Here is a 72,089-nt window from a genome sequence, read left to right on the forward strand (position 1 = left end):
ATGTATAAATTTGTATATATATTTTTAATAGGAAAAATTATTCATAAATCTCATTTGGAGAAAAGTTATTCCATTTAATCTTAAAAGTTTTCTTTCAAACCAATTAGTTCTTTTTATTTTGGATATATTGTATTTCCTTGATTTGGGATTTGATAGATTACTTGTTTGCCCTTATGTGTGATTTTGTTTGAATTTTTTTCTAATGTTGGGTGTGCGTGGGTAAGATAGGTTTTTACGTTTCTATTTTTTATTTTTATTTTTTTTGTGAGGATTTAGTGGAGTGATTTATAGGTGGATGATCTTACCCCATTTGTGGTGTTATTGGTGTGGTTTTCGTTCCTATTGTAACATTAACATTAATTAACATCTAAACGTAACACTCCAATATAACACTTCAAAAAAACTCCTTAGTATAACACTTCAAAATAACACAAAAAAAAAATTCTTATTGTAACACTCTAATATAACACACAAAAAAACTCATTAGTGTATTTTTTCCAAACGTAACATTCAAATATAACACACAAAAAAACTTATTAATGTAACACTGTAATTTAACACACAAAAATTTTTTAGTGTAACACTCTAATGTAACATACAAAAAAAATATCTTGATGTATTTTTTTCAAATGTAACACTCTAAAAAAATCCTTGGTGTAACATTCTAATATAACACACAAAAACTCCTTAGTGTAGCATTCTAATGTAACACACAAAAAACTTTTTAATGTACTTTTCTAAACATAACACTTCAATATAACACTCCAAAAAAAATTCTTAGTGTAATACTTTAATATAACACACAAAAAAATTCTTTGGTGTACTTTTTTCCAAATGCAACGTTCCAATGTAAAAAACAAAAAAAATTCTTAGTGTAATACTTTAATGTAACACACAAAAAAAATTCTTTGGTGTACTTTTTTCCAAATGCAACGCTCCAATGTAAAAAACAAAAAAGAGTACAAATATTCCTTAGTAAGTTTTAAACAAATGTATAATTTCAAACTGTGAGTGTTACGTTTAAAATGAATTTGTTTAATGTTTTTGTGTGTTACATTGGAGTATTACGTTTGAGATTGAACTGATTAATTGTTACGTTTGGGAAATGTACACTGAGTGTTTTTTTTTTTTTTTTTTTTGAACATTGAAGCGTTACGTTTGGGAAAAATACAGCAAATTTTTTTTTTGAGTGTTACATTGTTACGCTTGAGAAAAGTACACCAATGAGTTTTTTTAGTGTGTTAAATTGCAGTGTTACATTATTGGAGTATTACATTAGAGTGTTAGGTTTTTGTTCGTAATGTGGGATTGTTTTAGAATGAGGAAAAATCCAAAACTTCTATAGTTCAAATTGCCCAATTGTGTAATTTTACATTTTGAGAAAACCACTTTTATTCCTAAAAAATTAAACCCAAACATGTAAGTGACTACCCTTTTATGTAATTTCCACTGTAATGGAAACTTTGGGTTTATAAGAAAAAATAAAGGACTAAATCGTTCACAAAATCATATTTTAGAATTTATTAGTGCTTCACCCTTATTAATATACCAATGAGTTATAAAATACTTATTTTATCCCAACACATTTTAAAGTATTAAGGGTAAATTACACTGACATCCCCTGAAATTTATGTTTATTACAGTTTCCTCTCATCTTTTGGAAATTACATCTCTCTCATTGAGGTTTAAAGTTTTATTATAGATTCTCCCCCTCAGCAATTTAATTTTTTTAAATACCAATTTTTCCCTCATTGAGTAAATTACATTGATATCCCTCACATTTTAGAAATTACAATCCCCTCCCTAAGGTTTAAAGTAGCATTACCAATTGCCCCCTCGGTTAGTATTAGTTGAAAAAAAAAATTCATTGGAAAAAAAATTAATTGAAAACAAAATTAATTGAAAAAAAAAATTATTTGAAAAACAATTGTTAGTAAAACTTTTAAATTTCTATTTAAAAACCAATGTAAACTCATTTTTGAATTTACATTTTTTTCTCAAATTTGCAAACTGAGACAACAATTTATAAATCAAAAAAATTATCAAACAAGTTTTTATGACAGTTTTTTAAAATTTTTGTAAATATAAATTGAAAACTGAAAACGAAATGGTTACCAAACAGGCTTCAGATGGTAAAAATGTCGTAAAATTAACAAATAATTAAATATGTTACTAACGTAAGAAATGACTTATCAAAATATTCTTAAGTTATGTATGGTTTGATTTTTAGAATTTTTTTAAAAAAATTAAAAATTAATTTGGTTAAGAAATAAAAAATAAAAAATAATTATCATTTAAGGGTAAAAAATAATTATCATTTTAACTTTTGGGCAGGTTATATACATGCGTATGGTTTCAATTTAATTTGTAAAAAATTATTTATAACCACTCAAAAGATAAAAATTATATAAAAATGATAATTATTTTTTTTTTATTTCTTAACCAAATTAATTTTTAGTTTTTAAAAAACAATTTCTAAAAATCAAACTATACATAGCCTAAGAATCTTTTGATAAGTCATTTCTTACGTTGGTAACTTATTTAATTATTTGTTAATTTTATGACATTTTTACTATCTGAAGCCTGTTTGATAACTATTTCATTTTCAGTTTTCAATTTATATTTACAAAAATTTTAAAAACTGTTATAAAAACTTGTTTGGTAATTTTTTTTGTTTATAAATGGTTGTCTCAGTTTGTAAATTTGAGGAAAAAACGTAAATTCAAAAAATGAGTTTACGTTGGTTTTAAAATAGAAATTTAAAAATTTTACTAACAAAAATTTTTTTCAATGAATTATTTTTCCAACTAATACTAACTGAGGGGACAATTGGTAATGTTACTTTAAACCTTAGGGAGGGGATTGCAATTTCTAAAATGTGAGGGGTGTCAATGTAATTTACCCAGTGAGGGCAAAATTGGTATTTAAAAAAATTAAATTGCTAAGGGGGAGAATCTGTAATGAAACTTTAAACCTTAGGAAGGAAGATATAATGTTCAAAAGGTGAGGGGAGAAACTGTAATAAATATAAATCTCAGGAGGTGTTAATATAATTTACCCAAATATTAATAAGTCTGCTTCGCGCGTGGGAGTCGTGCTATTGTTGACTAAGAATAAGATACACCACAACATATAGTATTATTAAGGTATTTTTTGATAATTTTAAAATCGTAATATCAATCTACAAATAGATTTGATTAGATACAAAAAATTGAGTTTGGGAGTGTTAAATTTAAATTAAGTATCATCTTTATATAGGAAAAAAAAAAAGGACACTTACCAATCAGACTTATTAACTAAACTTATTTACCCACATGTCTTATTGACAAATTTATCACTGTAAATTTATTCATAAAAATAAAAGAGACTGATAAATTTATCAATATGACTTAATGAATAATAAGTCCCAAAAATAGGACTTATTGGTAATTTATCCTAAAAAAAAAATTGCAAATCAGAAAATCACATATTAGATTGTCTTATTTGACAGATATTTTAACCATAAAAATATGTAACCTTATTTGAGCGTTGTTATTCATTGGTTGCTTGCTTGCATGATTAGGTTGAATAGGTATAACCAAAGTAGTTACTAATTTCTACATTGTGTTAACCACTCAAAAAAATATTAGAACCAAATAAATCCAGCCCATACATATTCACTTTGCCCATGTTTGATCTGATTTTTAAAAGCTTGTTTCAATTTTTTTAAAAATTCATTTTTTTAAAATATTTTTTTTGATATTTATTTTTATCAAATTAATTTCAAAATTTTCAATAATCTTTTTTCCCCTGAAAACAAGCCAAACCACCCCTTGTTTTTTACAAAATATATCAATTAAAAACCAAGCATCTAGACATTTGTGTACTGAACAATGGTAACTTTAGTAGAAAAACATGGTGGCTTTTGGTTGGCTGAGCCAACATATATAGGTGGCTAAGTTTCAAAAAATATATTATTTCAAAAATATTTTTTTTTTTGGAGAGAGTTTAGAAAATTTGAAAATTTGTTTGGTTGCATATTTTGAAAATAGTTTTGGAGTTTTGAAATTTTGGATGATTTGATATTTTTTTTATAATTGAATAGATGGGTATGAGATAATAAGTGATTGAGAATGAGAGATGAGAGAGAAAAAGTGATGATTGATGTATAGTAGAGGGAAAAGTCATTTTGAAATTTTTTTTTCTAAAATTTTCAACTAAACATGTTGAATTTTTTTTTCTTCAAAAACATATTTTGAGAGATAAACCAAACATGCTTATAATTTCTCGCATAAGTATATTTACAAACACATGCATATTCAATTGCTATAAATCTATAACCTGTACCGGAAAGAAATAAACCTTCTCGTATAATCTTGTTGATCAAGATTGCGCTCCTCTGTACGTCGTCGCTTTATTCCTTGAAAACACAAGCGTGAGCTAGCCGGTGGGTGTGTGCCGGATACCTCTCCGATGCGTAAGTCAGCAAAATAGACAAATAGACAAAAAGCTCTGCGTATTCGAAAATCAAAGTTGTGTTACCTCTTCATAGGTGATGTTATGAGCTTTTATAGGTTCTGCGTGGCACAATCCTAATAGGACTCTTACTCCTCCATGTAGAGTCCTCCTAGGAATCTCATTCCTGAAACACCCCCCTCACTGCTTAAACCAAGTGAGATGGTTTTTCCATGGTCGGACTCCAATATGACCAAGGTAAGCATAGCTATGCTAAGCCGTAGATCAGACCGGGATAACTCTACCTCGGTTCCTCCTGTACAAGCCATAGCATGATTGGACCGAGCTAAAAATTAGCATGGTTCCGACCGATCTAATACCACTGCGCCATGACCGGTATAACTTTTAGTATGGTGACCGAGCTAACCGTAGCTCTTTGGGACCGAAATAACTTCAAGCCTCATTTGGACCGAAATAACTTCATGGCCATTTTACTCAGTCCTTCGTACTGTGGCCCATAACGGCCCATTGCCCAGCTCGGCCCAATTTTCTTATAAATTACCCTCTCAATTGCCCCTTAATTCCATCTGCGTAGCATGATTGGGATTATTTGTTTATCGACCGAGCTAACAATTTTAGCCTGACGACCGAGCTAAATCCTTAAGCCTTTCCAGTTGAGCTAAAACTCTTTAGCTTTTCCAACCAAACTAAATCCACACCGGGCTGTACCTGTTCGGTCAAAACGTCTCTTCAATCACAGCAACTGAATCGCTTCTCATTCCAATGGACACGTGGCAGACTCTTATTGGCCCTGCATAGCTGTCACGCCGTTCTTCGTACTTCACAACTTTTGAACAGTCCTGTCAAAAAGCCTTACACAAAGTAGAAACCCTTTTTTTCCCCGAATCGCTTCCTACACTACTCATCTTTTCTTCCTCTTGTTCTCTCTCTTGCCTGCGTCTCCATTGTTTTGCATCTGTGAAGCTTGCGTTTGTAGCTGTTTTCTACTTCCCTTTCCTTCCTCTTACCTTGGTGAGTAACACAAATCTGTTCTATTTTTCTGGTTTTCGCACTTTTTTAGTCCATAACACTTGTTTTATGTGTTTTTGCAAAACATTTTGTACTTCCATTTTCTACCTTGTCTTGCATCTTCTGCAAAAACTTAGTAATAGAACCCCTCTGATTTAAGAAATAACATGAAAAACACTAGTTTTGATCCAAAATCACAATATAACCGAACTAGGAAGTTGTTTGTAGTGGATGTCAGTCTAACCGGACCAACCAACCGAACTAACTCTTTATTGCTATATTTGCAGTTCTAATAAGTCAAACCTTGAAAGCCTTAACTATGACCGAGCTACATCTAGGGGCTAAACCAGCCTTCCAAGTTCAGACCGAACTAAGAAGGCTACCCCTAGAGGCTCAACCGGGCTAACAAATGCCTTGCTGAAACCGAGCTAACAGACCCCTTGCTAAAACCGAGCTAACACCCGTAGTTCCTCACATAACCGAGATAGGATTTCATTTATTTTACCTTGATTTCTTTTTAGCACGGTTCGTCGATTTGTGCATAACCCCTTTCTTTTTTCACTTTGCAGACTTAGGTTGCCAGACACTCCTTCGCACGCTCAACCGAGCTACTCAGCGTCATTTTTTAACCGAGCTAACACAGTTAAATTATACATAAATTAAGAGTAAATGGGTAAATATAGGTTTTTAGTAGAAACACCTGGTGGCTTGGCTGAATTCCGAAGGGAGTATAACATCCCTGATGATGTTCACCTCACGTTAGCCGACCTAGATATCACACCATGGGGAAACCAAGGTTTTGTACCTTTTACCCTCCTGTCCATTATAGAAACCGGACTGAGATTCCCTGTACAACCTTTACTTTGTGAATTCCTGAGGCAAACTAGGATATGCCCCACCCAACTTTCTACAAATTCATACCGCATAATTAATGGTATGGCCGAACTAAACCGCCGAGCTGGCATTAACCTTGGCTTAGCCGAACTCTTCTATCAATATTCCATAGGATCAAAAGAAGATGGCTGGGTTTATTATCTAAGAATACGCCGCCACCGAGAGAAAATAATAAAGGACACACCAGATAAAGACTTGAACGATGATGATTTTTTCTAGGTGTCTGGAAATTTTGAAGACCACCAAGCCCAGATCCCAGGCCACAGTATAAACTGGAAGAAAGGAACCCCCGGTATAATTACCTCGGCTTTTTTGTATGCCTCCCTTTACTTCAGTTTCCTGTTCCTGAACCGAACTGACAGTTGTCTCCTTTATGCAGATTCAGCCCACCTTAAGTCACTGTACAGCTACCCCAATCTAAACATGCTTCGCGCCGCACTACGATATCCTGAAAGAAGTTGGGCCAAGCTACTGAATTTTGAACCGACGTACAGATACAGCAGTCGACGAAAAGCCAGAGTAACAGATTTCTTGCTGGAGGCGTCTCTTGAACCGGATCCAACCTTGCCACAAATTAACCTGGTCCGTACTACTGCTGAACAAGAGATGGCCAAGAGGAATAGAGTAAGGGCCCTGCTAACCGAAACACACCAAGCCGAGGTACCACCACCTAACCAGGCTCAGGAAACCGTGGTGGCCCTTCCATCTCAACAACCCTTCTCATCTCGCCCAAACAAACGTGCCCGGACTACCGTAACCGAGCAACGACTTATTGACGAAGACGAAACCTTGGATCCTCAAACCACTGTCTCAAGCCCTCTACCAAGTCCACAGCCGGAGCGTTCTGACCGGGCTAGTTCTTCCAAATGGGTTCCAAAACTCACTTTCCAGAACCGAGCCATTGAGGACACTGATTCGGTGGTTTCTGTAGAGGACCCCTTAATGGCATTCAACTTGTCCAAAAGTGTCTGCCTTCCAGCCGATATGGCGTATCATGACAACGTTACAGAGTTGCGTGCCATTCGTTCGGCTACAAAATCCATGGTTTTGGTAAGTTCTGTTTCCTACTCCCAAATTGCAACATCTTTCGGTTCGGTTTATCTGAAGACTGTACCACTCCTTTTGCAGGTCCTGCAACAGAATCATGTCGCACACAAGCGTGTGTTGGAACTTCGTAGGACCACTAAGGAGGCCATGGCAGAGGCCAAAGAAAAAACAGCCGAGCTAAAAGAGTCCAAGCGGCAGATGACCGAGCTAGAAGCCAAAGTAACCAGGCTAACCGGCCTAGTCAATTCAGTTAAAGCAGAAAAACAGAAGGCTGCAGCCGAGCTGAAAGACAAGTATCTGCGCCAACTTGCAAAGCTTGAGAAGAAGAAGGATACCGAGATCACCAAGCTAAAGGAGAGTGTGAATGACGCCGAACTCCGGGGCTTCAAGGAGGGAGAGGCAACTTATACTCAACAATGCGAAACTGCCAAAGATCTGTTCTTCAAGTGCGGATGGAGGGCAGCAGTGACACAGCTCGGTCATGGTCCGGAGACTGAGGTCTTCAATCCTCTTGCATATTTTATACCAGGCTCCATGGCGGAGTATGCTGCCGACCTTCAGAAGAAATTTCTTAAGGAAGGTGATGATGAAGACTCTGTTTCTGAGGACAACTCCCAGCTCGGTCGTCGATCTATCTCTCCAATTCCAGTGGTTTCCAACCCCCCAGCACCCGTTTCAACTATTGTGGTGCCTCCAACCGAGCCAAACCAATGGGAGCTTGTTTCAACTGAGCCCATCCCAACCGATCTTCCTGTTGAGACCGGACTCAGAGTTGAGTTGGATGCTGATCTGGATGATCTCTTTGCTTGATTGTGTATTTCTCTTTTTGTTGGACAAAAGTTTGTAACCCGGCTGAGTCCCCAGCTATTGCACCTCTGTTTGTTTTGTTTTTGAATGAATGAGAAACCTTTCATCTTTCTGTTCGGTCTGTGCCATACCTGCATCCATTTTGTATACAGACATGCATTTTCCTGCCGAGATAACTATCTCGGTCCTAAACTTGAAATATTATTATAGCTGCCAACCACTCTTTAGCCGAGATGCCTACCTCGGCCGAAGAGTACTAAGAGTTGGTTTAGTCCAGCCAACTATAATTTAGCCGATATCCTTACTTCGGCTAAAGAGTACTGAGAGTTGGTTTAATCCAGCCAACCACTCTTTAGCCGATATCCTTACTTCGGCTGAAGAGTGCTAAGAGTTTGTAGACACCCCATTTTTGACCGTCCTTAAGACTTGGACGTCACCGTTGGAACACTCGGTGATCTTCCATGTTTGTGTTCGTTTTGAGTTCCCGGAGGTCTCGGCTCCGCGCCCTACCTCAGGATTTCTCAACTCGACCGTGTTGTGTTTGGTTTTGCACCAAACACTTGTGTTTTTGCTTTAGAGGGCAGAGAGTGGCTTGTTAGCTACCCTTGACCCCCACCGGCCTTGGATTGAGGCCACCGGCCGTGCATTATTTCTACCGGCCATTGGTGAAATATACCATTGGCCGGTCGGCACTTTGTGTGGTCGGTCGACCATCTGTTTGGCTGGTGACCTCTTTTGCTGGCCGGTATTACCCTTTTGCACCCTTCATGGTGCATGCCAGCTGTGATAGCTGGAATGCACCAACCCTCTCCCCCGTGCATAAGTGTGGCTGTTTTGCACCTTTGACCCTTTTTTTGCACCCTTTGCTCAAGGCTTCTTGAGGAAGCCTTGACCCCTTGTCTTGGCTTCTTCAAGAAGCTTGCACCTTTGGGGATAGCTTCCTTTGGAAGCTTGGTTCTTTTGACTCTTTTGCAAATGCTTCTCTAAGAAGCTTGGGGCCTTTCCTTTGTCTATATAAGGAGCCTCCCCCTTCATTTGTCTTGGTTCAACAAAAAAACCAGACCTTATATGATATATATCTGACATATATCACTCTCTCTATATATATCTCCATCTCTCTCTCTTCATTTGTGTATGTTTGAGAGCTTAAAAGTGTGATTTGTTCTTACTTTTGCACTAAGGCACACACCATTACACCATACTTCGACTTTGGGAGGTGTTGAGGGTTCATTCTCGAGGTTTTGAGCTGGTTTTGATCAGAAGAAGGTGGCTGGACTTGCTGTTCTTGAGGTGTTCTTTAAGTGTAACATTTTTGCTTTAAATTTCCCAATCTTGTACTAGCTTTTTACCTGCTTTGCATACTGATTTGAGCTTCGTGTATAACTGAAAAAAGTCTTGTATTTTCATGCTTAAGATACTTCATTAAGATCATTTTGTTGTTTGGGGTCGATCTCCCCTTCTTAGGCCTTGTTTGGCCCTTTTTGTGCTCTCTTTGTTAAGCTTTGGAACCTCTTGTGTATTGGCCTTCTCACCACTGAAATCCAATGGATTTTCAGTGGTGAAAAAGGGATTTTGAGGTCTTGCATAGGGGAGGGACACCCCTCTCCCTTGGTCTCTCTTTTGTTTGCATTTTTGACTCATAAGGATAGCATGCATGATTAATTGTTCTTAGCTCCATTTCAGAGGTTTTTCGGTGTTATTTGGGCATATCTTACCTCTGTTTTTGGTCGGATTAAAGGTCCCTTGCATGCATAATATACTTGCTTTGTATTCCCCCATTTTGTCTAGAAGTGCATCATGCATTTAGCCTACCATGCTCTTATGTTTTGGGTTAGCTTTGTGAAGTTCTTAGCCATGTCTTACCATGCTTAAGGTCTATTGGGTGCTGTTTTGATCATATTTTCCATGTTTGGTATAGCCCTTTTGTATTTTGGCTTGTGAGCCTTGAGTGTATGAGTCATTAGCATGCTTTAGTTGGGTTGTTTCAAAGATTTGGAGTCATTTCACATGCCATTTCAGTCCCTAACCCATGCTTGTATGCTTACATTCATCATCACTTTCTTGCCTTGAAAGGTTGTTCTTTTGTGCCTTGGAAAGGGTCATAATGCATGCCTTGTGTTTAAGTCGTTTGGGCTGCCATATCAGTGGGTTTTGGGGCGTATTTTGATGCATGGAAACTCTGTTTTTAGTTGTGTAGCCCATGCCATGAGTGGTTGAGGTGGTGGTGGTACAATGCTCTATTGTTGGTCTTGAATCCACCTTTGTTTTGCATCCATTCCTTAGTATGATTTGGCCATGATCTATGCATACTTTAGTCTTATTTTGGAATGCTAAGGGACTGTTTTAAGCCATTTTGGTCCTTTGGGGTTTGATTGACATAGCCATGGTTTGGACCTTTTTGTTTGACTTCAAGTTTTAGTCATCATGGTGTGTCTTGCTTGCATAACATAGTGGATTTTGGCATTACCTTTTACATATTTTCAGAGCTTGTTATGCTTGTGAGTTGTCCATGCTTGTCTCTCCTTAATGCGCTTGAGAGTTGACTTCTTACATGCTTGAGTGTTGGACTTCCATATGTGTGCATTCGAAGATGTTCAGTCCACCATTTCCATGCACTTTGGCCACTGTTTATGGCAAGGCTGAAGTCTGTCCTTTATGGTTTAAATCCACCATTACATGCTTGTCACATGTCTATTGCATATTTGACTCATTTCATGTTGTCACATGCTAGTCTCATTGCATATTTGTCCATGTTTGCTACATTGCATGTTGCATACTTTAGTATATTGCACATTGGCATGTTTAGTTTGCATTGCATTTGGCATGCCTTGCTTACTTAGTTTCATGTTGCATATTTGACCCATGTTGCATATGTGAGGTACATTGCATACATGCATAGCATTTCGCTTGGTTTGGGGTGTCAAACCAAGCATGAGAGTTGAGGAGTGTTCATACTCAAAGTGATGAAACACGCCTCAACTCTCGGTCGCCAATACCCTTGACCTTAACATGATAGGGCATTGATACTCATTTGTTTTGTTGCATGCATTTACATTGATCGGCAAACTTGGCCTCTTAGGCCATCACGCATCGAAATGCGCAATTGATGGCTCGAGGGTCGAGGGCCATGCTCCCTGGAGTTCATTGCATGATAGGAAGTGTGTCTATGCATACATTTGCTTGAAAATTCCATGCCATACACTGCTTGCCCTCTGCTGCTGTCAACTGTAGGTTTCAGCAGGAAGATTTGGCCGGCCGGCAGTGTTTAGTGCCGACCGGCAAAGAATGTTTGGCCGAGAGCACAATATTTAGCCGATGAGAGTATTACCATGGCCGGTAGCATATTCTTTTGGCCGGTAACATTCCATAACACTCAAGGAGCAGTTCTGGGGACTTTCAGAATTTTCAGAGGCGCAAGGCAGTGTAAACAGAGGCAACAGTGCTATGGCAGCGAGTTTCCGGGCAAGGCGGATCGAGCATACATCATTCACGCATTCCGAGGCAGGGCTGCGGCCACCTTTCTTCTACATTTCATTTGTTAATTAATTAGAAGTTCTGTAATAATTAATTTAGTAGTATTCATTTGATTATGTAATATTTATTCGGACCCTCCGAGCGAGGGCAATTGTGTAATAAGTGTGCGTGAGTGTGCGTATGTCTTCCAACCCCGCATCTTTCTTCCCTTTTATTTACCTGCTTTCAATGGTTTGTATTAGGGCATATTTAAATTAGCATACCTTATGCTATGCATGCGTGCATTCATACATTTGTCTTGCATGCACCGGGCTCGGCTCATCATGCTAACTGCATTGTATTTCAATCCCAAATTGAATACATATTACCTGGTGTATTTCACATGCCATGTTTAGAATAGTCGAGCCTGTCTAGATTGCATCTTTGCATGTGTTACATTAGCCATTTTTAACATGAACTAGGATCATGCATATGATTACTAACTAGTTTCTGTTTTGGCTTGGAGTACTAGGTAAGTTTTTTATGCTTTAGCATGCCACATGTGTGTGAATGTTGCCATGATAGCATAATTACCATGAGGCTAGCTGCTTACGTGATATAACTGCCTGAATGCCTGTGGGTAGAGGTTGGGTTATTTGAATTGGAACAATGCATTAAATGTGAGTTTTAAGCCCACTTGGAAGTGGCAAAACCATATTTTCTAGAGCCCACTTGAGGGTTGCAAAATTCATGTCTTAGCCTACTTGCAGGTAGCACCATCAAACCATTTTCAAACAAACAAACATGAAATGTTTTGTTCCAATTCAAGCGACCCAGTCTATACTTATTTGTTGTGCGCATAACATAGTAAATCTAGGCTAATAATCGGAATAAGAACATGTAATGTTTTCAAAACAAGATATCATGGTTAGTAGAGGCCGATCTTTGATCGGGCGAGCAGGGGTGCTCATAGCTGACCTTTCCCAATCGTACCCAAGTTCCCGAGCCGAGACAACTTTGGTGATGACGGACACGTGGCCTTAGGCAACGAGCCAGGGTTTCCTAAATTTTTTCAAAAAATAAAATATTTAGATGGCGACTCTGTATCTGGCAAAGTAGTCCATGTTTGGCATCTCTTTTCTAAAAAATCTGTTTTTCTCAAAACGATTTGCCGGATTTGGACTCTTTGGTTCAGATTAAGAACTGTGACAATTTGAGTCTGAACTGTGGTAGACCCACAAATAGAACAGAACGGGGACTCATCCTCCCGGGGCGTTCGGGGACGTCTACAGAGTTGGTTTAATCCAGCCAACCACTCTTTAGCCGATATTCTTACTTCGGCTGAAGAGTACTAAGAGTTGGTTTAATCCAGCCAACCACTCTTTAGTCGATATCCTTACTTCGACTGAAGAGTATGGAGAGTTGGTTTAATCTAGCCAACCACTCTTTAGCCGATATCTTTACTTCGGCTGAAGAGTACTAAGAGTTGGTTTAATCCAGCCAACCTCTATATTGGTTATTCCAACCAACTTAGAATAAAGTGTTTGGTTATTCCGACCAAATGTCCTGCAGCCTGGATCCTTATCCTGGGCTTAGGAGGGGTGTTGGTTTTTCTAGCCAACCTTTAGATTGGTTTTTCCAGCCAATCTAAAGTAAAGTGTTTGGTTATTTCGACCAAACGTCCTGCAGCCTGGATCCTTATCCTAGGCTTAAGAAGGGTGTTGGTTTTTCCAGCCAATCTTTAAGTTGGTTTTTTCGGCCAACTACTTTTTCAATGCCCCTAGTCTACTAAAACAACTTTTACAGAATAAAGATACTTATGCTGAAAAGAAAACTACTTGTTTTATTGGGGAAAAGAAAAATTACAGGTATTCTAAAGAAAAGCTAAAAATAAAATAACTTGAGATTGGCAGTATTCCATGGCCTGGGAATTGCCTTGCCGTCCTCATCTTCTAAGTGGTATGCCCCTTTGCTGGCTAACCCAACGACTTTGTAAGGTCCTTCCCAATTGGGCCTTAACTTGCCATCTCCCGAAACCACGGTGTTTCCCATTACTTTGCGCAGTACCCAATCTCCGATCTTGAATTGCCTTGGATGCACTGTTTTGTTGTATTTCCTGGACAACTCTTGTTGGTATGAGGCAATGTGAACCAGTGCTCTTTCTCTTCTTTCTTCGGTGAGGTCGAGTTCCAATGTTATGGCCTCCCCATTCAAGTCTGGATCAAAATTTTCGCTTCTAATTGTGGGGAGGCCAACTTCCAGTGGGATTACCGTTTCCATGCCATATGCTAAAGAGAATGGTGTCTCTCCAGTTGATCGCCGAGGTGTGGTATGGTAAGCCCACAGAACATGAGGCAGTTCCTCAGCCCACTTGCCTTTTGCTCTTTCTAACCTCTTCTTCAATCCATCCAAGACAACCTTGTTTGATGCCTCTGCTTGGCCATTTGCTTGGGGATACGCTGGCGTAGAATTGTAGAACTCTATCTTGTATTCTTCGCAAAAGCCTCTAAAGATTCTGCCATCAAACTGAGTGCCGTTGTCTGATTTAGGGCTTTAGGTATGCCGAACCGAGTGATGATATTCTGCCAGACGAACTTCTTCACATCTTTTTCCTTGATTGATGCCAATGCCTCTACTTCCACCCACTTTGTGAAGTAGTCTATCGTTGCGAGAAAGAACTTCCTGTTTCCGGGTGCTGTTGGAAGTGGTCCTACTATGTCCAAGCCCCACATTGCGAAGGGCCATAGGCTGGTCAATGGTAGGAGCTCTCTAGCTGGCTGATGTATTTGGTGTGCGAACTTTTGACATTTCTCGCACTTCTTCACATACTTCTCCGAGTCTGCCTGCATGTATGGCCACCAGTATCCTTTCGAAATGGCTCTGTAAGCTAAAGATCTTCCTCCTTGGTGGCTTCCGCACACACCTTCGTGTATCTCGAATAAGAATGCTTCCATTTTGCTAGGGTGAACACACTTTAGATAAGGTCCTGAGAATGACTTTTTGTATAATGCCATAGAAGGGGAGAGCCAAAATCGCTGCGACTTTGCTCTAATTTTGTTGGCTTCTTTCTTCTCTTTCGACAGTACGCCGTCTTTTAAGAATGCTATGATGGGATCCATCCAAGAAGGGCCTAGTTCGGCGCAACATACCTCTTCTGCTTCAGGGTCTTCAATGCTTGGTCTTGGTAAGTAGTCAATAAGCAACGGATGAGGGATGGATGTATCTGTCATTGAAGCAAAGCCTGCTAGTTCGTTTGCTCTGCTGTTTTGCTCCCTACCAATCTGTTCTATCCGCACTACTTCAAATTTCTTGATTTCATTGCGGACTAAGTCTTGGTATTTGGCCATCCTGTCATCCTTTGCCTCGTAGTCGCCTAATATTTAGTTTACCACCAGCTGTGAATCGTTGTAGACCATTAGTTCAGTGGCCTTCATGTAGAATGCTGATTTGAGACCTGCAAGAAGCGCTTCATATTCTGCTTCGTTATTTGATGCTGGGAAGCCAAGGTTGACTGCTTGCTCGACAACCAGGCCGTCTGGTGAGATGAGGACTATGCCAAGTCCTGCACCATGCCGGTTGGATGCTCCTTCCACAAAGAGCTTCCACATCTCTCCAACGAACAATTTTCAGCAAGTGGAGGGATCAGATGATGCCGTGGGGTCAAGAATGTTGCTGGTGTTTTCTTCAAGGTTCATGCTTACTGTTTGCCCCTCGCAATCTGATTGAACCAAGTCTTTATTTGGTGGTGAGTCTTGGCTTGGTGTAACATGGTTCGCTTCTTCCTTGCTTGCTTTACTTTGGTCTGCCTTGGGGTCTGACTGAATATCCTGCACCGGGGGTTACGCTATTCCGGCGTCAACTTCTATCCCTAGTTCGGTTGTGTCAGTCAGGTCGACTGGGCAGATATGATGACTTCCTGGGGTAAATTCTACGACAAAGTCTGCTAAAGCTTGGGCCTTTATCGCGGTTCTAGGTTGGAACTTGATGTCGAATTGTCCCAATTCTACTGCCCACTTCAAGATTCGCCCGGAAAAGTTCGCCCTCTCAAACAAAGCTTTTAATGGGAAAGCTATGAGGACAACTATGGTGTGGGCGTGAAAGTAGTGCGACAACTTCCTTGAGGCCATCATCAAGGCCAAGGCCAGTTTTTCCAGTGGCAAGTACCTTGTTTTGGCGCCCAGCAATGTCTTGCTGACATAATAGATGGGTAGATGTTGGATTCCTTCCGCACGGACCAACACTGCGCTAATTGCGTGCTGAGAGACTGCCAGGTACAGGAAGAGTTCTTCTCCAGGTATTGGGGTCACCAGTAGTGGTGGTGAAGACATGTATTCTTTCAAGCTTTCCAGAGCGCGGTCGCATTCTTCGTCCCACTCGAACTTGGCTTTTAATGCTTGAAAAAATGGTCGTAGTCTGTCTGACGACCGGCTAATGAATCGGTTGAGTGCAGCCGCCATGCTGGTGAGATGCTGCACTTCTTTTATTGAGTTAGGCCTTTCCAGATCCTGAATTGCTTTGATCTGGGAGGGGTCTGCCTCAATATCCCGGTTGGTCACTAAGAAGCCTAGGAATTTGCCAGATCCTACACCGAACGCGCACTTGGATGCATTAAGGTGCAGCTTGTGCCTCTTCAGAATCTGGAACATCTCACCTAGGTCCCTTAGATGGTCATTCTCATCCTTGCTCTTGACCACCATGTCATCGATGTAAGCCTCCATTGTTAGGCCTAACAACGGCTCAAACATCTTGGTGACCATTCTCTGGAATGTTGCCCCTGCATTCTTTAGGCCAAAGGGCATGACCTTGTAGCAATACAGTCTTCTTGGAGTTGTAAAGGACGTGACCCCCTGGTCTGGTTCGTACATGGCGATCTGATGGTAGCCTCTGTATGCATCAAGAAAGCTAAGTCGGTTGTGCCCCACCGTTAGGTCTACTAGTTGATCTATCCGTGGTAGGGGAAAGCTGTCCTTTGGGCATGCTTTGTTGATTGTCTTATAGTCGACGCAGACATGCCATTTGCCATTCTTTTTTGGCACCACGACTGTGTTGGAAATCCATCTGGGGTAGTGCACCTCTCTGATAGCTTCTGCCTCTAGTAGATTTCCCACTTCTTCCGCCACTATTTCGGCGTGGTGGAGTGCCGATCCACGAGTGCGCTAAATGATTGGTCTGGCGGATGGGTGGACATTGAGTTGGTGACAGATAAAGTTTGGATCAATGCCTGGCATGTCGTAGGGTGTCCAGGCAAACACTTCGATGTTAGAGGTCAAGAATTCCAAGATCTCTAATCTCTCAGTGCTGGACAACGACGAACTGAGCAAAAAGAACTTGTTAAAACCTATTACCTACTTCACCCACTAAACCTAACCCACTACACCACTACCACCTCACCTACTCCACTAAACCTAACCCACTACACCACTACCACCTCCACTTCACCTACTCCACCTACCACCTCCACTTTACCTACTCCATCTACCACCTACTACCACCTACTCTTCTATATATAGGAATCATTGTAACATTCAATAAATCAATCAATCAATAATACATCAATTTATTTTTTCATGGTATCAGAGCAAGGTTAAAGATCTTGGTGTTCTTCGCCTTCCGGCGGGCGGCAACCTTGCCTTGACCGCCCGCCGGATCTCAACCAATTCAAACCTCCCTCTTGAGTCTTGGCCGAAAGGCGTTTGAGAAACTCGTAGGTAGTGATCATGGTGGTTGCTGACATTGACATGGAAGCCCAGCGAGGTCCAAGTCCTCTGTAACAAGCCATCCATCCACCTTCTCTTACCAAATTCCGACCAGTTTGTCGCATTGTTGGTACCCCTTTACGCCCATTATCATTCTCATCTCCATCCAAAACCTGTAACCTTGTCTTGATTGTATCAAGTGGCATCGTAATCAAAGCCGAAACCCCACCTGCCATGGCTGCACTCACCCCCTGAACTGCCATTACAGTCTTCGAATCTGGTCTAAAACTGTTCCCACCATTCTCATTCCTGCACGAGTCATCGTGTTGCAGTTTTCGCCGTCGTCGACGAGCGTGTCAGCGCAGATCCATCCTCTGGTGGTCTTCAACAGCTGTGACTGCTATGTCCGGCGACCCGACCAGGCCGAGCGAATCATCGGCACTCTTCTCGGCTCCGTCTTGCCTGATGGCACCGTTGATATTCGCAACTCTTACGCCGTTCCTCACAGTCATCAGTCACAAGAAGCAAACCGGACCATGCGACGGCGTCGGAATCCTCGGCATCGCATGGTCCTTCGGCGGCATGATCTTCGTCTCGCGACTCTCATGTCCCTGTTTTGGCACCTCTGCCAATTGGGTTTGCAGTGTTTACGGTTCACTTGGCTACTATTCCTATTACTAGGACTGGGATCAACCCTGCTAGGAGCTTTGGTGCTGCTGTTATCTACAACAATAAAAAAAAAAAAAAGTCTGATCTCTTTATCTGCTGTTATCCGCAGCAACCCCACCAACTAAAAAGAGAATAACCCAAAAGAAAAAGAAAAAAAAAAAAAAGAGTTGCCTGATCTCTTCATCTCTCTCTCTCATCTTTCCACTTTCAAGCCCACGGTTTTGATCCAAACCAGCATATAGTTTCTAAGACACCCATGTGGGCTTGTCCCCTCTCTCCACCGTTTGATTCCCACTTCATTATTTTTATTTATTTTCTCCAAATCATTTTTACTCTCTTTCAAATATCCACTCTACAATAATATCTCTTTCTCAAGAAATCCACCCTTACTCTCTCGTTTTGATTTCACATATATTCTTCTTATTTCTTTCTTTTTATTTTTCTTTCACTTTATTTTTCATTTTTTTTTTCATTATTATTATTTTTTTAAAAAAAAATAAAAATAAAAAAAAGGCAGAAGACGAACTGCAGACCAAACTCATTTTATTCATATCGGGGCTCACCCCGATCACCATTTTACACCAAAAAAAAAAAAAAACCAACACAAATCGGAACAGTGGGATTTTTCTTCTCTACTCTGCCGCCGATCTTTTCTTCTTGCCTCCGTCCTGGGCGGCCCTTGACGGAGTTGCCTCCGTGTTTCCCACTCCACTGGGCACGATCACTCCACCCTGCTCCTCCACTGCAGCATATGGCGGCCCTCCAAATCGGAACATAACGGTGGCCTTCCGCTTCAGCTCCTTATTTTCCGCCTTTAGCACACTTATCTCTGCCCGCGCATCCTTATACATGCGCTGGAGCAGAGCCAGTTGGGCGTTTAACTGCTGCACCTCATCTGTCCTACTCTGCAGCCGGTGCGACAAGTTTGTGACCGCAGTCATGGTCTCCACACATGACTTCAATGTATACTGGTTGGCCTCAATATCCGTTTGCACTGCCATTTTTTGCTCCACCAACCGCATCGGAAAGTTCAACGGAGCAAAACCAGAGGTGTTTGGTTGAGGTTCACGGGCCACCGCACCAGTTCTCTCTCCTGTTGACTCGTTGAGGTCGGGAAAGAGAGTGAGCAGACCACGGGAAGAAGAGGCCATGTTCTGGGTAGCTGAACGGGAAGAAGAGGCCATGTTTTTTGGGTTGCTAAGTGTTTCAGAGAAGCAGCGATTACCGATTGGTACTGTCAGACAGGGTTGGTTACAGAGTGGTTCAAGATTTGCAGCTCTTCGAGACAAGCTCTCTGAGAATGCAGAGGTTTCAACTGGTTTGTTATGCTTCCAAGCCTCCGCTTCGGTTTATAAAGACCCTGACGAAGAGGCCGACACACGTTCTGTCGGTCACGTGCATCGCCGCGTGTCTGGCGCGCCTTTTGATGGCTCGCCGCTCGATGATTTCTGTCGGGCACATCTTTTGATAAAGTGGGTGCGCCTTTTGAGGGCGCGACTTTTGAGGGCTCGATATATATATATCTACATGTATATCTTTTGGGCAGCCTATATACACACTTATACAGTGTCTTCTACATCGGTCCGACATGACCCCATAAACTGTCTTCTACATCGGTCCGACATGACCCCGTAAACTGTCTTCTACAGCGGTCCGACATGACCCCATAAACTGTCTTCTACATGGGTCCGACAAGACTCTGTAAACTGTCCCGACATTGATTCCGGTTAGCTCCTTCATGGGTCCGACAAGACTCTGTAAACTGTCCCGACATTGATTCCGGTTAGCTTCTACATCGGTCCGGTGTGACCTCGTCACCTGTCCAGACTTTATCTGCTACAACGGTATGACACCACCATACAGTGTCCTCTACAACGTTATGACACCACCATACATTGTCCTCTACCACGTTATGACACCACCATACAGTGTCTTCACCAACGGTCTGACACCACCATACAGTGTCTTCACCAACGGTCTGACACAGCCATACAGTGTCTCCTATTCTCTTTTATTTTTATGTATTTTCTTGTTTTGTTACTCTCTCCAAACTCAAGTTGGTTAGTTCCTATCCCCCTTGAGTTTGCGGGGGGCTGTTAAAACCTATTACCTACTTCACCCACTAAACCTAACCCACTACACCACTACCACCTCACCTACTCCACTAAACCTAACCCACTACACCACTACCACCTCCACTTCACCTACTCCACCTATCACCTCCACTTTACCTACTCCATCTACCACCTACTACCACCTACTCTTCTATATATAGGAATCATTGTAACATTCAATAAATCAATCAATCAATAATACATCAATTTATTTTTTCAGAACTTATCCGGGTTCTTTTCATCTATTCTTACCTCTACCAAGTCTTCCACCGCTTTTTGATCAGCTGCTTTGCAGACATCTGCGAACAGTTCATTGCTCTCAGGTTCTTCCACTGAATGAACATATCCCTTGGCAACACGGTTGCCATTAACTGTGACGAAGCATTGTTTGGACATAATTTGATCTCCAAAGACCTCTTCAATCACTCCGGCTTCGTTGGGGAACCGCATTACTTGATGGTAGGATGATGCTACTGATTTCATGGCATGGAGTCATGTTCTTCCCAAGATTATGTTGTAAGTGGAAGGGACCTTTAATACCCGAAATTCCACTTGTTTTGTCACGCTTCCTGCCCTGACTAGAAGGATAATCTTACCGACTGGCCACTCTGGCATTGAGTTAAATACGATCAGGGGGGATACAGCTGGTGCCAAGTTTTTTTCCTCCAATTTCAGTTGTTTGAAGGTGTCGTAGTACATTATCTCACACGAGCTACCTTGGTTTATCAAAATTCGCTTGACGTCGTAGTCCTTAATAAGGAGGGTGACAATTAGTGCATCGTTGTGAGGGCAATATATTCTTTCCAAGTCCTTGTCTGAAAAAGACATGACGTTCGTGGCCTCTGTTCTCCCATTTTTGATGGTAGGTTGGGCACTCAGTACCTCTCTTAAGTGCTCAGCCTTCTTTATCATGCCCTTGAGCTCACATACGCGCTCAGGTTCGAATACTCCATGTATCACATTGATCACGCCTTGAGGTGGGGCTTCGATTGGCATTTCATTGGGGTCATTGTGGTCCTGGGGGGCTGGTTGCGTCCCCCCTTCAATGTATTTATCCAGGTGACCGGCTGCCACCAACTCCTCCAGATGCTGTCTCAATGGCATGCAATTTTCAGTGCGGTGCCCCTTTTCTTTGTAAAAGGTGCATCTCGATCTTTCATCGTAGTCTTTCTGTGCTTCTCCTAGCTTAGCTGGCCATCTGACGAAAGGCTCATCGCGTATTTCGCTCAGAATCCGATAGATCGATTTCTTGAATGCCGTGGTTATGGCAGTGCGGACTCTCAACCATCTTTTATCCTGGTCCTCTCCGTTGTCTCGCCTGCCTTGTCCGTTTCTGCTCGGACGGTCTACCGCGTTGACCTTTGTCGAGGCCTTTTTCTCTGGTACTGCGATGGCGCCAGATTTTGTTTTGGCACGGACGCTATCCTCTTCCACCCTGATGTGCTGATGCACTCTTTCAATCAAGGCCTCCATGGTGAGGGGCAGTGTCATGGTGATTGAGTCCCTTAGTCTGTTCCCAACTAGAAGGCCTCTTTTGTACTATGTAATGGCGAGATTGGTGGGGCAGTCCCCAATCTGGTTGAATGTCTCCCAGTAGCGACTATTGTAGGATCTTAGTGTCTCCTTTTCGCCCATGTCGATGGAGAGTAGCTGGTCAATCTCCGCCGGGGTTTTGGTGTTCGTTCTGAACCTTGTGACGAACGCCTCCGCCAATTGTGCCCAGGAGGCTATGCTGCCTTCTGGAAGTTTTTCGAACCAAGTCAAGCCTAGGTCACCAAGGCTTGATGGGAAGAGGATGCACATCAAAGCCTTATTTCGCCGATATACCGCCATAACCTGGCGGAAGTGGCTTAGGTGTATGTAGGGGTCCGTTTTCCCCTCGTACATGGTGAATTTGGGCTGAAGGAAGCCAGAAGGTAGGGGCGCGTTTTCAATTGCCGGAACGAACGGCGAGGTTTGCAGCCTCGCTAATGCTTTGTCCGTTGGTTCGTAGACAGGGCGTGGTAACGGCATTCCGACCTCGATGTTTCTATGCGACCGAGGAGCCAACCGCTGAAGGGCAGATACCCTGCGAGGGTTGCGCGCCCTAGTATCCTCCTTCCATTGTGCCCTTTCTTCCAGCATGGTCCGCAAGTCGGATGATCTTGGTAACTGCGTCTGCCTGGATGATATCTGGTGTGTGCGTGAGGGCCGATAGGTGCTTCCCTCAGTATACGACCTCTCAGTCCTCATTCTCTCAGATCTAGAGCAACGAGTCCTGGAGGTTCTAGATTGAGTATCGCCTGTCCTAAGGCTTCTATTCTCTGCTTGTGATGGTGTGGAATGCCTGCCACGGTCTTCTGAGCGGCGAGGGGTGTCTTGCTTTTGCGCCCCTCTCCTGTCACCACTCCTTTTCCCTTCAGCTGGCGCTTCATAATCTCCATGTCCGCTGCCATCCGTCGTATCAATTCGTCCTGCTCCTTCACGCGGTCCTCCAGAGCTTGAGGATCAATCCTCCGCTTTTGTCTGTCAGGACTTTGTGAACGAGAGTGACGGGGGCTGTTATTCCGCCTCCCCCTAGCATCCCTCCTGGGATTCTGTCGTTGTGGCTCCAAGTCTGCCATAGGAGGGATAGAAGGTAGGCCTTCACGCCTTGCACCCCCTTTGGTGTTTGTCCGTCGATGGCGGACTGCGGTAAATCTTCATTGTGCGCCATTGCTTCTAAAGAGGTAAAGCTTGATCAAGAGGTTTTGTCCTTGTCTGAATTCCCACAGACGGCGCCAATTGTACGGGAAAGAAATAAACCTTATCGTGTAATCCTGTTGATCAAGATTGCGCTCCTCCGTACGTCGTCGCTTTATTCCCTGAAAACACAAACGTGAGCTAGCCGGCGGGTGTGTGCCGGATACCTCTCCGATGCCTAAGTCAGCAAAATAGACAAATAGATAAAAAGTTCTGCGTATTCGAGAATCAAAGTTGTGTTACCTCTCCATAGGTGATGTTATGAGCTTTTATAGGTTCCGCGTGGCACAATCCTAGTAGGACTCTTACTCATCCATGTAGAGTCCTCCTAGGAATCACATTCCTAAAACACCCCCTCACTGCTTAAACCAAGTGAGATAGTTTTTCCATGGTCGGACTCCAATATGACCGAGGTAAGCATAGCTATGCTAAGCCGCAGATCAGACCGGGATAACTCTCGGTTCCTCCTGTACAAGCCATAGCATGATTGGACCGAGCTAATAATTAGCATGGTTCCGACCGATCTAATACCACTGCGCCATGACCGGTATAACTTTTAGTATGGTGACCGAGCTAACCGTAGCTCTTTGGGACCGGAATAACTTCAAGCCTCATTTGGACCGGAATAACTTCATGGCCATTTTACTCAGTCCTTCGTACTGTGGCCCATAACGGCCCATTGCCCAGCTCGGCCCAATTTTCTTATAAATTACCCTCTCATAACCCATATATAAATCATTATGAAAAAATTATTTTACAAGAAAAATAAATTAATCTAGAAAGTATATTTTTTTTTTCAAAATATATATAACATTTAATTTTTATTTTTATTTTTAAAAAAATGACATATACCTCTTGTATTAATAAAATACTCAATAAAATTGATATATTGAGAGTAGTTTGTTTAATGGGTATGTTATTATTATTTTTAAAATTTATAATAAGTTACTTTTTTTTTGAAAATGTCGGTTTCAAATTAAACCAAGCTGTATTTAAATAGTTTAATTTGATCAATTTCATAATTTTAATGAGTTAATTATATTTTAATTTGTTTAGAATTGTAGCCAATAACTTAATATTGATTTCATGCTAAATCGATCCTAGCCAGACCATATTAACCCCTCGTTGTGAGCTTTGTTAGCCTTCCTCCACCAGCAAAGAAAAATTATTCAAAAGTCATGATAAGCAATCAACCAGTTAAAAATAAATAAAGGGCGAATTACATCAACAGTTCTTATAATTTGAGACTTGTGTCACTTTGATCTCTGACTTTGCGATTGTGACACATTTGATCCTAAATTTGGAATCTTGTTCCAAATAAGGACAACTGAAGATGCCATCGCTCAATTTTAAGGGCAAAGTCGTCAATTTGATAAAATATAAACTAATTTGACAAATCAAAAAGATATTTTTGAATTTTTAAAAATAATTTTACCTACCAAAGATAAAATTACGTAAAATTGATAAATCTTTTAGATATTTATTTTATTTTTTTTACCAAATTAGTCTTTATCATGTGTTTACATGATAATCATGTAATGAGTGGTTGTTAGGCTTTTAATGTGTAATCGATATATTCAATATATGAAATGCTTTTAGTTTTGATTTGTTTAATTTAATGAATTAATTTAATAATGATATCAAAGTTGTCGCTATATTTGACTTTGGAAAAAATAGAAACTAATTTAATGAAAATAAAAACAACTACCTATTACATGATCATCATCCAAACACATAATAAATATTAATTTGGTAAAATAAATAAATAAGAAATTTATCAAATTTATATAATTTTATCTTTAGTGGGTAGAAATAATTTTTAAAAATTCAAAAATATTTTTTAACATTTATTTTTATCAAATTAGTTTATATTTTATTACATTGACGACTTTGCCCTTGAAATTGAGCAATGATATCTTCAATTGTCCTTATTTGAAAAATGTTTTAGTTTTGAATTTTTTAATTTAATGGATTGGTTTAATAATGATATCAAAGTTATTGTCATATTTGACTTTTGAAAAAATAGAAACTAATTTAATGAAAATAAAAATAACTAACCATTACATGATTATCATCCAAACACATAATAAACATTAATTTGGTAAAATAAATAAATAAGTAAATAAATATCTAAAAAATTTATCAATTTTACATAATTTTATCTTTAGTGAGTAGATATAATTTTTAAAAATTCAAAAATATTTTTTGATATTTATTTTTATCAAATTAGTTTATATTTTATTATATTGACAATTTTACTTTTGAAATTAAATAATGGTATCTTCAATTATCTTTATTTAAAACAAAATTTAAAATTTAAGATTAAATGTGTCACAATTAAAAATTTAAAGATTAAAGTATACATACCGTTAGAATAATTTATCTATAAGTAAATAATAAGTAATGAGCAACCAACAACAGGGCAGAAAGGATAATAAACCACAATATGGAGGGCAATTGGGCTTTAGACACGTTTGTCATCTTGTGTTAGATTGATGCTGGTTTCCTTTCTTTATATATGTTATAGACTATGAAGATGTCTGGGCCTTTTCGTAGAGAAGTATGCGGGCCTTGTAAAGACAACTTAATGGGCCATAGGTCCATATAGTCAAATTTTAGAAATTATTATCGTTTATGATGGAGGTTGACGTTTTAATTTTATAAACTTTTAAGTTTGGGATTAAAAAATTTTATTTGTGATAGATTTTTTGACTTTTGTGAGAAAAAAAATAAAATAATTATGATTTGAATATGATATTTTAGAAAAAATTACTCATAAATCCCATTTTAATAAATGCTGCTCAAGTTAGTCCTAAGTGTTTTTTCTTAAACCATTTAGTCTTTTTTATTTTTGGTATGATATATTATATATAAAGTTTACATTTTTACCCACCACTGAACAACATCATCAACATCACCATCCGAATCAATCTCTCTCATCTCGATTTTGAAACCCTAGTTTTCTCTCTCTAGACTCTCTAATGGCACCCAAAGTAGCAGCAGAGGAGAAGCCCGCAAAGAAGAAGCCAGCGGAGGAGAAGAAGTCCACGGTGGCGGAGAAGGCTCCGGCGGAGAAGAAGCCAAAGGCCGGGAAGAAGCTGTCGAAGGAAGGCGGAGCAGCCGCCGAAGACAAGAAGAAGAAGAGGTCGAATAAGAGCGTTGAGACTTGCAAGATCTACATTTTCAAGGTTTTGAAGCAGAGCTTCTTGATGATCCTGGTGAAGTTGGAGATGAAACTGCTTTTGCTTTGTCTAGTTTAATTTCAGAAAAGGAGGACCTACAAAAGTTAGCATTTTAAGCAAATGTTGTTGATAAACTTTGCAACCACTTGCAGAAAGGTTCATTACAAGCCAAGCGTATTCAAGGAATATTGTTGGCATTGGCTGATCTGTGTTTGCAGTTGGAAAGCTGCAGGTCTTGGTTCGATTTTTGATGATGTTTCAAATTAATGAATTTGATGAAACACCCACAAACACCCACAATCTGATGAATCTGATGTTCTAATGAATTTGATGATGGATCTCGAGCAAGGCTATGAGGATCATGAATTATAGTTTCAATTTTTTTTTAAATGAATCTGATGTTTGAAACACCCACAAACATCAATGAATCTGATGTTAGATTAATGAATCTGATGTTGGAATATGATGTTTTGATGATGTTTGCCGATTTTTGATGATGTTTTGATGATGAGAAATTTTTTTAAAATGAATTTGATGTTCTGATGTTACTGTTGTTCACGATGTTTTGATGTTACTGTTGTTCACGATGATGTTTGATGATGATTTGATGATGTTGCCGAGTTTTGATGATGGTAAATTTTTTTAAAATGAATTTGATGTTTGAAACACCCACAAACATCAAAAACATCGGATGTTTGAAAAAGGAAGAAAATCTAAAAAAGGTCTATAATAAGTTTTTTGGACAATTCGGTAAATTACACATAAACACCAATCCAAAATTACCCCTCAATTACTGACCCAGACGCGTAAAAAAATGGATACTAATGTCTTTACACATAAAATAGGACCTATTAGTCTAACAAAAAAACGTCGGGACTAAATGGATTAACATTATCAAATTAGGGATTTAATGGTGCTTTCCCCTTTATCTTATTAGATTAAAAAGTTTATTTCATTTTTTGGGACTAAAATGTCTCATCTATCTATACTATATATTAAGCAAAATGGGGTTTTTAATTCCCAAGGCATGTGGGAACATCAATATCCCAATCTGAATTTTCTAAATTTTTTATTTTAAAAAAAAAACTCAGCATTTATTAATTTGATCAAAATCTCCTTATTAGCATTTATTAATTTTTTTCAATCCACATATCTTTCTATATGTCTACATTTATTGATTTGGTCAAAATCCTTTGATCAGCATTTAAAATCTCCTCATATAAATAATTATAGATACAATCCGTATATAATTACCGCAGTCTCATTTTTAACTTCCCCCATAATTTATATATTACTCCCTCCGTCCAAAAATATTAGTCCCTTATTCCAATTTTCACTGTCCCAAAATATTAGTCCCTCTTCAAAAATCAAGTACAAAAATAATATAAATTTCTTATTTTGCCATTCTTTTAAATTAATAAACAATATAAAAAGTACAATTATGATATTGATATTCTCAAAAAATGTACTATCAAAAGGATAATTTTGAAAAATTAATTTTTTTTAAATGCAATAATTGTACTATAAAAAAAAATTGAATTTCCCAAAAAGGACCATTATTTTGAGATAGAGGGAGTAAAAAAAATCTAAAATAAATAAAAATACCAATAATTATCCGTGCCTGCATAGCAGGGTGATACGCTAGTTTAAGCCAAACGAAGGCTAGAACAACAAAACGAGGGCGTTCTGGAAAACCAGGGTGGTATGATTCCTGTGTGTGTGACTTGTGAAGAAACCCATCAGAGGAGGGAGAGAGAGAGAGAGAGAGAGAGAGAGAAGATGGGAGCTGCTTCGTTCAGGTGGATACTGCAACTACACAAGGACGTTCCAAAAGCAGCGAAGTTGTACTCAGAGGGCTTGGATTTCAGCATTAATGTCTGCACTCTTCGTTGGGCTGAACTCCAATCTGGTTCTCTCAAACTCGCCCTCTTACATTCCCCCAGGTTTCTTTCTTTCTCTCTCCTTCTTTCTTACATGGGTGTCAATCATTTGCTCTGTTACTTGATACCCTTTTCCTATTTTTGATTTTTAGTTCCATTTTTCGTCAATTCAAACCAATACATGAGATTTTTGTGGGTATACAAGTATAAAAATTGTTTTCTTTTATTTATTCTTCACTAGATAATAGTACCCAATTGCCTGTATTTCATGATGATCTGTATTAATTGATTAACAAATTTTCCTTCAGAGGATAAAGAAAGGAGGATTGGGGTGCTTCTATTTACGCACCACATTTTAATCTCAAGGAACACCATTAATTGATTATTCTTTATTACAATAATGACTTTACCTAAAATGACTAAAATGACCACAAAAGAATATCAATACACACCTTAGTTGAATGCACAACATCCAAACCCTAACCCTAGCCACCATTGTTGTAAGTCAATCGGAGAAACCCTCAGTGGTGGTGTCAGGGCTGGCGGCGGAGGATCCGGCAGTGTCTTGAGATGCAATCGGCGGCCAAGAGTTGGTGACGGTAGAGTGGCACGGCGAGTTCACGGCAGTGTGTAAATGGAGCATCTTCAATTTCCCCAAAGTTAAAGCTAGGGCACTGTGGAGCAAGTACTTCAAAGTCGGAGGCTACGATTGTCGCCTCTTGGTTTACCCTAAAGGCAACTCTCAAGCTCTTCCTGGTTACATCTCAATCTACCTCCAAATCATGGACCCTAGAGGCACCTCTTCTTCCAAATAGGACTGCTTCACTAGCTATCGTCTCGCCATTGTCAATCCCCTCGACAAATCCAATTCGATTCATAGGGATTCTTGGCACCGCTTCTCTAGCAAGAAATCTCATGGTTGATGTGATTTCAAACCCTCTGCCTTGATTCTTGACCCTCAATCTGGTTTTTTTGTTGAATAATGATTCAATTCTTATTACTATTGATATACTTGTATTGAATGAATCGGTTAATTTTTCCCGTGATAACATTGAAAGACAATCCAATTCGATGACCTCGTCAGTTGTGAGTGGACCAGTTGGTGATGGTTTGCGATGACAAAAGGAAGGGTTGACAGCGGTGGCCATGGTTGGCGTTGATGGTAGTTGCCGATGATGGCTGCTGCCGCCGGTGGTAAGTGTCTAACAGTTAGGCTTTTTTTTTTTTTTAAATTTTTTTTTTGAATTTGAGGTGTGTACGAAGTGGTGTGGGACTAAGGACAAAAATGGAACGATGTGGTATGTGTTGAGAAAAATTATATTTTTTTAAATTATTAAAGGTATGAACTGAGCAGTGGTGTGCCTTGATACAAAATATGGTGTGTTAAATAGAGGCACTCAGGATTGGGTCCGTTTGCTTGCTTTTTCATTTTTTCCATTTTCCATTATTATTATTATTATTTTGGGTAAACAAAACAATTGAAAATTTAAAAAAAAAAAAAATTTCTTTTTATGCATTTTTTTGTTTCTTTTTTTTGGGTGCAATTTTTGTTAGGTGACTCGGGTTTTTTCATCAAATGTTTGAGTGTGATTATAAACTCAGAAAATGCTATAAGTACCAAATTTTCTACTAAATAAATAACTAAATGTCTCACATGGTGTGGGGTATACAAAATTGTTGATCTCACACTTATGTAAGACATTTGGTCATTTATTTGGTAGAAAATTTAGTATCCTAGCATTACCCTTATAAATTCTCATGCCATTTTTGGGAGCACATAAATAAGTTGCTTATTAGCTTATCTAAGTCATTATTAACTCTCTAATTTTTTTGCACGTGTTTTCATATACCCAAAACAATCAAGTATCTATGCATAGGAATAATCTCAACTTTCATTTAGGATTTATACATTGATAGAGGCTAGAATTGTACTCAAATTATTGCTGTTTGTTGAGGTTGTTCATTGGATCAACAGAAAAGAGAACCGATTTTACCCTGGACCTGTAATACTGAGATTAGGTCAATAGCTAGTTCTTTTGAGGAATGGGTGATAAGGCTGGCTGATCTAATGTTATGACAGAAGGTAGGAACAATTGGTCCTTTAGGGGCAAGGTGAAACTATTACTAGGTCAGTCTGGTTGGTTTTTTGCACCTAGCTTTGACGTTAGTGTCTATATTCCGATTCATCCAATTTTTTCAAGGGTTACATTTCGTATGATGGGAGTTACAGGTGTGTTGAGCATGGCTTTGCTATGTGCAATTCATGGTGCTATTATCATAGAAAATATTTTATTTGAAGAAGTGAAGCTCTAGTTCTTGTTCTGTTCCAAGTATTGCCGCTACTTTCACAGTTACACTCGAACCGCTAACTCATTTAGGAAATTCATGATGATGGTGAGACATCCTTCTCAAATCACTGCTTGCATCACTTTTGTTATTCTCAAATCCATTCTTGGATCATTCCCCGCAATATTTTAAGCAAATCTCAGGGGGTGTATTTGTAATTTACCCTTTATTTATCAATATTCTACATGGAAAACATTGTAATGTTTCTGGCTTGCTTCTCAATGTGATGGTATATTTACTTGGAAATTAATTTTCCTTTGACAGATGTTTAAAACTCATACTAAATTTTATTTCTTTATCTATGGCTGAATTGGAATATAATTTAATTGAATTAGATGCTAATCCAAGCTTTTCAGTGAACATGCCATGCAGAAGGGGTACTCATCACTCTTATCCTTTACAGTGACGGATATTAACAGTACGGTGACAAAGCTAATGGCTTTGGGTGCAGAGCTGGATGGTCCAATCAAACATGAGTTTCATGGAAAGGTTAAAAAAAACCCAACTTTCAAGTTGCATAATTTGTAAAAATGCTATACAAACAAAATTTATATATAAAAACTTCAAACAGAATGAAGTGGCTTATTTATATTCATTTGTTGCAAAACAAAAGGCCCATTACAAGGACTCATAATTGTAAAAATGCGACTCCTACGTCATTCTGTATGAGTTTTCTATATGCATAGCATTTTTCTTTGTGAAACCATCATTCTTCTTCTATCTTGAGCAGCTATAGCTCTTGACACTCAGAACATGCCATTTCACTTAAGTTCCATTACAGCGTTACCTAAAAACGCTAATAGAGATTTGTGTCTTGGAGCACATGTTCAAAAATTGGTACACTTATGTTCCAAAAAGGCGAATTTAGCAATTCAAAGCAATCCCAAAATTTTCGTTTATATTTTCTTAGAAGTTTCCTAGAAGAGGAAACAAAAATCAAATATAATAAACTAAAATCTAGAGAGAATGGAGTTTTGCGTAACCAAATATAAAACAAATAGGCCATAATACTTCAAGAATTGTGTTTTTGCATGATTAATTTGTAACTATTTTATTCGATGTCTAGCTATTAAAATGTAATTGGTATTATATTTAGTAGTCTCTTAAATACTAGTAGTGTGATTTATACAACGTTACCCCTATAGCATCATATTTTAGAGCATATGTCGTATCTCGTTTTCATTCCCATTTCTTGTACTGGAACAATACACGTTCCAAGTAAGATGCTTCCATTATATTTTCTAATTTTAGTTTTTGGAAAGGGCAACACACAAAGGCAATGAGCCTAGGTATGAAAATGAAACCTTTCTCAACCCGAGAGGGATAGGGGTAACTAGGTCACCAAGTCTCTTTTGCCCTTGCTCAGTGTAACAATGTTTGTTACTTGGAGAATTTTGACTAGGCAGTTTTGGCTCACTTGTAACACTCGAAATATTTTCCCACAACATTTTCTTCACATTTGATCATGCCCAGACAATTATTGAGGACACTAAACATGTTAGGGTTCTTGGTTGACGGATCATATATCAAGTTCCCACCTTCTCTCTTTGGTTTTTAGCTGCAAAATCTTCTGATGCCTAACAAATGGTGGCTTTAACAGGTTGCAGCAATCAGGTGTGTCGATGGACACATGGTGGGCCTCTATGAGCCCACCTGAAGGAAGTAATTTTGCTTTTAGGGAATCAGATGAACGGATTGTTGTTTTTTTGAAGAAATTGGAAAACAACAAGAAATAGCATGTTTCCCTTCGCGATTTCGCTTTCATAATGGATAGGTTTTCGTTCAAACAGATCAACCATGGAACAGAGCTTGTTGTGAGCTGGACTTTTGGAAAATTTGTTGCCAATTGGAGAAAGGCGATATCTAACTACTGAATTCAAGGGTGTCAAAGATGATCATCCGGCATTTATTTTTAAATTTCTGAATTCTCTCTAGATTGTTTTGATACTTGCTGCGTTATCTTACCATGTAATAAAAGTTCACCTATTGTAATTTGTGTTTTTTTCTTTCTTTGGGAATAAATATATTGTATATTCATTGACATTAGCTGCCATTACAAGATTAATAATATACTTCATGTGATGAATGCAAAAGTTGTACCCAAGAATTGTTAACAATGATATTCTATTAAAACAAATTAGGAATGAACAAATTCTTGATGTGATAGGTAATACTTATGTTGAAAAACAAAAGCGATTGAAGTAGATGGCTTGAAGTTAATAATAGTTCCAGAGAGTCTCTCTAAGAGATTTCCGGCAATGCTCTGGTGGTTCTTCTGCGATATTCCGGAAATTTTTTTTACACTTCTACAGTTTTAGAGCGTAGATCTGAACTTTTTACGTTTGAAATAGGAGTTTTTGAAAGTTTTTTTCTCTGATTTCGGTATAAATTTTTGGATGTTTAACACCCACAATTGTTTCTTCCTCTGTCAACCTTTTTCCCATACAAGTTCAAAAAAACCTTTTTCTCATACCATTGTGGATGTCCTTCCTTCTTTGGCGGCAACAGTGGCAAAGGTGGGCAGCAGCGACGGGGACGACATCAACAGGAACAACGGGCTTTCAGGCAAATCTTGCTTTACAGACTACATCTTTGAGCTGATTGTTGGTTTTCCTTGGAACAGAGCTGTTTTTTTTGGCGGATTTATTTTTTTGTTGTTTGTTTGTTTTTTGTTTGGTTGGGATAGCTCTTTGGGTCTTGATTATATACTGTTATTATATTTTATTAATATAATGTTTCCCATGTTTAAAAGAAAAAAAGAAAGAAAGTAAATGGCTTGGCTATAGTACAAAGATAATCTACACGATTTCACGAGTTAGGAACTGCATTAGTTAAAAGGAGGACTACAAATGAGTTCAGTTTTTGAATTGTCGAGCTCAAGTTGAGCTTAAATAATTAAGCTTGATCCTTTTTTTTTTTTTTTGTTAAACTAGAATTGAGCTCGATCTTGGCTCATCAAATATTTGATAAACTCGAACTCCCTTGATTACATAAACGAGTCAAGTTCAAGTTTGAAAAAAAATTTAAACTTAAATTAATTTACTTATTAAGATAAAAAAATATAAATAAAAAATTATGAGCAAAATAAATTAATTTAAACTTAAATTAATTTACTTAATAAATTTCATCAATTAAATATATAAATTTACACAAACATAAAATACACATAGAAAAATAAAATAAATTGTTGAAAATTTATTTGAAATATTATTAAAAGTAAATATTAATTCATTTTCTTTATGTTCACGAGCCGTATAGAGCCGAATTTGGGACTACTTGAGCTTTGCTCGATTAATACACGAGCATAAAAATCGAGTTCAAACTCGTTCATTTAATAAATGAGTCGGGCTTAAACGAGCTTTAAACGAGCCGAGCTCGAGTAGTTTAGTTCGTTTTGCAACCTCAGTTAAAGGAATATTATTATCAGTTTGGCTATGGTTAAAAAGTCATTTTTTTTCTTTTTCTGTATTTAGTAAATCTTCAAAAATATGTGTCAATTTATTTTATTTATTTATTTATTTAAGATGGTTCTAGTTTAGAAGGGTCTAAAAAAGTAAAAAAATTATTTATTTTTTAATTACTAAAATTGAAAAATAATAAAAAAAAGTTATTAAACAGGCAATTGTCAAATCCCACAACCATATTGAGAATTTTTGTGCATAAAATTGATGTATAATAATGTGCTAGTAATATTTTATTTTTAAAAGATTTTGTTAATGAATGTCCCAAGGACGCTTGTTAATAAGTTTGAAAGAGTTATAATTCTTTGTAGGAAGATTATCTATCTCCACAAAAATCTCTCACCAAATCACCCTTCACAGACTCTTAAAAGTAAAAGTTTAGCATTACAAAATAAGTGGACAGACTTTTACCAGAAAGAGTTTGTGAAAGGGTGTTTTTGTGGAAGATTTTTGTGAAGATGTAGTACGACTGTTCTTTGAAATAGTGCCAGTAAAGGATAGACAATTATTTTAAGCTTTGTGAATCAATGCCTTTAAAGAAAAATATTTGAGACTCTCTTAAACCTATCACAATTCTATCCACAATGATATTTTAAAATAAGTGTCAACTTTTGATTTGTTATACACCCAATGATTGATGGCTCTATTCTCTTGCCACATCTTTGTGGATGAATTTGTGGGTCAAATCTATAGGTCTCTAATATTAATAGCCTTTAAAATAGGCCACAACTTCTTTCCAATCCAAATCGGACTAGAGATGCTATTGGGCCTCTGTAGGCCCACCACGAAATCCATATCGATAATTCGAACTATTTCAATGTGTAGGGTTCGTCGAGTATTTTATCTTTGCAAAAAATCACGTTAATCAGATATCGATAGCCACTTGATTAGATCACAATTGTATCAATGGTAAGTATGATTTTTAAAATAAATTGTTTATGCAAATGTGATCTAATCAAGTGGCTATCGATATCCATCAATGTGATTTTTTATAAGAATAAAATATTCGACGAGTCCTATATAGTGAACGGTTTAAATTATCAATGCGAGTTCCGTGGTAGGCTCACAGAGGTCCAATAGCACCCTCCAATCCCAATTGGAGAGGAGGCTCTCGCTCAAAATATGCATGAACAACATTTATTTTTAAAATTATGAGTCATAATTGTTGGTACAAAAATTATCAGGATCAGAATTTTGTACAAAATTAATGTTTGTGGAATACTCTAGTTTAAATTGTATTTTTGTTAATAATAGAAATCTCTCCAATCAAACAGTTTCAAAAATATATTAATACTCTAGCCATTCATTTGAAATTCCAAACACTTTTAAATCACTATCTATAGAATTAGAATCCTTTCATACCCTATATTAAATCTAGACCCACTAAGTTATATATGTTTACATATTGATACAACCAATAAACTATATATGTAAAGCAAAGTGAAAGATGCTCATTTATGTCTTTTTCAATCAAATTAATCACATTTAGCCAAGTGGGTATCCAAACCAATGGCATGTAAAATTAAAGCTACAAAGAGAGATTCTTATTAGGGTACTATTATGGTGTGCAACCCCTTAAGGTTGCACACCATATGCAACCAACACAAAAAGTGTAAGTGGAAGGTGTAAATATAAAACAGGACAGCAAACAGAAAGGCGTAAGTGTAAGGTGTAAGTTGCACACTTAAGAAAAGTCCTTCTTATTATATCTCTCTTCCAGATTTTGTATTAATTTCACATCTTTTACATTCAATGGTTCAGATTACATGTTAAAGAATAATCTGAAGGCCTATATAAACCCTCCCAACAAGCATTTCTTGATATGAACATAATTTGATATATATGTTCTCTCTTCAATGTTGTCTCTGTTGGGGGTTTTGTGGGAGGCTATTGGAGCTCTGTCACTCCAACTCAGAAGGAAATGAGGGTACTCAACCACTTCTAGTTCATGAATACCCTTGGCTATGCAAAATATGTATATATATAAATAAAGAGAGAGAATGTGGTGACTATGCAAGCTAAGGGTAGGCATGAACTAGGAGATGGAGGTTACCTTGATCTTTTATGGATTGGAGTGAAGGGAGCTCCTATGGCCCTTCTAACAATCTAACTTGCTTCACATATTGTGTACTCAAAATTTTCTGTCTCAATATAATTAATGTGTACTCAAAATTTTCTGTCTCAATATACTTCCAGATGCACAATATATATAATTGTGCAACTAGAAACATATAAAAATTGTCTGATAGAGAAATTTATAATCTCGGGCCATGTTTGTATATTTATCATGGATGCACAAACAGGCTTGAAATATCATCTATTAGGAATTGCTGATTTTGTTAATATTGGATGTTGGCAAAATTGTTAATAGTCCCTTCCAACAAGGAAAATCAGTTTCATTCTAATTTTTCAAGCCTAATACAATCATATGTTTGACATTAATTAATTATTGCATGATATATATCATTTAGTAGTTAATCAACGCTAAATAAATAATTAACTTAGACTTTAAAAATCATAGTGAAAAGTTGACCTTTTAAAAAGAGAAAAGAGAAATGTGAATGAAATTTCAGTTAATTTTTTTTTTTTTAAATCTCTATTTAAATTAATGATCCAAATACAATAAGAATCCAAATTTAACTCATGAATCAAAGCTCTTATAGTTCAATAAGTTTGGCTCGTCAGTAGGAGGCCTAAGAGTTTAATTTGCTCCATTTGTATGGGATTAGTTTCTTTTTTTTGTTAAGGTCTCTTTCATTCGTTTTAAAAGTTTCAATGTAATTATAATTTATGTTATAACGGCTGATTCATTATATTTTATTGTATTGAAAAATTAAAATAATAGTATTAATAAGATGATTCTTGATGAATTTTAATGGATCTAGTTTCTTGTGAGTTGGATGAAGGTCCGATCTTCTCCAGTTGGGTGTATGGATTCCATCATAAGTCTACTATGATGATTTTAATGATTCATCTTGTAGGTCTTTATGTGGAGATTATCTATTAAAAAAATTCAAATTGTTCAGATAATCAAAATTGTAGGATTTTAGCAAATTAATAAGCAAACATTGTTTCGAAAATAGCCGTCTACTTTTTTGGATGCATCTATAATGAAATTATGTGTTCACTATGATTGTCATATCAATATGATTCTTTTATAGATAATTTACAAAAGGACTTACAAAATGAACAATTTTGAATCATCAAAATGAGACCTATACAATGAGCTCAATTGAACAACATCAAACCTCTTTTCAACTAGAGAGAAGTTAGTTCAAATTTTAATTATCTAATCATGTCTTAGATCACATTAATCTTTTCTCTCAAAGGGGCAAAATATAAATGGAGTGGGTCCATGCCTTGGGCCGGTCCAAGCCAGTAAGCCCAAATCCGAATGACCATCCGATATAGGCCAGCATCCACATGGGCCAAACCATTGAGCCCATCTCCATGTGAATCATCTACCCAAGTCCTCAAGTAGTTGGGCCAAGCACATTAAGGAATAGGCTATCCCAAGCACGGTACTAGCTAGGCCGAACTAGTGGGCCGAACCCATCAACAGAACTGAAGTGGGCTGAGCCTGCATATGGTCATCCAAATGGGCCTACCCATCTCTACGAGTAATCTCATAAAAGGCCGAATCCACATATGTCTTAGGCTTGTGCTGGTAAGAAGAACCCTTATACTTCTTAGGATAAGATTTTCTAGAAGATTTTTTGTAAGGTCTAACTTGTTTGGATCATCTAGACTTAGACAAGTACTGAATTTTGGTGTTGTAAGCGAATTAGTCACAAAATTCACCAAGCTCTTTTTTGTCTATAAAGTTTCATTTTTTCATAAGATACTGGAGTTTAAGATCATTACATAGAGATAGACCTTCTTCAATGATTAGACTAACAAGTTGGCCATGGGTATACTGGTGATAGGGAATAGTCATACCATTGTGACGATCCCTAAGCTTTTTCCTAATTTTTTCGGCAAAGAGATTGGGGAGGCCATCGATGAATTTGGCCTTCCAATGGTCACTTTTGGCATCTACCTGTTGCATAACCTTGAGCAGAAAAACATCTTTATACCATCTGAAATGGGTTAAAGATGGACATTTTAAATTCTAGAGAAGTTCACGACCTCTATCACTATTAGCGACCTTAAGCCCTGTTGGCCAATCTTCACTGTATTTAAAAAGATTAAATTCTGTTGTGTACAAAACAACAACAAGAATAAAAGAAATAGAGAAAATGAGAGAATTTGTTTGATTACAAAAATCAAACTCGAAATAAAAATAAATAAATAAAATCACAGATTTTATTTTGTTACAAAAATAAAAATAAAATCTGATTAAATAAACATAATAAAAAACAGAATAAAATTAAACAACTTACTTGGTTAATTTATTTGAATAACTTTTCTGATCAAGTCCAGTGTTTAACACTGTGTCCTTAAGACAGATTCGTCCTCTCCACGGTGTTTTCAGAATTTGGACGTCTATCTCCCAGGATGAAATGATCTTACCACAAACAATAGCAGCACTACAAATTGTTTGCCTTACGAACACACTAAGTGTTTACACTCTTTCTTTCGGAAATAAAATGCAGCAAGATGAAGAATATAATTTGCAGAGGATAGAGTACAAAAATTTGGAGTAAAATCCAAATGGGAGGCTAGTCTATTTATAGATGTAAAGGTGACTTTTGGTTTTGAATTGAACAGGTATGAAACCTGTTAGATTCAAATTTAAACAAATTTGAATCTGTTTATTCAAACAGATAGAAACGGGAAGGGCTCTGTTTGGATGAGCAATAAATCCAAAACAGTTTAATTCTGTTTGAAAACGGGAAGGGCTCTGTTTGGATGAGCAATAAATCCAAAACAGTTTAATTCTGTTTGAAAACGGGAAGGGCCTTGTTTGGATGAACAAAAAATCCAAACCAGTTTAATTTGAATTATGGATTTTATTTTAATAAAAAATAAAATAAAATTCAAATGTTTTTGGCCCAAAAAGATTAGAAGCCCAACCCAACCACACACCCCGCACCCGCGCCCAGGCCCAGCCCAGCCCGCCCGACCGGACGGACGGCGGCAGCGGCGCGCGCGCGCGTGTGGTGATTTTTGGGTCCAATGGGTCTAGCCCATTTTGCCCATAATCTCTCCCTCTAAAACACTTGGGTACCCCTTGGGGCACATCCCAAGTATCTCACCCTAAGCCTTATAAACCCTTTCAAAACTTCCCACCAAATCAATGTGCGACAAGCCAATTTACAACTTTAAGAAATTTCCACCATAACTCCATTTCCATGGAGCACACTTTGGCTTCAATTTCCCATTCACTCGATAATGGTTTTGAGCAACCAAATATACCACGTGAATCACAACGCGGCATAAAACACGTTACCACTTTGACCCGAGTAAATCGATGCTCAGGGCCCACCTAAAAAATAGACCAAACTTGAGAAAAAATTCTGGTTTTACCCAGAATTTTTCCACCATTTCCAACAATCCCCCACATGAATGGAATTTGATGACAACGGAAATGCAACAATATGCAGACTTTAACGAAAGAGTACAAGTCGAAAATATCTTGCATCAAGATAGGTAGTTTTCGGCCTTGAACCTTCCCTAGTGATAACTTATCAGACTTACTGGCTAACCAATGGACGCGATGCCTTGAATTGTTCAGCCGTTTGTGTAAGCCAAGACAATAGATTTCACACAAAATATCTTCTAACACATCGTGGTTCTCACTGTTGTGTTCATTTTGGCCTTGAACGCGCCTGGTTTTCATAAGTGTGTCTAAAAAATTTAGCCTCTTCATTCTCATAGAACCGGCCCCAGTTCGACACTCATATAGGTGATTCTTATTGTGAGTATCTCCTTATACTCGTCTTGATTTTATACCTTAATCAAGATATAAGTAATCATTAAAAGCAAAGCTTATCCTTATACCCCTGCATACAACATATGTTGCAGATATCACTCTCACCATAGGAATGGGTAGGGAATTTTTAATCCCTTGGTGATTTCTGGTGAGCCATACATAACTTAGTTGTCCCTTTGAACTTAGTTCTTGGGATCTCCAGTCATATAAGTAGGGTTACTATTATGACGACTCTTATGTAATAGGCTTTAATCCCATCCCCTTCGATGAACTATACACTAGCTCTTTTGTCAAACCTTTTGTTAACGGATCCGCAATATTCTCTTTAGATTTTATATAATCTATTGAGATTATTCCATTTGACAACAATTGCCTTACGGTATTATGTCGACGACGAATATGTCGTGACTTACCATTATACATATGATTCTGTGCCCTGCCTATTGCAGATTGACCATCACAATGAATGCAAATAGCTGGCACGGGTTTTGGCCACATTGGAATGTCTTCTAAGAAGTGACGAAGCCATTCTGCTTCTTCTCCTGCTTTGTCCAAAGCAATGAACTCGGATTCCATTGTGGATCGTGTGATGCATGTTTGTTTGGTGGATTTCCAAGAAACAGCAGCGCCTCCTAAAGTAAAGACATATCCACTAGTGGATTTTGAATCTTTAGTATCCGATATCCAATTGGCATCACAATAACCTTCGAGTACTGCTGGATATCGAGTAAAGTTCAAACCATAATCACGAGTAAATCTTAGATATCTAAGAACCCGAATGATCGCTTTCCAATGGTCTTCTCCGGGGTTACTAGTGTACCTACTCAATTTACTGATAGCATAAGCTATATCAGGACGAGTACAATTCATTAGATACATTAGGCTTCCAATGATTTGGGAGTATTTTAACTGAGACACTACATCACCTTTATTTTTCGATAAATAAAGACTGATGTCTACAGGTGTTCTAGCTAAATTCAAATCATCCTTGGTAAATTTATCAAGAATTTTCTCAATATAATGAGATTGAGATAATGCATATCCGTCAGATGTTTTAGTAATTTTCATTCCTAATATAACATCTGCGACCCCCATATCTTTCATATCAAATCTTTTGTTAAGCATTTGCTTAGTTGATTTGATCATGTTTTGACTGCTTCCAATGATAAGCATGTCATCCACATAAAGACAAACTATGACATATCCTTGGTCAGTGTTTTTAACATAGACGCATTTGTCACATTCGTTTATCTTAAACCCATTAGTAAGCATTGCATGATCAAATTTTTCATGCCATTGCTTAGGTGCTTGTTTTAATCCATAAAGGGATTTTACAAGTCGACAAACTTTCTTTTCTTGCCCTGATACTACAAACCCTTCGGGTTGTTCCATATAGATCTCTTCATTTAGATCACTGTTTAAGAAAGCTGTCTTAACATCCATTTGATGTATTTCTAAATTAAACAACGCTGCTATAGAAATAAGCATGCGAATGGATGTTATTCTTGTCACAGGGGAATATGTGTCAAAATAGTCCAGACCTTCCTTTTGTCTGTAACCTTTAACAACAAGTCTTGCTTTATACTTGTCAATTGAACCATCTGCTTTCATTTTTCTCTTGAATATCCATTTATATCCAAGAGGTTTAGAACCTGGTGGAAGATCCACCAATTCCCAAGTATGATTTTGCATAATGGATTCAATTTCATTATTAACAGCCTCTTTCCACAAAGGTGCTTCAGGACCTGTCATTGCTGCCTTAAAGCTTTGAGGTTCATTTTCTAACAAGTATGTCAGAAAATCTGGACCAAAGGATTTTGATGTTCTCGCTCTTTTACTTCATCTTGGTTCATCATTAGTTAAATCCTGTTGGTCGAGACTATTACTAGTCTCTTGTGTTTGATTGTCATTAGTCTCTTGACTTTGTGTACAATCATAAGTTCTTTTCTGTGAACTTAATTCCTGTCCTTTCTTGTAAGGAAAGACATGTTCAAAAAACACAGCATTCCTTGACTCTATAATAGTGTTTACATTTATATCAGGTATTTCTGATTTATAAGTCAGAAACCGATATGCATTACTATTCTGAGCATAACCAATAAACACACAGTCTATTGTTTTTGGTCCAATCTTAGTCTTTTTAGGAACAGGAACTTCAACTTTTGCCAAACACCCCCACACTTTTAAGTATTTGTAGGAAGGCGATAGACCTTTTCACAATTCATAAGGAGTGCTGTTGGTTTTCTTGTGGGGTATTCTATTAAGAACAAAATTAGCAGACAATATTGCTTCCCCTCACAAGTTCTGTGGTAAGCCTGAACTTAGTAACATGGCATTCATAATTTCTTTTAGGGTTCTATTCTTCCTTTCAGCAATTTCATTTTGCTGTGGAGAATAAGGGGCTGTAGTTTGGTGAATAATGCCATGTTGTGCACAAAATTCATTTAATGGTGCATCATATTCACCACCCCTATCACTTCTAACCATTTTAATGGTTTTACCAAGTTGATTTTCAACTTCTGTTTTGTAGAGTTTAAACATTTCAAAGGCTTCATCTTTACTTCTAAGTAAATAAACATAACAATATCTTGTGCAATCATCGATAAATGTTATGAAATACTTTTTGCCTCCTCTAGTTTGAATAAATTTTAAATCACAAACATCAGAATGAATTAATTCTAGAGGTTCGGTTTTTCTTTCAATCGATTTAAATGGAGCCTTAGTTAGTTTCGCTTCTACACAAATTTCACATTTATGATTAGGATTAATTTCAAACTTTGGTATATGATCTAAACCAATTAATCTACACAAAGCATCAAAATTCACATGTCCTAATCTACCATGCCATAAATTTGACTCAAGAATATAAACAAAAGATGTGTTATTCTTATTCATAGCAACTTTCAGTACAACTGTCATTACATTCAACTTAAAGAGACCATCGCTCATGTATCCCTTACCAACATACATACCACTCTTTATTAATACAAATTTATCAGACTCAAATACAAGCCTAAAACCATTTTTACTTAACAAAGACCCAGAAACTAAATTCTTCTGGATGTCAGGTACATGCAGTACGTTATTGAGGGTCAGTTCTTTCCCTGATGTCATCTTCAAGATCACTTTCCCTTGTCCAGCCACAGTAGAAGTAGAAGAATTTCCCATGAAAAGTTGTTCACCATTTGCAGCCTCATTGTAGGTAGTGAACATCTTCTTGTCCGCACAAATGTGACGAGTTGCTCCAGTGTCAACTCACCACTCTTTGGGATTTCCAACCAAGTTAGCCTCAGACATCACAGCAGAGAGGTTGATGTCATTCACTCCGTCAAAGATGTAATCCAATTCTGTTACATTGGCCTGATTGGTGGTCTTCTTACTTGTACTTCCATGATCCTTCTTAGGGCGGCGGCAGTCAGAAGCTCGATGTCCAGTTTTGCCACAGTTATAGCATTTTCCTTTGAACTTCTTGCTACTATCGCCTTGTTTAGGACCATCTCCAGTAAACTTCCTCTTTTTGTTATGTGGTTTATGAACTTGTTCAACCACATTAGCCTTGGACTCAATGGGATTTTTCCCATTCCTCTTTTCATCCTTTCGGTTATCTTCTTCAATTCTTAATCTTATAATCAATTCTTTATGTTTTAAATAATTTTTGAAATCTTTCCAAGCCGGTGGTAACTTTTCCACTAAAGCAGCGACTTGGAATGACTCGCTAAGAGACATACCTTCTGAATGAATATCATGCAAAATTATTTGAAAACTTTGAACTTGAGATATTACCGTTTGGGAGTCTACCATAACAAAGTCCAGAAATTTACCGACGACAAATTTCTTCGTGCCGGCATCTTCTATCTTGTATTTCTTCTCCAAAGAATCCCACAATTCTTTTGCTATTTTCAGAGGACTGTATACATTATACAGCATATTGTCAAGGCCATTTAGGATGTAGTTTCTGCACAAGAAATCTGAATGTTTCCAAGCATCTACAGCAGCAACAACTTGCCGATCACTTTCACCCTCTTTAAGTGCTGGAGCCTCTTCATGAAGAAACCGGGCCAAATTAAGAGTTGTAAGATAGAACAGCATCTTCTGCTGCCATCTCTTAAACTCGGTACCGTTAAATTTTTCCGATTTTTCTCCATGATTGATTGGTACATGAACATGGTTCTGGATAGGGACCGATGTAGGTGTAACAATAGGAGTACCACTGTCAGATGCAGTTTCAGTTGTAGTAGCCATAATCTCTGATTACAAAAATCAGAAAAAATTAAAACACAAATTAATTTTCTAGTTACTAAAACCAGAAAATAAATTATAACAACAAAATAATTTTATTTTCCTTGTTACTAAAACTAGAAAAATAAAATATCACAAGAATTTTCTGTAATACCAAATAATATTCTGAATTGTTAATGACACCAGTATCGTACTACTAGTTGTTGTCAAAGAAAAGAGACAGTATATTACTACTATCTGTCAAATAGCATAAATCACTATTTGTTTTTCCAACCAGAATATTAATTTGAAAACACAGAAAATTAAATACAATGAAGATACCCAAAAAGGAGTCTGTCTTAAGATTGTTGGCCAATCTTCACTGTATTTAAAAAGATTAAATTCTGTTGTGTACAAAACAACAACAATAATAAAAGAAATAGAGAAAATGAGAGAATTTGTTTGATTACAAAAATCAAACTCGAAATAAAAATAAATAAATAAAACCACAGATTTTATTTTGTTACAAAAACAAAAATAAAATCTGATTAAATAAACATAATAAAAAACAGAATAAAATTAAACAACTTACTTGGTTAATTTATTTGAATAACTTTTCTGATCAAGTCCAGTGTTTAACACTGTGTCCTTAAGACAGATTCGTCCTCTCCACGGTGTTTTCAGAATTTGGACGTCTATCTCCCAGGATGAAATGATCTTACCACAAACAATAGCAGCACTACAAATTGTTTGCCTTACAAACACACTAAGTGTTTACACTCTTTCTTTCGGAAATAAAATGCAGCAAGATGAAGAATATAATTTGCAGAGGATAGAGTACGAAAATTTGGAGTAAAATCCAAATGGGAGGCTAGTCTATTTATAGATGTAAAGGTGGCTTTTGGTTTTGAATTGAACAGGTATGAAACCTGTTAGATTCAAATTTAAACAGATTTGAATCTGTTTATTCAAACAGATAGAAACGGGAAGGGCTCTGTTTGGATGAGCAATAAATCCAAAACAGTTTAATTCTGTTTGAAAACGGGAAGGGCTCTGTTTGGATGAGCAATAAATCCAAAACAGTTTAATTTTGTTTGAAAACGGGAAGGGCCCTATTTGGATGAACAAAAAATCCAAACCAGTTTAATTTGAATTATGGATTTTATTTTAATAAAAAATAAAATAAAATTCAAATGTTTTTGGCCCAAAAAGATTAGAAGCCCAACCCAACCACACACCCGCGCCCAGCCCACCCGGACGGCGACAGCGGCGCGCGCGTGTGTGGTGATTTTTGGGTCCAATGGGTCTAGCCCATTTTGCCCATAATCTCTCCCTCTAAAACACTTGGGTACCCCTTGGGGCATACCTCAAGTATCTCACCGTAAGCCTTATAAACCCTTTCAAAACTTCCCACCAAATCAATGTGGGACAAGCCAATTTACAACTTTAAGAAATTTCCACCATAACTCCATTTCCATGGAGCACACTTTGGCTTCAATTTCCCATTCACTCGATAATGGTTTTGAGCAACCAAATATACCACGTGAATCACAACGCGGCATAAAACACGTTACCACTTTGACCCGAGTAAATCGATGCTCGGGACCCACCTAAAAAATAGACCAAACTTGAGAAAAAATTCTGATTTTACCTAAAATTTTTCCACAATTTCCAACAAGTCCAACAAAGTGACGAAGGATAGTTTGGGCTAGGGTGTAGACAACATCTTCCTTATTGCTGGTGGCATCGGTGGTTGGATCGATTTCCATCTTAACAAAGTTAAGAATTTCATTCTGCTGAGTGGGTGTAAGAACATTGTCCCACTATCCTTTTAAGTATGCCGATAAATCCATTCATGATGTACTGTGCTATCTGGGAATGGGAGGCAAAAAGCAGATTCTATTTCAATCTTATGCTCTAGGTGCTATTACATAAAATTATTAATATTATATTAAAAAAATCATAAATGACAATTGGATCGAAATGACTATAGTATAAATTGCATCTTTTTTGTAATTTTAAATTACGAAATTTTTTAGTGTAAACAATTTTAAAAAATTAAATTTTATTAAAATTAAAAAGAGCTACAAAAACAAAATAGTATTGTGACAAATATATATATATATATATATATATCTCAATGCCTAAGATAGTTGATGAATCTTACTCTTATTATTTTTTAGTTTATGAAAATTTATTTAATTTCAATAATTAAAAATGTTTTTATTCTCAAATTTTAAATAAATTAAAATCATTTATGAAATTTTTGGTTCATGTTTTAAATTTTAATGAGAAAGATAAAATTAAAATAAAATATTCTATTATGAATAATTGAAATTTTTTTTATAACAATTTATATAATAAAAAAATAATACTTATTTGTTAGTACTGAAATTTGATAACTCAATAATAATTTTCAAAACAATGAGAAATTTATTGATAATTTTTTCATTGTAATTTATGATATTTTTGAGCTGTGTTTGGTTGAGGGATTTGGAAAAGGAAAAAGAAAAGGCACGTGAAACTATGTGAAATGTAAATATATTTTATTCACATTTTACCTACCTTTTCCATTTTCCTTTCTAAATCATTTCTCAAATCCCCCAATCAAACACGACATTAACGTTGTGTTTAGTTGGGGGATTTAGGAAGGGATTTGAAAACGGAAAGGGAAAAAGTGTGTAAAACTAGATGAAATGTAGGTATATTTTATTCACATTTCACCTACATTTTCCTTTTCCAAATTCCTTTTCAAATTTCCCAACCAAACACAACATAAGGGAATTTTAGCTTAAGGTCTAATATTAAGATTTTATAAGATAAATGATATGCAATATTTTCATAATAGTTGGAGTCCCTTAGCATTTTCATAGAAATTTCAGCATAAAAAAATTTCAACACAACAAAATTTTAGCACAGACAGAAAAATTTCAACTCGTCACAGAGACATTACAAATTTCTTTGTGACCAGTTGAAATTTCTTTAATAATATTATCGAGGGATTTTAACTAATTTGAAAATACATTGGACCTCTCATACTATCAAAAGTTGGAGAGGAATGTCTCACTATTTGTTTTCGATTTTTAATACAATATTATAATAAAAAATATAATTTTATTGGCATAAAAAATATTTATAAAATTATTATTTATATTGAAACTTTTTAATTTTTTTTAAAACTAAAAACTAATAATCACAAAGTAGAAATTAAACCCATCTATCCTTCATCTTTTAAATAATTATTTTTTAAATTTATTTAAGTTATTTTTGCTTAATAATGATACTGAATTTTAAATTAAAACAAGCTGCAACAAAAGTGGCGAAAAAGATGAGGAAGCTTCTATTTAAACACCATCATCAAACTTAGTACACATTTTGGAAAACAGCAATGCTAGATATTATGAAAAACTTTTTACACCACTCCAAAAAATTAATCTCTCTCTCTTTACAATTCTCATAATGTCAAACATACCCTCATCTCTTTCATCCCAACATTCCAAACCCTAAGTCGTCCAACTACCACCTCCAGTAGCTGCTTTATCTCTGGCAGCCACTACTGCAAAATTCGGCCTCTAACTTGTAACTTCTGCTCTACCTCTTCCCCTTCCTTCCGGCAACCCTCTCCATCGCCACCACTTTTCGACCACCGCCAACCATTGCCAGCCTTTCTCCACCTCACCCCGCCACCTCTAACCCTTTTTCAACAAATATCGCCCTGTCGCCACCCACCCCATCCTTTCAAATCTGAAAAACAGAAGTTTTCACTTGTCTCTCTCTTTCTCTCACTCTCTCTAAGATCTAAGGTTACAAAACAACAATGGCAATAATCACAGAGGTTGGAGTAGGGGTTGCGGGGTTGGGAGGTGGCGACATTATAGAAATAGGAGCTGATTATTGGGAAATGACCGTCGGAGATGGTAGTCGGGTTAGAGAAGGTGGTTTAGAGATGGAAGAGATTGTGGTAGACAATGGTGTTGTGGTGGTACGATGAGTGGGGTGGCATCGACGAGGCGTTGTTGTTGTGCTGGTGAGGGGAAATTCTACGTACACCACAATTTTACACCTATTTTCTTATTACACCATTAAGAAAAAATTAAAATTCTCATTATAGCCTTTATAATACCAAAATTAACCCTAACTTAAACCCTTTTCAAAACCCTTACCAATATTTCTCATTAAACCTATTCTTTTTGAATTACTCCAGTGCCATTTTACCGAACAAATTATATTTGTCCAACCACCTATTGCCACAAGTTTAAAGATACATTTTCCTTAAAACATCAATTTTCCTCCAAATTTATGATGGGTCTTGTAAGAACTTGAATTTTTAGACAACTAATTAGTTTGTTAATAATAATATTAAGTCAATTAGTAGTGATTATTAAACTATTAAATTATAATGTTAATAGCATCATGACTAATACCAATATTAAACTCTTTTAAATAAATTTATTTATCTTTCTGTGATTAAATTTCTGTATCTAAATATAGTTGTGGAAACTAAATGAGTTAAACAAATAATAACTAAGTTAGTTAGATGATAGTAGGAAGCAAAACATCTAGTGAATAAGTTATATATACAATGATTTTATTTTGTACACACATACAAAATATATATATATGAAATCAGATTTTGGGCAGGGAAATTTGGCCCTCTCCTTCCCAAGAAGGCTGCTAGAGGCATGCATACAATTACACTATAAGCCTATATATCATGTAGGTAATGTTTCCCAAGTGAAAAAATAAAAAATAAAATAATAATAATAAATAAATAAATTCTACCTCCAAACTCCTACAAATAAGAACACTATTAAGCCATTCTACTACTACGACTGAGCAAAGAAAAGAAAAGAGAGAGAGAGAGAGAGAGAGAGAGAGAGAGAGTAGAAAACAAAAGAAAAAGAGAGGAAGAGGAGAGGGTGCTTGGTGGTCACCATTTCAAAACGAATCTTGAGGATAGTTTGTAAAAAGTCTGGAGGTAGGAATACTCAAGCTCTATCCTCTCTTAGATATTTTTAAACTGAATCTATATACTAAATATATCCAAGCGTATGCATTGTTAATACATACATAGCAAGAATAGCTCAATGCATGCTTATATTTTGATAGAATGAGAATTTCATGATTATATGATTTCTATTCCTTCTTGCAAGCATAGATTAGATGGTTTAGCAATTGATTTTATCTTCTTATGTGTTCAAATATTCTCCATTGTTTGAAATAATCTTGTGTGAGAGTAAAATGTGATAAAGTTGGTTCAATTATACTTGAAACTTATATTTTCTTCACTGTTTCAGATTTTATCGGATGAAAAATGCTCTAATAAATTGAAAATAACTTGTGTTAAAAATATATTTTTACTAGGAGTATATATAGGTGTTAGATATTGTTTAAAAGTTTTATAAAATCATTGGATACCATTTTCCTACCGAAATAAATATTTGTTCTAAGTGTTGCTTACAACACAGTAGGAACAGTGACTTTAAGCAGGTTCCATTTTCTCTAAAAATGTTATTTTTCTGCACGACCACTTGGAATAGTTAGATATAAGAGTTATCTTTCATTTTCCGCCAATTTCGCAAAAAATGGATAAGTCTAAGAGGGGAAATTGCAATTTTACTAAAATGCGACAGAATCTGTCCAAGTTTCTTAGTAAAATTATTTGACCATCTTCCATTGGTTTTCAATCTTCAAGCTCCTCTGTAAATATGTTATAAACTCAAATATATAGCAAAAAATTCTGACCTTACCTCTTTTTGACATCGTTTGAGGCCCCTTTTTATTTTTCAAATACAGAACACCTGTGCTGGAAGTTGCTATAACTCACTGTCCTAGAAACTAGTTTTTTTTTTTCAAATTTTATTTCTCCATTTTAAAGTCATTTTTAGCCTTGGTATTCATCTTGAAATATTTTCCTAACTCAATGAAATAGTACTAGTTAAAATATCGTAATAATTGAATTTCGTTTGGTATGGGTTTCATTATTTTTAGTCCGATCATTTAGTGCTGAAAATAAGAAGTGTGGGAAATTCTAAGAAATTTTGTGATGACTCCTAAGACATTCTGTAACACTTATTTTGATTTCCATACATGGTTGTGTTGTGCTATATGAACCTTATGTCACTGTGATTTTCAAACTAAAACTCGCACATGCATCAAAATGTGATTCGACAAAGTAAAGAAACACAAAATTGAGCCGATGCATTAAAGTTTAAAAGTGGTGGGGTGAGCCGGTTTAGAGTCTTGCGCAAGTGAGTTGCAAACCCTAACATGGCACGAGAAAGTATTTTGGCACTTATCGGTATAGGCGATATAAGGTTGGTGGTGCGGAAATAAGGTCAACCTACTAACTTACAAAAGGCATTGGAAATAAGGCCAACCTAGTAACTTATTTCCCAAACTAAGCCTAGTTTGGCCGAAATTCTCAGAATAAGTTAAAGCGTGTTTCCAAAACATGTTTTTAGCATGTTTCTGGCCCAGGCGCACAAAATAAATAAAATCATAAAAACGTGGTTACAAAACACGCTTTTAATTAAGAAAACACTGTTCCTATTAGCGTTTTCATTTTAAAGAAATTCTATTTTAAAAAGAAAGCGTGCGTAACCACGCTTTTAAAAGTTATATAAAATGGCCCACCCTCCTCATTTGCAACCACACTTTTTATATACTTTGTTTTTATTTTCCCGAACCAGTCTCCCTCTGTTTTCCTTCTGCTCTCACTCTCTCTCTTCATGGGTTCTCTGCTCTCACTCTCTCTCTCTGTGGGTTCTCTGCTCTCTCTCTCTCTCGCTAGTATGTGGATTGTCTATTTCTCTCTCTCTCAGTTTGAATTTTATATGTGTTGATTTTGTTTGTGAAAATGTGAATGTGGGTACAATGTGGATAAAATAGGGTTTGTAAATGTGAAAATGTTATGAATTGATGACAATGTTGGTAGAATAGGGTTTGTGAATGTGAAAATGTTGTGAATTGAAATTGTGATTTTGAATTCACAGATTGAACCGTAGCCCTAGCCCTAGCTCTAACCCAATTCTAGGGTTTCAAATTGAACCCTAGCCTTAACCCAATTCTAAGGTTTTCAATTGAATTTGAATTCACAAATTAGGGTTAGGGTTTTTTTATTTTTTATTTATTTTTTAATTCACAATTGAATTCTAGGGTTTTTATTTTTTGATTGTCAGACAAATGTTCACAAAAATAATAAAAAATAAAAAATTTAAACTCTCTTAAAATAGATAATAAGAATCTTATAAAAATTGTAAATTCTGTATAAAAATGAGTGCAACAGAGAATGAATAATTCTTTTAAACTCTCTTAAAGACTTCTTTTTTTTTAATTATTTTTTTATATTTATTAGTATTGTTTGAACATAATTACTAAAATTTGCTTATACGGATTAAGCTATTAAGGAATCATTTCAAGAACTCAAAAAGATAAAAATAAATAAATAAATGATTTTGTTACTTCATAGTTTACCAAAATTCAGTACACAATTTTTAAAAATATAAAATTATATGAAAACAATAGTTTAAATGCAACAAAATTTCACTTAAATGTTACTCTTCTTATATTTTTAATTGCAAAGTTACTAATTGAATTTGCATAATGAAGCTTATCTATTATATCCTTTTCAATGGATAATATAATAAATTGCAAAATTACTAATTAAACATTACTCTTTTTAACTTTTTTTTTGTTTGGTTGCTAGTTGAATTAAAAAATAATAATTTTGGACCTTTTGATTTGGACTCCATTTGAGTGAGGCTTATTAAGAATATTTTAATTTTGAACTTAGTATAAAATGTATAATTTTTTTGGATCCCAATTTTTACATAATTTTGAATTTAAACTTTTTGTTTTAAAATGATAGACTCAAAATTAAGAATGATAATGGGGCAGGCCAATGTAGGGATCCACTCAAACGGACGATGTAATTTTATAATCTTAAGGATGGCAGTATTAATAAAAATAAGAGACAATATAGTATATTATAGATAATAATTTATAGGTCATGCAAAGGGTTGTTAATAAGTACCCATAACATGATGAAAAAAAATTATAATCCCAATACATTTTTCCATATATTCCAGAATATTTTTACACATTTCTAATATACATGTTTGTTGGCTTTTTGGCTTTTCGAAGGGTATTTTTGTAAATGTGAGCGTGCCAGCAAGGATCAATCAGTCCTTATAGAAATTGTGATTGCCAACCAATTATCAGACGATTGTGTTTTAGTTCTTTTCAGCCTCAATGAAGAGGACTTTTACTGGTGGCTTGACTTAGGAGAAGTTAATAGAAATAACAGTAATATGAAGAACAATTGAAGTATTTCATTAAAATGAACACTTACAGTGGTCCGAACTCAGCCTCGGAGAGGTTTACAACAGCAATCTACTTGAATCTACTTGAAGCTACTCCTATGAATCGAAGTGCAGTGCGGGTATTTAAAGTGCAGGTATTTAAAGAACAGGTATTTAAAGACTGGAAATGTAAAAGACTGGAAAAGAAAATATATGAAGTAAATGACTGATTTGTATGATCTGAGTCCGTCCTTTTTTCTGGGGGTTGCCCTGCTATTTATACTCGTCAGTGATGACCTTCGAACTGCACTTCGAACCGTCGAACTGCTCCTCCATGATCGCTGATCATGCTTCCTTACAAGTAGCTCCATTACGCCATTACTGGCAGTTGAGCTTCCCTCTTGTACTTGAATTTGAGTATGAGTAACCGTTGAAGATATGTCATCTTGCATCCCGTTATTGATCTAGTGTTACTCAGATCATGTGAGGACCAATATTTATTGCCACGTGTACGATCAGGATTAAAGGCTTGAATAACCTTCCTTTATTACCCTTACTCTGCCACGTGTCGAACTGTAACTGGCTTTTACAAAATATGTAGCCAACATTACCCCCCGCACTAATATACCCAATACTTGGTGATATTAGTGGATTACAGTTTTTCCCGCGCCTCTGGAACGTGTATGGAGTCCAAATTCTGGAAACACAACCGTCATCCATTTGGTGATCATTTGCATTAACTCGTCGAACATCCCAATACCTTAGTATTCGAACAGGCTATGGCTGCATCAACTTCCCTTACTACTGATCAAGCATATGAAGAGCCTTTGAGTGATGTTATTCCCCCTCGAAAGAACCTCCACGCATTCATTAGCCACCTTTACCCGCCCTTCTCTATTCAGGTAATGGAGGCTTTTGCAGATTATAAACCTTTGGAGTGCCGATCGACCATATGACAAGAAAACATGGCCGATAAGCACAAGGCTTGGCCGATGGGTTGTAGGGCTGGCCAACAAGCCACCCTCTTCCCTCAGAAACAAAACCACAAGTCCTTGGTCCATAACCAAGCACAAAATAGACAAGTTGATAGGTTCTAAGGCAAGGCACGCAGCCGAGACCTTCAGGAACTCAAAACGAACATGAACATGAATGATCATCGAGTGTTCAGACGATGCCATCGAGGACGGTCAAAAATGGGGTGTCTACAGATAGATACGTCCTGTAATGTGATCGTGGCCTCTCCGATCGAGAAATGGAATGTATGAGTCTCTGTGCGCCATCTCTCGGCCAGAGCAGTGATAAGTGGGTGGTCCAGTCTAATATGACCGATACGGTAGACACCATAGAATCCTGCATGTAGTATATATTGCAGGACTCTATGGTCTAACGGATACTCCCACAGACCAGAATTTGCCCAGCGGTATGTCAACACTGTGCTTGCCTCCTCTTGCATAACAGAATGACTAGTTTAAATAATAGCATTAAGATAAAACAAAACGAAGGGTATTTTAATTGTAAGCGTAGAGTCCAACAAACGTTATCGCATACCGAATGCTCCCATATACTGTCGGCCCGATGTGGATGAATGAGAAGTGGAACCTCCTCAGGTAGATGTGCCATGAAGCCTGTACAAGTGAAATACTAGATCATAACAATAAAACTCTCATTTAATCATAACAAAAAAACTGTAATTATTCCATAAATTACGATTTGTAAAATGAAAGTATGCTCGACTATTTCAAAATTTAAATTTGTGTGATACTATTTATGGAAACAATTCACTAAAATGTAATTAATTTTTATTTCAAAAAACTCTATTGGTTAACTGTAATTTAATTATAACAATTAAACTTTAATTATTCCATACATGACGACTTCTAAAAAAAAAGGTGCTCGGTTATTTTAAAATTAAAAATTTGTGTGCCACTAATATGGAAGAAATTCACTAAAATCTAATTATAATCATAAAAAAAAACTCTAATTATTCCATAATTTATTATTTTTAAATATATATATATATATATTTCTACTTTAAGATTTAAAATTATGTGCTATTAAATATGATAAACAATTCAACAGAACCTACCGTTATCTATGCTATAGCTAACATAGAAATCTTTTTCAAAATAATTTTAGGGCTTCAGTTACATAAGCTTGATAATGACCATGAACAGAGTGCAGTAACATGTGGATAGTTTTCCTACATAAATATTTGCCAAAAAATTGAATGAGAAAATTTTGTTTCAAAAATAAGTTGATGATTACATTTATGGCATATTTGACAAAACTTAATTATTGATTTTGTAATGCTAAAAGTTTCAATAAAGTATAAAAATTTTAATTACATGCTTATATGCTTATCTTTGTGAAGTGTAGATACAGCTTATATGCTTATCTGTGAATGTGGGATATAGTTGTTATACATATCTGTTGAGAATGTAGATATAGCTTATATGCTTATCTGTGAATGTGGGATATAGTTTTTATACATATCTGTTGAGATGATGATAGAGCTAATATGCTTATCTGTTGAAAAAGGGAAAATGAAAAGTAACTTGGACTCATAAGTCGTATGACATAAAATGTGATTTATGTGGATGTATCAGTGTTGGCCATCTATCAATTGCTAATCTTTTAGTCATTGTTCATGGTTGGTTTGTGTATTTCTACTGGGCTGTGGCTCACCCTATATGGGAATATCATTTTCAGGTGCAGGTAGCATGCCACCTCCAAGGACATAGCTTGGGAGGCTAGATGTGAGCAGATTTTTTGCTGTTTAGTTTCTTTTGATGTATTACATGTATATTCAAGCCAAGGGCTTAATGTGTAGATGAGTTAGCACTCTTTTGTTGTAACCAAGTGTTAACTTTGAAAGTTGTAAGCCCGTAGGGCATTTTGCTTTTGTTGTTAACATGTAATACTTTTGTAATGAAACTCTGATGAATAGAAGAATGTGGATATTTTGTATGTCAATGAATATTTTATTTGTTGGGTTTAATGTTATTATTTTGAGGGCATTACAACTTGGTATCAGAGCGTACCGGGTTCGAATACTTTGGGTACGTGGGAAGTGATTAGTATCACAATGGGCTTGTCTCGCTTGGTAGAGACTTAGATGTAGTGTCATATGTTATGTGTTTAATTGATAATATGCTTATGTGTTTATTTGGGTATGGGATTTAATTTCTAGGATGTTGATTGGATCTTTGGGTTTCTAGAACTCTCGTTGGAAAGGCACTTGATCAATGCCGTTTCTGACCGGAACTCTAGTAACGCCTCGGGACTATCATTATCCGGAAATGAAATTCGTAAGTGCTTATATGTTTATGTGCTTACGTGGAGTGAATTATAGTTGTCCATGCATTAGGACGTGAGTGTTTAGTTTCGGCACATTTATGAATGTGCTAATGTTTAGTGTTACCTTTATTAGGATGTCAGGACGAGGAAGAGGTGCTAGGCGTGGTAGACCTGTGAGGCAGGAGGTACCTTTACCGAATGAGAATCCGGCAGTGCAGGAGGGAGTTGGCCAGGCCAATGTGGCCGAGCCAGCGGGTCAGCAGGCCATGGGTGCCTTGGCCAGAGAGATAGCAGGAGCTTTGGGTATTCTTAGAGCTGGGAATCAGGCAGCTGAGGCAGGACCTTCTTTCTTGAAGAGGGAGTTTTTCCGGTCTAATCCGGATGAGTTTATCGGGGATCCGAAGGAGCCACTGAAGGCTGATGAGTGGCTAGAGCAAATGAGTAAGACGTTCGAGATGCTTGGCATCGAGGACGAAGCACTGAAAGTGACCTTGGCATCCTTCCAGCTGAAGGGAGATTCGGGTCAATGGTGGAAGTACGAGAAGGCTCGTGTTGGGGGTACTTGGGAGGCGTTTGTAAATACTTTTCAGGAGAGGTTTTTGTCTGCAGCAGCTAGGGAGAAGCTGAGGGATCAGTTTAGCCGGCTTAAACAGCAGGGCTTGTCAGTGGCCGAGTTTGAGGCTACTTTTACCAGTTTGTCCAGGTTTGCACCTGAACTGGTGGCGTCCGAGGAACGCCGTTGCTATGAGTTTGAGCGGAAGTTGAGGCGGGGCCTCAAGTTGAGAGTTGGCGGGTCTTACATCCGAGAGTATAGACACCTGGTAGATGCTGCTGCTCATATGGAAATTATGATGCAAGAAGAGGAGGAAGAGCAGAGGGCCTCCAAGAGGGGCCAGGATGGCCAGGGTGATGGCAAGAGACAGAGGGGTTATAACCCTCAGCAGCCTCAGGGTGCAGTTTCTAGATTGACCTTTCCAATGCCGAGTGCAGGCTTCGGGAGAGGCAATCAGGGGAAGTTTGCTTGTTACAAGTGTGGCTAGCTGGGTCACAAGGTTTCTGTTTGCCCGCAGAAGGGTGGGGGTCAGAGAGCTGCTTCTTCTTCAGCTAGACCGCAGAGTCAGAGTTTGTGCAGGGGGCAGCCCTTGTCTTGTTATCAGTGTGGACAGCCTGGGCACCTGAAGAGGTTTTGCCCACAGTTGAGTGCCACTTCAGGAGCGTCTGGTTTTAGACAGACGCAGGGATTTCAGCCAGCTCAGTCTGTGCAGGCCTCGAGGGCCAATCCGGGGGCTTCGTTGTCCCAGTCAGTGCAGCAGTTGTATGCTCCTAGAGGTGAGCAGGTAGATCAGGGGCCTACTGGGCGCGTGTATGCTGTTACCGCGCAGGATTTAGTACCGGCTCCATCGGTAGTGAGAGGTACTTTTCTGTTTTCCAACTCGGTTGCTAGTGTGTTGATTGACACGGGTGCATCTCATTCTTTTGTATCTGCTGCATTTGCATCTGTTTTGGAATTGGAGTTAGCACAGTTAGCATCTCCTATTTGTGTAGTGTCACCTCTTGGGGGTGAACTGATCCTGAAACAAGGTGTTAGAGGTTGTGATATAGAGGTCGCCGACCATAGGCTTCCTTTTTCGTTTGTTGTCATGCCCATGAAGGGCTTTGATGTTATTTTGGGTATGGACTGGCTATCGTCATACCGGGCTGTTATCGATTGCTACCGCCAGAGGGTCACGTTATGTACCTTGAGCGGGGAGTGGTTCCATTTCTTGGGAGACCGGGTTGGTAGCGTTTTGCCACCGGGGTATGATTCGCGAGGGCGAAGTGAGCTTAGTGGTCTACTTGCTAGCTTTGAGAGTGGTGAGACCCAGCTTGTATTGCCGAGGGTGGTTTGTGAGTATTCAGATGTCTTTCCCGAAGACCTTGTTAGTTTGCCACCTCACCGAGAGATAGAGTTTTCTATTGATCTAGTGCCCGGCACAGCGCCGATTTCTATGGCACCCTACCGTTTTGCTCCAGCAGAGTTGATTGAGTTGAAAGTTCAGCTCCAGGAATTGCTAGATAAAGGTTTTGTTCGCCCTAGTGTTTCACCGTGGGGAGCACCGGCCCTCTTTGCTAAAAAGAAAGATGGTGCCTTAAGATTGTGTATAGACTACCGGAAGTTGAATCGGGCTACGGTCAAGAATAAGTACCCTATGCCTCGTATAGATGATTCGTTTGACCAGTTGAAGGGTTCCCGTTGTTTCTCTAAGATAGACTTGAGATCGGGTTACCACCAGTTGAGGGTCAGGGAGGAGGATATTCCTAAACCGGCATTCCGTACGCGGTATGGCCATTATGAGTTTCTGGTGATGCCATTTGGGCTTACCAATGCACCGGCAGTCTTTATGGACTTGATGAACTGAATTTTCTGGGAATTCTTGGATCGATTCGTAGTCGTTTTCGTGGACGACATTCTTATCTATTCGCCTTTAGAGGAGGAGCACGAGGAACACTTGAGAGTGGTGCTTGAGTTGCTTAGAGCCCATAGGCTGTATGCCAAGTTTGGGAAGTGTGAGTTCTGGCTAGGAGAGGTGAAATTCTTAGGCCACGTGGTATCCGGGGAAGGAGTGTCTGTTGATACATCCAAGGTAGAGGCAGTGCAAGATTGGGCACAACCTAAGAGTGTGTTTGAGATCCGCAGTTTTCTGGGATTAGCTGGGTATTATCGTCGGTTTGTGAAGGATTTCTCCAGGCTAGCTTCGCCGTTGACTAGATTGACGCGGAAAGGGGTCAAGTTTGTGTGGAGTGAGACTTGTGAAAAGTCGTTCCAAGAGTTGAAGGTTAGATTGACTACCGCTCCGGTTTTGATTATTCCGGAGAGAGGGTTGGGTTATGCGGTTTATTGTGATGCCTCACGAGAGGGTTTGGGTTATGTGTTGATGCAAGATGGAAAAGTGGTAGCTTATGGCTCACGTCAGTTGAAAATTCACGAGAAGAATTACCCCACACACGACCTAAAGTTAGCAGCAGTGATCTTTGCCTTGAAGATTTGGAGGCACTACCTTTATGGTGAGAAGTTCGAGGTGTTCTCGGACCACAAGAGTTTGAAGTATCTGTTTACACAGAGAGACTTGAATTTGAGGCAGAGGAGATGGATGGAGTTCATTGAGGACTACGACTTTGAGTTGCATTATCACCTGGGAAAGGCCAATGTTGTGGTCGATGCCCTTAGTAGGAAATCCATTAGTGATGTAGCTTGTATTGCCATCCGAGAATGGGAGATGTTGGGAGCTCTTGGCGAGTTTGATTTGCTACTGGGCGAATCTGTTGAGGCTGCGGCCTTGTTTTCTGTTGTTGCGCAGCCTACACTTGTGACTAGGGTGTTAGAGGCACAGAGAGGTGAACTTGAAGTAGAATCCTTCCGAGAGAAGATCTCAGGTGGGAAGGTTGAGAAGGATTTGACGGTGTATCCCGACCAGATTGTGAGATACGGAGACCGTTTGTTTGTGCCGGAGTCTTGTCGAGAGGAAGTACTCCGAGAGTTTCACCATTCACGTCTTGCGGTGCATCCGGGAGGCACTAAGATGTATCGGGATTTGGGTCGCCAGTTTTGGTGGCGGGGTATGAAGAGAGATGTGGCTGTTTTCGTATCGAAGTGCCTTACTTGCCAGCAAGTGAAGGTAGAGCATCAGAGGCCAGCGGGTTTGTTGCAACCCTTGCCTATTGCCGAGTGGAAGTGGGAGCATGTCACTATGGACTTCGTTGTAGGTCTTTCGAGGACTCAGCGGGGTAGTGACGCCATTTGGGTGGTTGTAGACCGGTTGACTAAGTCGGCGCACTTCATTCCTATGCGCGTGAGAGATTCGGTAGACCATCTTGCCGACTTGTATATTCGGGACATAGTGAGATTGCACGGGGTCCCAGTGACAATCGTCTCGGATAGAGATTCTTGTTTTACTGCTAGGTTGTGGCAGAGTTTGTAGAGTGCCTTGGGCACTAAGTTGACCTTTAGTACGGCTTATCATCTGCAGACTGACGGGCAGTCCGAGCGTACTATTCAGATCCTTGAGGATATGCTTCGGGGTTGTGTCCTTGACTTTAGTGGGATGTGGGAGAGGCACTTACCATTGGTGGAGTTTGCCTACAACAACAGCTTTCAGTCTAGTATCGGTATGGCACCGTTTGAGGCCTTGTATGGCCGACCGTGTAGGTCTCCAGTTTGTTGGGCCGAGGTGGGTGATGCACCTTTGTTGGGTCTGGAGTTGGTTAGGGAGACGATGGAGAAAGTTGAACTTATCCGTAGGAGGCTTGTTACAGCCCAGAGTCATCAGAAATCTTATGCTGACCATAGGAGGAGGCCTTTGGTGTTTGAGGTAGGTGATCATGTTTTCTTGAAAATATCACCTAGGCGAGGTTTGATGAGGTTCGGGAAGAGTGGGAAGTTATCCCCTCGGTTTATTGGCCCTTTTGAGATCCTTGAGAGGATTGGGGAAGTTGCTTACCGTTTGGCTTTACCGCCGCAGTTGTTCGGGGTGCATGACGTCTTTCATGTTAGTATGCTTCGGAAGTATGAGCCGGATCCATCGCATGTATTAGATTGGACCGACTTAGAAGTAGATGAGGATGCCTCGTATGAGGAGAGACCAGTTCGGGTCTTGGATAGACGGGATCAAGTCTTGCGTGGCAAGACCATCCCTTTAGTGAAGGTTTTGTGGAAACATCACGGAGTGGAGGAGGCCACTTGGGAACGTGAGTTGGAGGTCCGCGAGAAATATCCGGACTTGTTTGTTGTTGTATAATCTTGTATTTACATTTTGGACTATTGTTGAACTTAAGAGCTTTTGTATATGTCTTAAGTTGTGAAACATTGAAAATGTTTTGATTTATTGAAAGTATGTTTTAGAACTTGCCTCATATGGAAGTTGAATGTAACATTATATATGTTGAAATATATTGTTGAAATTGGAAAGGAAATGCGTAATGTTGATGCATGTTGAATGTACATATGTTGTTTACATATTGTGAAATGCCTCCTGATAAGAGATGGGATGACCGGTAATGGGTCGAGTTTTTGAATGTTAAAATGTAACATTGTTAAAAATGGAGAAAAACCTGTTTTTGAAAACTTGTGCTTAATTTCGGGGACGAAATTCTTTAAGGGGGGGGAGGTTATAGCGATCCCGGATTTACCCTTGTTGTATAGTGATCCGGACATGTGTCCGTGGATGTTGGTAGTTGATCATTATCTTGTTTACATCCTTTTTTTTTTCTTTGTATTTGAGTTATAGGATGTGTTGGCCAGGTTTGTTACAGGTTGGTTGAGTTTAGAAACCAAAACTAGTTGCCCAGATTTTGGCTTGTCCGCTCTAGCGGGGAGTTTGACGCTCGAGCGGCGAAAACACCCATCCAATATTTCCTGTGCAGTGTTGGACGCTCGAGTGGGAGGTTGTGAGTGATGCTCGAGCGGGGCTTCGAGCGCTCGAGCGGGGACCTGTTGTGTCGAGATGCTGGGAGAGTGCATCCGGCGCTCGAACGGGAGTTTGGCCGCTCGAGCGGGAGTCTGTGAGTGCCGCTCGAGCGGGGCGACTGTGTTTAAGTTCCGAGTTTTGACTTTTCAAATCACTTTTTCACTTTCTCTTCTCTCTCCTACTTTTCCAAAAACACCATTGTTGAGCCTCTTACTCTAGAACTCTACCTTCTCTCTAGGTTTTGATCTAGTAGGAGTGATTTGTTCATCTTTGGCCTTTACAAAAAAGTTGTTGATCGTCGAGGGCTACATTTTAATCTGAAAATTTCGGGATTTGGAGCACGTTGGGTTTTGTCATCTTCTCCCTTGGGGCTCCGGATTTGAGGTAGGGATATCCTACTCCTCTCTATGGATTTTGTCTTTAAATTTTAGTATTTTGAGATGTTGGGGTTGGTTTGATAATTTTGTGAAAGTTTGGGGCTTTTGTGTAATTTTACAAAAGTTGGGGTTTTATTTATAATAAACCTAGATGCATGTTTGGCATAGAGAAATGGAATAAATGTTGAATCATTGATGAAAATGGGACCTTAAGGGGTGTAATGTTAATTATGGAAAATGCCCTAATTACATTATTTGATTAATTGGGTTAATTAATCGTAAGAAATGAGGTTATGAAATAGGAATGTTGAGATTAGGAATGTATGGGGTTAAAAGGTGTAGTTGAATTATTTATCACTCACCGAAATGAAATGTTGATTGAATATCCATTTGTGCATTTATTTTCTGTTTAGAAATAACTGCTTTGGGCTATCGGTGGAGGATAGTCGTGATTGTTGTAGACAATGCATGATGATTAGGCAAACGAAAACTAATCAATGGAACGTGTCATAGAATTTGACGGTTGATAGAATACATTAACTGTATGTATTGAATGATGGCATATAGAACCAATGTGTTTGTATACGTTATGTGTAAAGAAGGAGATGTGGGATGTACTCCGCGGTTTAGGGGAAGATGGGGGATGTACCTCTAAACCGGATAGTATTGGGAGAAGATAGGGGATGAACTCCGTAGATACAGCTCATATGCTTGTCTAGAGAAGTGAAGATAGAGCTCATATGCTTATCTTTGTGAAGTGTAGATACAGCTTATATGCTTATCTGTGAATGTGGGATATAGTTGTTATACATATCTGTTGAGAATGTGGATATAGCTTATATGCTTATTTGTGAATGTAGGATATAGTTTTTATACATATCTGTTGAGATGATGATAGAGCTAATATGCTTATCTGTTGAAAAAGGGAAAACGAAAAGTAACTTGGACTCATAAGTCGTATGACATAAAATGTGATTTATGTGGATGTATCAGTGTTGGCCATCTATCAATTGCTAATCTTTTAGTCATTGTTCATGGTTGGTTTAGTGTATTTCTACTGGGCTGTGGCTCACCTTATATGGGAATATCATTTTCAGGTGCAGGTAGCATGCCACCTCCAAGGACATAGCTTGGGAGGCTAGATGCGAGCAAATTTTTTGTTGTTTAGTTTCTTTTGATGTATTACATGTATATTCAAGCCAAGGGCTTAATGTGTAGATGAGTTAGCACTCTTTTGTTGTAACCAAGTGTTAACTTGGAAAGCTGTAAGCCCACAGGGCATTTTGCTTTTGTTGTTAACATGTAATACTTTTGTAATGAAACTCTGATGAATAGAAGAATGTGGATATTTCGTATGTCAATGAATGTTTTATTCGTTGGGTTTAATGTTATTATTTTGAGGGCGTTACAGTGCCAGTTGATGGGCACTTGGTGTATCATCCATACACCTGTATGAATGGATTTCAACAAGTTCCTAGCTTGTTTAACAAGCTTGGGACTTGATTTTCTATAAGAAGGGAGGCCCCTCTCTCTTTCCAGAGGTTCTGAAATTTGATATACAAAACATATATCTCTCATCTCTCTATATTTGCCTCTCTCTCTCTCTCTCTCTCTCTCTCTCTCTATATTGCTTAAAAATGTGTTTTGTCTTCACTTTTGCACTACAACACCTTGTAAAGCACCATTACCTTGTTGCTAAGGTACTAGAGGACCTTGTTTGGACTCTCAAAGTTTGTTTTCTTTGGCTCAGAAGTGCTGGTTTATAGTGGTTCTTCAAGGGTGAGTTATTATCTCTTTTAAGCCTTGTTTTGCTTAAGTGTTTGGCCCCCTTTGCATGTTGTTTTAGGCCTTGCTTTCAACTAAAAAAAGCCTTGTTTTGAAGTTCTTAATATGTTTGTTTAAGGGTTTGTTGGTGTTAGGGGTGGTCTACCCCCATTTGTGCCTTGTTTGGCCTTGTTTTGAGCCATTTCTTTTAGGCCTTTGGATCACCTTTGTTTGGCCTCTTCACCACTGAATTCCAGAGGAATTTCAGTGGTGGAAATGTGGTTTTGAGGCCTCAAATAGAGAGGGGGGGGTTGTCCCCCCTCTTCTGCTCTTGTATGCTTGTGTTGATGGCTCACCAAGTTGGCATGTTTTTATATCTCTTTGTGGCTCCATTTCGGCATGCCTTAGGCCTTGTTTTGCCATGATGTAGCACTATGTTTTCTTGATTTGAGCACATCATGCATGCTCTATGCACTTGTAGTGCAATTCCATTCATTGGCCTAATATGCATCTTACTTTTGATCATCATTCTAGTATGATTTTGGCTTAACTCCAGGAATCTTTTGGCCATGTTTTAGCATGCTTAAGCTCTGATTCATGTTGTCTTGGTCATGCATTCATTGCTTTGTATAGCCACAATGCATTCTTGCTTACTAGCTTTGTGAATTGAGTCCACTAGCATGCATTGCTTGGGCTATTTGCATGATCTAGCATCTTTTCTACCATGATTTCAGTGCATGTTCCATGGCCATACACTCACATTTGTCACTCTTTCAATGCCTTTGGAAGGTTGTTCTTTATGTCTTAAATATGAGCCATTATGCATGCCCTTTTGCCTAAGTTTTTGGGCTGCCATATCAGTACATTTTTGGTGTTATTTTGACATGCCATAACTCTAATTTTAGTTGGTGAAGTCATCCCATGCTTGGTTTTGGTAGGTGTAATGTAATTATCCTTATTGGCCTTGTATGCATCATGTTTTGTGCCTTCCATTCTAGCATGAGTTAGCCCTGTTCAAGCATGTTTCTAGCCTTGTTTTGGCCTACCTTGGGACTATTTTGAGTCACCTTGGCCCTTTGGGGCTTGCTTGTTATGGCCATGGTGTGAGTCCCTTGGCTAGCTTTAAGCTTTGAGCCCACTAGCATGCTTTATTTGTCATATGTGCATGGTTTAGTCTCATTTGGAATGTGATTTCAGAGCCTACTTCACTGCCACACTCTCACATTTTATACTCCTTCTATGTGCTTGAGAGTTGGTGCCTTCATGCCTTGCTTGTGAACCAATTGGCATGCATGCTTGTATTTATTTTCGGACTTCATTTTCAGCATGCTTTGGCCATTGTCTTGGCATGCATGAAGCTTATTTGTGGTTGGTTTGGTCCTTTTAAGTGTTGCATTACATAGGCCTTGCCATCGCATGTTGTTGCATGCTCATGTTGCTTGCATATTGTTGTTGCAAATTCATGTTGTTTGCATGTTGCATTACCCTTGCATGTTTGTTGCATTGCATTGTGTTTGGATCGGATGTTGATCCAAACACGGGGAACGAGGGGCGTTTCATACTTGAAGTGATGAAACGCACCTCATTCCTTAGGTCACCGGCACCTTTGATCATGCATGATAAGGTGGAGGTTCATGAAGTCCTATGTGGTATTTGTGTGCATTCATTGACATTGATTTGTGTAACTCGGCCCCTTTGGCTATCATGCATTGAGATGCATGATTGATGGCTCGAGAGTCGAGCACTACACTCCTTTAAGCTTTAGACATGATAAGGAGTGTGGTTGCACACACATTTTCTTGTAAATACACTGTCATGCCTCTGTTAGTGCTCTGTTGCAGCAAAATGAGGAAATTGCAGGAAGCAGTGGCCGATCGACCATCTAATATGCCGATCGGCAATCAAAATTGGCCGATGACCATTATCTTTGGCCGATGGCCTTTCCTCTTGGCCGGCCACCTCTCAGCATGGTCCTAAGGTGGATCAAAATCATCTTGGAAGTTGACACAATTTTCAGAAGTCCAAAACAGTGCAAACAGAGGCAACATGAGGCACGGTAGTGGATTTCCGAGCGAAGCCGACCAAGCATGCATACACCCCTCCTCGCGAGGCCATTTTTACTGCTTTACTAGCTAGTCGTAGTTAATTACTTGTTTTGTAATTAATTAGTTGAATTTGTGTTGTAATAACTAATTAGTTAATTTGTTAGTTAATTAGTTTTGTTTTGTAATAATTAGTTTAATTAGCTTAGATTAGCTAGTTAACTTATAATTCAGACCCTCCGTCGAGAGGGCAAATTTTGTAATAAGTGTGCGTGTGTGTGATGCATGTCTTCCATCCCCATTTCTTTCTCCCTTTTACTTATCAACTTTCGATGGTTAGTTTAAGGCATGTTTCAATTAGCATACTTATGTTTGCATGCGTGCATCCATTCATCTGTTTTGCATGCACCGGGTTCAGCGCATCATTCAAACTGCATCGTATTTCAATACCAATTTGAATACATGTTATCAAGTTGCATTCACATGACATCTTAGAATAGCTGAGCCTATATTAGTTGCATTTTTGCATGTGTTGCATTAGGCATTCTTGACATAGCTAGGATCATGCATTGATTACTAACTAGCTTCTTTTTTTGGCTCGGAGTACTAGGTAAGCTTTTACGCTTTAGCATACTGCATGAGATGTGTACGTTGCCATGTTAGCATGCTTGCCATGAGGCTAACTGCTTAATTGATTAACTGCATGAATGCCTGTTGATGAAAGCTTCATTGCTTGAATTGGAACAATTCATCAAATGTGAGTTTTAAGTCCACTTGAAGTGGCAAATCATCATGTTTTCTAAGCCCACTTGAGCGTGGCAAACCCACGACTTAGTTTTCTTGCGAGTAGCAACTTCAAACCATTTTTCAAACAAACAAACATGAGATGTTTTGTTCCAAATTGAGCGATTTAGTCTATACTTGTATGCTGTGCGCATCACATAGTAAGTTAGCTAATAAATTAGAATAAGAACGCATGTGTTTTCAAAAACAACATATCTTGTTAGTAGAGGCTGATCCTTTGATCGGGCTAGCGGGGGTGCTCATTTCATGACCTTTCCCCTTCGTACCCAAGTTCCCGAGCCGAAGTAACTTTGGTGATAACGGACACGTGGCCTTCGGCACGAGTCAGGGTTTCCTAAATTTTCTAAAATAAAATATTTAGGTGGCGACTCTGAAATCTAGCAAAGTAGTCTATGTTTGGCACTTCTTGATCAAAATCGATTTTCCAAAACGATTTGCCGGATTTGGACTCTTTGGTGATTGATCAGTCTTACATTGCACTTTATGAGATTAGATTCAGAACCGTGACATGAGTCTGAACTATAGTAGCTAAGAACCACGATTCGGGCCCTCGTGTGCGGAGTGGTGTTCAGGGCGGTCTACAGTTTCTGGCGACTCTGCTAGGGATTTAGAGAACTTGACTCGAACTCATGATATGTTGTTTTATCTACACTTATTTGTTTCTTTGCGTTGCATTTGCATTGGTGCGCCTAGGACACCGTGTTTGCCGTCTGCTATTCCAGAACGGTTTGCCGGAGGCTGCATGCCATAAGGCTGACCGGTTACGGGCTCTGCCACGATGGGAACACAAACCCTGGTTGTTACTGGGACACCCTTTTGACCATTCAACCTAGTGCATATCGGAATCCATAGTGACTATTCCAAACTAGGACAGGTTGCTTACCCGATTGTAGGTTGTTTGAAACTACTGTGTACGTAGTGAAACCCTAGTTCTTGACGAAACTAGGACAGGGAAACCGTACCCCTCCATAGGGGTGTTTTGGCACTCACTTGCTTGCTATGTGCTTTTAAAGTGTGTCTCTACAGGAATACACGTATCAGTTTGCAAGTCTGGGTATCAGGTCTGCCGCCATCAGTATTTGGGGAATCAGTTTTACCTGAGGGTATCAGATTTGGGGCAGTGATTTGGGAACAGTGATCAGTATCGAGAACAGTGTATTCAGCTTACAAATGCCAACTGTGTGTTGTCTTAATTTAAGCTGTTATGCTGTCCGTTTTTCTGCTTATTGTTTCCTTATTATGCTTTATTTATCTTTTTGCAAGGTAGTTTAGCACAATTGCTTCCGACCAGGCATATATTCCCCAAGCACTTTGGATCAGAGGTCGAAGACTTCATCGATCCGAGGATCTGGTAGACGGACAACCTGTGTTTGTGTCATTACCCCCGGTTACTAGACGGAGGGCAGTTAGGCAGAGGATATCAGTGCAACAGTCAGTTCAGAGGTCTTTGTCTACCCCACTTGAGCACAGTAGGGATCAGAGTTCTGTTCCTCCCGTAGAGAGGGAACATACACCGGTTCAGATAAATCCACACTTTACAGTCGAAATGGAGAAGATGATGCGTCAGCTCCAAGAGACTATGCAAGCCATGCAGCGGGATGCTGCCTACTAGGCAGAGGCTGCCACACGTCAGGCAGAGATTGTGGCTCAACAGGCAGAGTTGATTGCCAGACTTCAGCAACAACAGCAACTGCAACCACAGCAAGCCGGAGCATCTGCTTCGCATCCATCCCCACCCCCACCTAGAATTCCAATACTTGGGGATATTGCAAACGTCCAGGAAGATACGGACATTCCAATAGGACAAGCCTCGCCACCAGTTCTACCGCAGATTTCAAAGACACTGACTTTCTCGACAGATACACCGTTTGAATCTGAGATGGACCCAACCGCTCTGAAGATGAGTAAGCTTGAGAAGCTGTTCAAACGGGCCCAGGGAGTCAATTCCATATTGGACTTAGATGATGGATACACCGACTCGGCCGTGACTTTGCCGGACCAATTCAAGATGCCCCATATCGACCGATTTGACGGTTCTGGGGATCCCATGGTGCACCTGCGGCTGTTCTCAGATATCTTAAGGCCAATGGGCCTCTCTAGACTGCAAAAACTTTCACTCTTCGGCTGGACCCTGTCGGGTATCGCGGCCATCTGGTACGCGAAGTTAGAAAACTCTGTCAAGAGAAGTTGGGAGGAGATGGCTGAGGCCTTTGTAGCTCAATACTCCTACAACATGCAGATTGAGATCATAACTCGTGATCTTGAGACAACTAGACAGGAGCCAAAAGAGAGCTTCTCCGACTTTGTAACCCGTTGGAGGGCCAAAGCTTCTATGATGACCATCAGGCCGGTCAACAAGGATCAAATTCGGATGGTTGTGCGTAACCTCCAACCTAAGCTGATGTAAAAGATGATCGTCTTACCCCTTCCCACCTTTGCGGATTTACACAAGATCGGGGTACAGATCGAGGACGCCATGAAGGAGGGTCTAATTGACCATGAGAGAGAGCAGCCCAAGAGGGCATTTTCCCGCAGTACGAATGCAGGCACGAGTAATGCTGCAGCTACCAGAACTTTAGATGTGGGCATTGTCACGACCCAAACCCGCCCCGAGAAGGTTGGCATCGTAGCCGGCCAGTAATCCTAGATTACCACATGCCTTTCTGTACAAAACATACATAACCGGGGCTTGCGGAAGCGAAAACAAAACACTAATAGTCCAAAGAGCTGTGCATTTATATGAACATACATTACATGCCAAAAATGTTAATTTACCCACTACATTACATCACATATAATCAAAATTCATGTACAAAACATAGGCTCACGCCACATGTACAACCAAAACCAAGCTTCCTAACGGCCTTCTAGGTCTAGCCCCAACTCGGAGGCACCAAAACACCGGGTAGGCTTCAAAACGGCGGCTCGACTCGAACTCCGCCTAGGCTTGATTCCCAGAGTGCTCACCTATAAATACATATATACAAACAATGAGCTAAAGCTCAGCAAGTAACATTAAAGTAAAGGGGTAGTGAACGAATTCCACATTTCATATATCCATAAAATAAATCATTCATAAACATAATCATCTCATATCAGAACATACATAATGGCATACTCCATAGAACATAACATTTGTCGTCCAACGACTAGAGTAACCGGTCCCGGACACCGATTAAACACATACCGAGATCTCGTAAACTGGTCCACTTAGGACTATCTATGGATGCCATACTAGATTCGCAAACTGGACATTCGTTCACAGAAAACATTTATCATTTCAAAACCATAGCATAACGTAGCACTTTTAAACATAGATCATACTAACATATCTTTACAGAAATGTTACTCACAGTGGGTTTCCAAAACCGGTTGCACGGTCTTCGCCTCTTGACTTGCAATTATCAACATTATAACACATTTCTTCAATACACATTATCATTAAATCACTTAATTCATGCCATTCTATTCTTCCCTTATTAAATTCCATGTTCATGAGGTGCCAAATGATGCCATTAACATGATAAAATCAAGTAATTCATGCCATATATGAACTGAATACAACCTTCAAAATTTTCCTGAAAATAAGTCCCCTCGCTCGAGCGCCACTTTGTCCGCTCGAGCGGACTGCACAATTTTCCAAAACTGCTGGGAGGCCGATTTTCACGCTCGAGCGGGAATCCCTCCGCTCGAGCGGACTGCGCGAAAATCTGAAATTCTAAGCTCTTCCAAAGCTTTAACCTTTCCTTTAACAAACAACTTCAACATGATGAAACCCAAATCCCAAAATACTTGACCAACAACTTAGATTAAACATCAAATCTCTCAAAATAACCCACATGAATCCTTTACAAGAGCAAACTTTGAATTAAAATAGGAAACCATGAACATGTGCATACAAGCTCCATTTCTTACATCCATGGAGGTTCTTCCCCAATATGCCAAATATAAACATGAATCATGAATTTATGCCTTGCATGCTCAAATTAAACATATTTCTTCTTCAATCCACTTATTTACCATGAGGTCATGCATGAATCAACCTTATTTCAAGAAATTAGAGAGGAATTCTTACCTTGATTGTTTAAATGAAGAAGATAGCTTGATTTCCCCTTTCTTTACTCTTCTTCCTCCTTTGGTTCTCCCCTCCACGAATTCTTCTCTCTCTCTCTCTCTCTCTCTCTCTCTCTCTCTCCTTCTAGATTTTTCTTTCTTTTGTTTTGAGTCAAAACATGGTCAACATCCTTATATATATATATACCATAAAAAATAGAATTGTGCCATAATCTTGAGCCAAACATGACTTAGCGATTCAGATGAAATTCAGTCCTCAATTTATTTTCCCAAATGGTTCTAATAATTCCCGGTATCTCATAGACGCGCTCAATTTTGTTTTCTGAACCCATTACGGTCATCAATTTCGGTCCCGAAGTTATAGTTCCAACAGATATTTTTCCAATTCAAGCAGATATTCTTCAATTAATTCGCATAAACACATAATTACTTACTGATAAATATGACACATGTTTTGGGGTCATTACAGGCATGGTCACCACCACCACCACCACTCGAAGAACACTTACAGCTACCCCCTTTACCGGTGCGTCCGGAAGTAGCTCACAAATAGCCAGATATCCACCCCGAGGCCAAAGAACCTTCACTCCACTATACATGTCCCTGTCCAAAGCTCAGGGGGTTTTAATCAGGAAAGGGTATTTGAAGCACCTGGAGCCGCGACCATTACCAGAAAAACTTCTCGCTTCCCATAACCCAGTTAAATACTGTGCCTTTCACCAACAGCATGATCACGATACCAACCAGTGCTATGGACTGCGTCATGAGATCTAGGATCTCGTTGACAATAGGGTGATCGTGACTCCAGGGAAGCCGAACGTCACCACCAACCCTCTCCCACCACATAACCAAGCTCCACCACCTAAACGCATTAACCTGATCCAAACTAGGGTTGTGTCATATGACCCTAGTATATATATCACACCTTCCCACCTATGCAAGCCGGAGGTGTTCATTCCAGACAGCATGGATTTGTGCATGTTAAGCACCTCTCAAACCCAACTTGAACCGGTGGTGGTGACTACCGAACACAGAACATAGACGACTTTGGGGGCAGATGGGAATGATGATTCAGAGCCTGAGGGGTCTGCGAGCGTTGAGTACAACCCGAGTGGTTATATCACATCAATAGATCAGCTTAAGCCGAGGGTAGAGTTTCCGATTGGAGCAGAAATCAGTGTAGTTCGGGAGGACGGACCTAGTTAGGGGTTAGATGACCTAGCAGAGATGGAGGAGGATATCGCGAATCTACAATTCTTCAATGAACAGGATCCGGGGGACATGACTGTCAATTGGTTCGATTTGGATGGGTTAGCAGAGAATACTGGGTGGCTTGACGACCAACTAGATGTTGTTGAAGAACTTCAGCCAGAACAGGGGCAATTAGAAACCAGAATATCATCAGTGGCCGGAATGGCCGAGAATCAGGGGAGATCGCCGGAGAGCACCAGTGTTAAGAATTTTACTCGGGATTCGGGTAGTTTGAATACAGAAGTGTGGAGAAGTGGTTTGGGAAAATACTCTTCTGATCCTGGGGGACGCTCGTGATCCGCTGATAATCACCTGAAAAGAAATAAACACTCCGGTCGGGGGTGCCGGAATTGGCACTCCGACGGACAAGTCAGCCTCAACACTCAAGATTACTTGTATTCTAAGTTAAACACCACAATTCTCATATACCTCTTTCTGGCTGATGTCTCTTCTATTTATACTCATTTCCTGGGCCTCAGGGCCAAGCCCTCTTTCCACTCATTATCCTCTTCTTTACTCGGCTCTTTAGTTCAATGACTATTCGCCCTATCAATCTATTTTATTCGGCACCCCTGTCGTGCCGAATAGAGCCTAGTAATGTCTTCTAGAGTACGCTTTCAATTCTTTCAATAATTCGGCTCCCACAAGTGTCCCCCAAACACCCCGCTAGCATCAGCTAGTTGGCGTGTTTGGCCTCTAGTCTGGGAAAACAAAAATTTGGCGATTAATCCTCTTCGCGATATGTGTCAGGACGCGTACATACTTTTTGGTTACTGTAACACTTTCCCGCCTCATTCGTGCTTTTCTCACATTTATTACAATTTGAAGCTTAAGTCTCTTCAAATATATACTTTTTCAAATATTTGAACCTTCTGGACTACCGGTCGGTATTTATTCTTCGACGCGT

At 38.5% G+C, this 72,089-nt stretch overlaps 1 protein-coding gene across 1 annotated transcript; it reads left to right on the forward strand.

The window, feature by feature from the left end:
- The first annotated feature begins 27,672 nt into the window (after window positions 1-27,672).
- On the forward strand, window positions 27,673-32,365 carry LOC114321543 (uncharacterized). Its single transcript, XM_028268700.2, has 3 exons — window positions 27,673-27,989; window positions 30,629-30,761; window positions 31,873-32,365. The coding sequence occupies exons 1-3, from the start codon at window positions 27,751-27,753 to the stop codon at window positions 31,927-31,929; spliced, it is 429 nt and encodes a 142-aa protein (XP_028124501.2). The 5' UTR covers window positions 27,673-27,750; the 3' UTR covers window positions 31,930-32,365.
- Window positions 32,366-72,089: the final 39,724 nt, after the last annotated feature.

The sequence above is a fragment of the Camellia sinensis genome, chromosome 5 (genome assembly GCF_055761805.1).
Source record: "Camellia sinensis isolate YWXY chromosome 5, ASM5576180v1, whole genome shotgun sequence".
Lineage (NCBI taxonomy): Eukaryota > Viridiplantae > Streptophyta > Magnoliopsida > Ericales > Theaceae > Camellia > Camellia sinensis.

Bases quoted from the DNA above. Each gene is read 5' to 3' on its own strand.
- LOC114321543 (XM_028268700.2), top strand. From the start codon at position 27,751: ATGATTCCTGTGTGTGTGACTTGTGAAGAAACCCATCAGAGGAGGGAG. The intron at 27,990-30,628 runs GTTTCTTTCTTT...CAAGCTTTTCAG, and splicing joins GCCCTCTTACATTCCCCCAG to TGAACATGCCATGCAGAAGG. The intron at 30,762-31,872 runs GTTAAAAAAAAC...TGGCTTTAACAG, and splicing joins AACATGAGTTTCATGGAAAG to GTTGCAGCAATCAGGTGTGT.